Here is a 72,089-nt window from a genome sequence, read left to right on the forward strand (position 1 = left end):
GACGTGTACGGTTTACGAGTTGGATAAAATATAAACAAACATTACTTGATACTTGACTATTAGAAATATTTTTTAGTTACTGGATGGTTAGAAATTATTACTTCTCAACCAAACTTGGTAAAAAGAAATGTGTTTAGTGTTAAAAATCCCCGGCAGTATGATTCAAATTAATCATGAACGAAAATGCTCTATTACAATGAGAATAACTCGAGCGCCCCCAGCGTATCACTTCTTTCATATCTGTGTCTTTTATTTTTCAATAAATTCTCTGCATTTACTATATTGCTAAAAGTGTTTGTAGAAACATAACAACTATAATTAGTTATTTTTGATTTATACCAAGTCTGCTCTCAACAACTCTGAATACTTTATAAAATACTGATAAAATCTTTTAATATCATGCCTAATTTTTTCATTAATTTATAAGATTACAGTAGCAACTCTGACTTAAAGTACAAAAGTCTTTTTAAATTTTAGAAATTTTTGAACATTGAATGTCATTTGGTTACGCTTGACTTAGTACAGTATAGTAAATTGTTACTACACAGATGAAACCAAAAAGTATAAACAAACACAATTATTAATATTTAGCCCTAAATTTAACACATAAAATGGAATTTAGTGACAATCCAGTAAGTTACAACACAGTTTCAAACATAAGAACTCTCATTCACTGGTTTAAATTGTGGAATACTAGAGAAAAAGAAGCTTTCATGAAGGATTTGGTCACCAAAGCTGTCCCAAATAAGGTGAGATTTAAATGTATAAACTAGGAAACTTTTATCTTTTGTAATATTGGTATTTTTTACTAGTAGGTTTTTTCAAAACTCACTTTTGAGCTTCATTTTGCTCACTTCTAAGCTTCATATTTTCTTATATTTAACGTTTTTTAAAGTTTAACTTTTAAGTTCTCATTTTTATAGTTAATAAGCACTGATTATGTATATTAACTAATTGGTTGTTAAATACTAAGACTAAAATTGTTTCTAGACTAGAGATATTTAAATGAAAAGATATAAAAAATTTTAAGAAATACTTAAAATGTCACTACAATAATGTATTAGTAAATATAAAATATAAAAAAATAAACTTAAATAGTTGAAAAAACGTGATCAATATCTAATGAACAGATTTATTTTAAACGTTTTACAAAAAAAAGATAACCAAAATAAACATTTGAAAAGAAAATATATTGAAATTTTTTTTTCTTATCAAAGTTGACAAATACAGGGTTGCCACACGGTCAGAAAATCAGGAAAAGTCAGGAAAAACTAAAAAAATGACAAAAGTCAGGAAAAATGGTGGTTTTTGAAAAAAAATCAGGAATAGTCTGGAAATTTGACGAAATTAAAAAAAACGGTCAGGTTTTGTCACATTAATTTACAAAATTCCTATTGCAAATTTTTTCTAGAAATTTACAAAATTATTTAATTTTCCACACCTTCATCTGGTATAAATTAATAAAATATCCTTTGTAAAACTGCAAAATTTTTCTATTAACATATTGAACAACTACCCTGCTTAAACAAGCAGTTTTTTATACTCTTTAGTATTGATAATCTGTGGCAAGAACACTTCCATAGTGAAACGGTGATATACACACAGAAATTTTCTTGCATTTCTTTAGTTATGTAATAACTCTTATGCAGCCTTTTTTGACATTGTACCAGAGTACCCAACCTATTGTTGCTTTTATGGATGAGAACATTTCGTGCTTGGTAATTAAAATTGCTGTGCATCATTATGAAAGACATGATAGTTACAAACCTCAGTTTAACCAGTTATTCAAGGTTGAATTAAGCTTCCCAAAAACCTGCCCTTGGTCTTGGTTGTGCTGCAACCAATTTGCTTGCAAATTTGAGGAAAAAAGACCTAGTTGAGGAACAAAAGGTCTTAAATTTCAACAAAAAATATAGGTTATTTGTTAAAAAAGCAATTGAAAATCTCCGGAGCAGAATGGCTATTGGAAGTACATTTTAAAAAAATATGTCATGCCTAAATCGGCATAGCTTTAAAAAATTAAGAGTCACAATTGTTAAGCGTTTTGCCAACATTGTGCACTCCTTAACATAGTAAAAAATGTGATCAAATTCTGAAGGTGATACTAGCATTGAATAATTTAGAACTTTAGTAAATTGTTCAATGAATGCATTAAAGTTCAATAGCTTCAAGCAAAAGGAAGATTGTTTTGACCAGTTCTATTTTGAAACATTAAAATTTCCTGCCAAATCTTCTCTCGGAAAGTTGTTGCAACCATTATTTGTGTTGCACAATATCCAGGCTGAGGTCGAGCTAGATTAAGTATTAACAAAGCTCTGCTTGAAAACAGTATGAAATGAGAAACTATTACATCCAAGGAAGAGTTAAAGATTGTATGTATGCATACAAACTAGAACTGCAATAAGTTAAAAAATATAAGCATTTTGCTGATAGGGCTTTTTATTGCAAATACATCAATCATACACAGATGGTTCAAGTGATGTAATGTAAGTTAGATGATTGAATTCATCAAAAAAACTGTTGTTTTAACCTGTATAAAAATAAGATCGGAAGATTGATATAGTTTCAAGTGTTTGATTATGTATTTTAGAATAAGTTTAACTTAAATGTTTAGATTTAGAAAAGTCAGGAAAATTTAGTTAAAAGTTAGGAAATTTTTCTCAGCTTGATCTGTGGCAACCATGCAAATAGTTTTAAAGAGGCCCAACTAGAAATATAAAATGTTTAAATTTTCAAATTTTGTGGTCAAAAAGCTAAAATTTTATAGCATTTAGAGCTTTAAAATAGATTTTAAATTTCTTTCACAAAATATGCAAGTTGACAAGGTAATTTAAAAGGTTTTTGCTTAGATTAAATTTTGATTTTTTTTTTAATATAAGATTAACCATCATAAAAAGTTCATTTTATAACTACTTCATAAATTTTTTAAAACTTATATTTTTAAATTTTACACGGTTAGTACATAGTCAGATTTTTCTTTGAGTTTTTAAGATCTCAGGAAACTTTTTTTTCTAAACTCAGGCAGACTCAGGAAAGTTTTAAAATTTCAAAAAATATTTTTTTTAGATCTTGACTGAGATTTAGTTGATCCAATTATAATTTTTTTGTTATATGACCATTTTTTTTCAAGAACTTAGTTTTGTTTTATTTTGAAATGCAAACCTTTTTAAAGCCTTGTTGATAGCTATTCACTATTCTTAGTTATTTATGTTTTTGTAATGTTAGTGTTTGAAGTCTAATTTTATTTAATTCCTCCCAAGCAGTTTAGAAAAAAATATGAATTCAGGTTAGTAGTTTAGGTAGGTATGATTAAAGTAAATTGATTAAAATGTCAAAAAAGTTCAATATGTTTTCTATCATACATAAAATTAAATACCATGGCATTTAAAAATCATTAAACATTAAAAAATCCACAATTTTTTTTTTAATCTCAGCTGTTTTAAACTTTAAACGTTGAATCTACAAAAACAGTATTTCCCATTAAATTAGTAAACTTCAAATAAAGAAGCAATAATATACAGTTTTTGTTTTTATCATTTAGAAGAAAAATTAGCATGAGGTAAAATAAGTTTGTGCTAGAGTCCAAAAATTTTTAAGGTTTTAAAAACTTGAGTAGTTTAAGGTCACTTAGGACTGTTTTGGTCAAGGACAGTTTTTTTAACTCAAAAAGTGTCAACCATAACTTTAAGAAAGGTATTTCAAAGTTTTCCTTAATAAATTTATTTAGTAGTTTAATCAATTTATTTTTAATTAGTTTCTGTATACAGTAAAAACAGATTATGTATTTTTTGCCTTTTTTTCAAGTAACCAATTTAATCTTCAAAGGTTGCCAATACATCTTCTTTTTTAAATTCATTATACAATTTTAAATGATGTATTTTTTGAAAACACCCTATAAAACCAAACTTTTAAAGTTTTGTTGCATAATTTCTGAAGAAAAGTTATGTTTTATTATCAGAACTTCATATTAACCATATATTACAAGCTATTATAAAATAGAAATCGTTAAAATATGAGTTTTACTTGCCTTATTTTTGAAATTAAAAATAAGCTATGTTTTAATTTATAAATTCTTAAAGCATAAACATGTTACAGGGTTGCCTGAAAACCTGGAATTTGACAATTTAGGTTAAAAAACCTAGAAAAACCTGAGTTTGAGAAATTTTGAAAAAAAAATTTAAAAAAGCTGGAATTTTTAGCAATTTTAACAAGTTCAGTAGTAAAATTTCGATTTAACACAAAAATTTTTTATTAAAAAATCACATTTGAAGTAGCTTTACAGTATCTTTTCAATGATTTTGTATTATTTAACACAGTTTCTTACCTTAAACTTAACTTTTAAGTAAAATAGACCCAAAAATGTGTAATTTTAAAAACCTGGAGAAAATTTGCCAAAAACATTTAGCAACTCTGAGTACCTTATAGATGATAATATGCTAATTATTATTTAAATAACTTTTTAAGTAGATTTACTTCTTGATGGTATTGAAAATATTTTATATTTCAAGTAGATTTGGTGCTACCTAATAGTGATTTTTTTTTCAGGCTAATTTGCTTTTAGATGGAAAGGAAATCACATAATAATTTGACAGACTTGTTGCTAACTAACTGAATTTGTTTATATTTCTTTTTTTTTTTATTATTGGTTGATATAAAAGAAAAAAAAAATTTAGATAGATTTGTTGCTAATTTATACTGTTTTTTTTTTTTTACTTTCCAGGCTAAGTTATCATTAAATTGTATTGACAACATATAATTTTTCAGGTATATTTTTGCTAATTAGTATTTTTTTATCAGGTTGATTTGTTATTGGGTGTATTAAACTGACTAATACTAAATCTATTAATTTTTTAGGTAGATTTACTGCTAAATGGTATTGAAAATATGGGTATGAAGGATTCAAAACCTCCATCAATATTTGAATGTCAGATCAGAATGTTTAACAGGTATACATTGTATATATGATATATGGTAGTATATATGGTTTAACAGGTATACATTGTATATATGATATATGGTAGTTTATATGGTTTAACAGGTATACATTGTATATATGATATATGGTAGTATGTATGGTTTAACAGGTATACATTGTATATTTGATATATGGTAGTATATATGGTTTAACAGGTATACATTGTATATATGATATATGGTAGTATATATGGTTTAACAGGTATACATTGTATAGATGATATTTGGTAGTATATATGGTTTAACAGGTATACATTGTATATATGATATATGGTAGTATATATGGTTTAACAGGTATACATTGTATAGATGATATTTGGTAGTATATATGGTTTAACAGGTATACATTGTATATTTGATATATGGTAGTATATATGGTTTAACAGGTATACATTGTATATTTGATATATGGTAGTTTATATGGTTTAACAGGTATACATTGTATATATGATATATGGTAGTATATATGGTTTAACAGGTATACATTGTATATATGATATATGGTAGTATATATGGTTTAACAGGTATACATTGTATATATGATATATGGTAGTATATATGGTTTAACAGGTATACATTGTATATATGATATATGGTAGTATATATGGTTTAACAGGTATACATTGTATATATGATATATGGTAGTATATATGGTTTAACAGGTATACATTGTATATATGATATATGGTAGTATATATGGTTTAAGAGGTATACATTATATATATGATATATGGTAGTTTATATGGTTTAACAGGTATACATTGTATATATGATATATGGTAGTATATATGGTTTAATAGGTATACATTATATAGATGATATTTGGTAGTATAAATGGTTTAACAGGTATACATTGTATATATGATATATGGTAGTATATATGGTTTAACAGGTATACATTGTATATATGATATATGGTAGTATATATGGTTTAACAGGTATACATTGTATATATGATATATGGTAGTATATATGGTTTAACAGGTATACATTGTATATATGATATATGGTAGTATATATGGTTTAATAGGTATACATTATATATATGATATATGGTAGTTTATATGGTTTAACAGGTATACATTGTATATATGATATATGGTAGTATATATGGTTTAATAGGTATACATTATATAGATGATATTTGGTAGTATAAATGGTTTAACAGGTGTACATTGTATATATGATATATGGTAGTATATATGGTTTAACAGGTATACATTGTATATTTGATATATGGTAGTTTATATGGTTTAACAGGTATACATTGTATATATGATATAAGGTAGTATATATGGTTTATCAGGTATACATTATATATATGATATATGGTTGTATATATGGTTTAACAGGTACACATTGTATATTTGATATATGGTAGTATATATGGTTTAACAGGTATACATTGTATATTTGATAAGGTTACTTAAAACTAACAAAAATAAATGAATATATATTTATAACCATATAAATCAGGGTTTCCCAAACTTTTTTCAAATGGCCCCCTTTAAAGAAATTAAAAAAGCTATGGCCCTCTTATACCAAAATTACTTAAAAAACTCCTAAGACCTTTTTTTTTTCTCTTCATCAGCAACTCCAGAATATCTAGTGTAAGTTTTAAATTATGAACTCATGGCCCCCTGTGACTCCTTTACTGGTCATGGCCCCCTCTTTGCTGCCCATGAGTATCTGTCATAGCCCCCGAGGGGGCCTCTCGGCCCACTTTGGGAAACCCTATAAATAAATATAATCAAACTATTGTATTTTACAAACATATAACATACACATATAATAATACTCTCTAACAAACAGTATTAATTTAAAATAAAGTTAAAAAAGAACTTTTAGTTTAAACTTATGAAAATTTTTAGTTAAGGATAAGTTGTTTAAACACTAACCTATAAGTAAAGATAAGAAAATATATTGAGTCAGTTACTGAGAAAAAAAAGTTTGTAAAAAGTTGGGTGATAAATAAAAATTAGAAGTTAAAGACTGAAGTCTTAAAGGTAAATATATAATTAACAGACTATGGGGATGAGTTTAAGATGAAAATTTTTGGCTTAAAATAAAATGGCTAAGGGATACTTAAAAGAGCTATGGTTTCAGTGTGGTGTAGAATATATTATTAAGTATGTAACAGTTAACAAATCAAGCAACTATGTAATAAAGATAGTATGCATGATTATTCTAAACAAATTTGCAGTACAACAAATATAATAAATATTCAGATGGTTTGACCATTGGACGACTGCAGAACAGAATTTCATGATTGACAAATTAGAAGAACTTGATCCAAGTTTTGTTGAAGAATTTTATAAGCAAATGAGGCAAACTACTTCTATGGTGTTAGTGTTTAATAATTAGTTTTAAATTTTTTAATCCTTGTTAATGAGTTTTACATAAAAAATCTAGTTCTATGTTAGTTTTGATTATATTTTATGCTTTAATGTTTATACTTGTTTATCTTACAGTAATTATAACAATTTAGATACGGTATACTTTATAATTAAACAAGAACAACTAATTAATATTTGTTTTTGTTTAATTTTGTATACCTTATAACTAAAAAAGGTTAATAAATTTACATTTTATTTTAATGCAAAATTAAGTACATAACAAGTATTATGCTACAAATAAGTTATTGATGTCAATTTTGAATCTTATAAACTGCTTTATAGTTAAAAGCTTCTGTAATAAAAGTGAATAGATAAAATTACTTTGAAATCTAAATTATTATGAATTTTTATTCGATACTCATATATATATTTTTTTTTTCTTATCTAAAAATAAAATTATTTAAAATTTTATCGTTCTTAAATATCATTTGTTATAAAAGTAAAACTTTGCATTCTAGTAAAAAAATGTTAAGTAGCAAAGTTTATTAGAGTCTTTAAATGTTTATATTTTGTTATGAACAATAATAAGGCCCGCTATCAGCCGAGATCGGCTATGCGTGTTGTGCACAGAGAAGAAAAAATAAAAATATTACATGTGAAAAAAAAAAAAAAACAATTAAATTCATTCTGCTTCATATTTCTTCATCTTCTTCTTCGTTTTTCTAAAATATTCCTTTTCTCTTTCTTGCAGTCTTTTGTGTATAGTTGATCTCCATTTGGCACGGTCATTTGCAAGCAACTCCCAATCATTAGTTCCAATGTTCAAGGTTTTTAGGTCGCGCTTGCATACATCCTTAAAACGTAATTTTGGACGTCCTCGGTTTTGTTTGCCAACGACCAACTCGCCATACAATATAAATTTGGATCCGCTCAGTTACCATTCTCAGGATATGACCGAGCCAGCGAAGCCTGCGCTGACTGAGGGTAAAGTACATAGTGGTAAGACCAGTACGTCTCAATACTTCCTCATTGGTGATCTTTTGCTGCCATGTAATTCCAAGGATGCGACGAAGGCATCGTAGGTGGAAGGTATTGATTTTCTTCTCCTGTACGCTAGGTAACGTCCATGTCTCGCTACCGTAAAGCAGAGTACTGCAGACACAGGAACGGTAAACGTTAGCCTTTGTTCGAATGCTTAGCTTTTGGTTATCCCAAACTCTTGCAGTCAAGCGAGCGAAAGTGCCTGATGCTTTGCCAATGCGACTATTTATTTCTTTGTCCAATGATGCGTTTGACGCAACATTTGAGCCAAGGTATACAAAGTTATCTACATTCTCGATATCCTTACAATTGATCTTGATTGATGGTAAAATATTTGTTCCTTGACTTAGAATTTTAGTCTTCTTAAGGCTTATAGTAAGGCCGAAATCCGAGCATGCCGAAGAAAACTGATTCAGCAGTGTCTGCAGGTCTTGGGCAGAGTGAGCCACGAGTGCAGCATCGTCAGCAAATAAAAGATCACGTATGGTGACTTTCTTCAGATTTCGCTTAGCTCTTAGATTTGAAGGGTTGAAAAGGTGTCCGTCAGTTCTTGTATGAAGCTTGATTCCAGTAGTTAATGAATTAAAAGCATGCTTTAATAGCGTCGAAAAGAAGATTCCAAACAAAGTTGGAGCAAGTACGCAGCCTTGCTTTACCCCACTTTTGATTTCAAATGAACCATCATATTGAATGGTTGCCCTTGTGTTTGTATGAAAAGACTTTACAATATTGAATAATTTTGGAGGACATCCAATTTTCAGCAGTATAGCATATAGTCCTTCTCTACTTACCAAGTCAAAGGCTTTAGTGAGGTCAATGAAAGCGATGTACAAAGGCATGTTCTGCTCATTACATTTCTCTTGTAACTGACGTACAGAAAAAATCAATCAAAATTAATCTAGATTGAAGTTTAATATTTTTGTTACAAAATGTTGTAAATGACCAGAAACCTATTTATTTTGGTTTTTACTTTTTATTTGTAAACGCTTTTTAGTTTATTATTTTAAGTAATTTTCAGTTTAAAATATAATATATAGTTAAAATTACACAAAATAAATTTGTAGATTAATTTTTCTTTAGAAAGAATCAACTATTTTTTTTCTGTTGTTGCTAAGATATTTAAATTTTAATGTACTTACTATTAAGTGCTCTTATTTTTCTAAATCAGCTAATTAAATATTACCTAGTGTTTGGCATTTTTTTCATTTTTATAAAACTAATTTTAATTTGTACTTTAGTATTCTGCTTTTATAAAAATTATTAGATAAGTTGTTCAAATTTGAACAATATAAATATATTTTTCAGGTAAACACAAGAATATACAGACAAGTGACTATTAGTAAAAAATATAGCAAGTTCAAACCATGACTATTTATTGTACTTTTCTTAAAAACTTTAGTTAACCTTCACAGCTCTGGATAAATAAATGTTAAGTATTTGTTTTCTCAAATACAAATTAATGCTTTTGTTACAAAAGTTATGTATTTTTAAGGTATCTATACAATGCAACTACTTACATTTGATGCATTGTTTTAATGGTTTTAATAGAGATGTTTTGTTTGTAAAAAAACAGTTTCTTACACACATAATCATACTTTTCACTACTTTCTATCTAAAAAGTTTTTTAAAAATATTTATGTATTTATGTCTTAAAGAAACTTTTTTTGCATGAATTTTAACACATTGCCATATATTTGTATTTGTTTAATTTCTTTTACAAATCTTTGTAAGAAAATACTTATTTGTGCTTTTTTTAATTGTTGAGCTATTCTCTTTAATTAAAATTTTTTTGTATATAATAATTGCACACAAATTTTTATGTATTTAGGTTAATAATTAAGTTATAAATAAGTATCTAAATAATCCTTAATATTTAAAATATTTAAAATACTTCGTTAAACTTTTTAAGGTAAAAAAAAAGGACAAAAATTATTGCTGGTAATTTTTTGTTAGATAAGTATAACTTAAATTTACATTTTTTAAGCAACTACTTATCTAACTTATTGTAATAAAATAAACTTCTATTTTTATGATAAAAGTTGTAACTAAGCTTTTAGTTTTTCAATAAATTATCAATATATAAGTTTGATTTAGTAAGGAATACCATTACAGTAAAATATCTTAAAAAGAATAAATTATTTTTATTTATAACACAAAAGCTATCAGTAAATAAGTTGTTCTTTTTAGAAACAATTTTTTTAATAACTTTAGATTGTTACACTATGGAAACAGATCTTTTACTCATTTAAACTTTATTTTTAGATTATCAAAGAAAAATACTAAGTGTAGTTTCCACATACTTAAACATTAATAAAAACGCCTGATAGTGAATTAGTTTTATATACAAGTAAAATAATAAACAAACAATTCGTAAAATAACTCTCATGTTATCGTTCTTTGTAAAACATGATACTTATACTGTGGGAGTTAATTTCAAACTATGATAAATAATTTTGTTTTCAATTACAAACATTTAACCTGTGATGTAATTGAAAATAAACAAAAAAATCAACATTGAGAAAAATTTACATTTATGAAATTTGAAAAGTATAATTACTTAGAATTTTCGATGTTTTGTTCTGACAAAAATCATTTTAAAAACTACTTTAAATTAAAACTGATATCACAATTTTAATCAGTTGAATTTTTTGCTTATATTCCAGTAAAATTGTTTTATTTAATTGAAAGGAATTTAATGTAAACTAATTTTATCTAAGACCTAAAACTTGTCGAAATCTTTACTCAAACTTATTTTTTAAGAACAAAAACATTCTTTTTTATTTTTTACTACTTTAATTTTTATAAATTTTTTATATTATCCAGGTTTTTTAAATTAAGCAAAGTTTATAGATGTGATCAAACTGTTTATTTTTGAGCTAAATTAAAATAAGTAAAACTTTTGCAGAATATTAAATGCAACTGATTTTTACTTAGTTATTTAATTATTCTTTCTTTTTTCTATTAGAAATACTGTTTTACAAATATACTGATTATATATTTTGAACAAATTAAAAAATTATGAAACTTTAAAATATATTAATTATTTAGTTTTTATATGTTTTATATACAAATTACATGTAAAACAAACTTTTAAATCAAATAAATGTATCTTTTATTTAGTACAATTCATTGTACATTTTTTGTTTAGTTTGAGTACATTTTTAATTGAATTAATTAGTTATAAAAATTTAAGATAATCTTTTCAAAGAATTGAAATGCTAAAGAATGAAAAAGTATTTTTTGTTATAAAGATTACTGAAGTTAATTCAGTTTTTCTCAAAATGTACAATAGTTACAAGATAATAATAGTAGTGTTTTAGTTTTGACTCAAAAAAAATCTGAGAATTTAAACAAGTTATATTAATACGGAATACTTTTTTTCTCTAAAGCTTATTCAGCAGCTAAAAAAAGTATAGAAAACTAAGCAAATGTAAATAATTATTGTTTTAATTTACTTTATAAATATACTTGTTTCTTGTGTGCTAACTACTGTTTTAAAAAATCAACAAAAGTTTTAGTTTTACGACCAGCTTTAAAGTTAAGTTAGTTAGTAAATTTTCTTCTTAAATTTCAAACTGGTCTTAATTATATAATAGATAAGTTACTACTTTTCTTTTAACTCATTTTTATTTAAACTAATGATTCAATTAAGACAAACGCATTTTTCTGGACAGAACATTAAACTGTATCCAAGTGGTGTACGACTCGATAACCAAAAGGTTTTGTACACCAGGTCCTAGAACCAGTTTTTTTGAGCGTTTTTTTTTATTATTCAGTAAACAATACTTTTTGAGATAACACCAAATTACTAAATGAAAAAGTTGTGCTTTATTTTAATACTTTTAAGATAGTTATAAGTAATTTTGAAAACTGTTTATTTATGTTGATTAATATTTTTACTCATGGTTTAGGTTTCAAAGGCCTACAAAACTCGAAAGTTGTAAAATAATAAGTTCAATGTCTTCAAACTACTTCAGTGCGTATGAAGCTTATGTTTTTATATTGCATATAAAGATTTTAAAGCATAAGTACTTAAAGTTTTAAGCATATAATTGAATGACATTTTTAAATATAAAATTAGTAGATTATATTTTACTTTTAAACAGTTTTTAGAATTTTTTATAGGACAAGCGTTTTAGTAAATCTAAATGGCTTAGTACTTTGAAAAATATATGTTGTTAGGAATATTAAACAAATACTATTAAAATATAGACATCAACAGAGGATTACCTAAAAGCTTTTAATTTTCTGTATTTTGAAAAAACTGTCTTACAGTATTAAAAGTATTGTGCTTTTATTTAAACTCATTTTATTAATATAAGCTTATACCTGCTTTCTGATAGAAACATATACTTTTTTTTGTCTATGCTTATTTATTTTAAGAATATGTATAGAACTCTATTTTGAACCGTTTCTTAATGTTTTAAAGATAATAATAATTGAATTTAGCTATAGAAGTTAGAAACAATCATTTTAAAAAATCATTAACTTGATGAATATATTAAACATTGTATTGATTTTTTTGACTGAACTTTATTTCCTATTTTTTATTCACAATTTAATTTTTGAAACTTTTGTTTATGTATATGAAAAATTAAAAGTGTACAAAATATACTTATTCAAACAATGTTTTTCGAAGGAAACAATTTGGTTGGAAAATAGAAACAATCAGAACAATTTTTAAAGTACTCAAACTTAGCAAAACTTACTACTTTTCTCTTTGTTAAACTAATAACACAGTTCTACGGAATTTTTATTGCGTAGATCTAGGTATAAAGTATTATAAGATGTATGTATACTATATAAGTTTTATATATCTGGAAAAACATTAATTAAAATTTTAAAAGTTACCAAAACTTAAATAAATAATTAATAACTTTAAAAAAAAAGTAAACTTTCTGCTGCTTTAATGAAAAAACATTTAAAAAAGTAGAAAGCTTGAACATTATAAAGTAAATACCAAACTAAAACATTTACCAAAATGAAAACTTATATTAGTTAATGCTTAAAATTTAAAGTAAATTTTACAAAAACTAATATCAATCTTTTTTTTTTTTTAACTGGATATAAAAAGTATTGCTTTTTAATACTAGAAACAGTAATAGTTTATACTTGTTAAATACTTTTGAGTTAGTTAGTTTAAAAACCAATACATATAAAAAAATTGAAGTCTTAGTTATTATAAAAAATAATTATTGTGCGTTCTTTAGAAGTTATTATAGAAATTAAAAACAAATCGTGAACTTAGTTTTAATAAAACCTTTAAATTGTTCTAAAAATAAGTTATAATCCACGATTTCCCAAAGTAAGCTATATGGCCCCTTGGGGCCATTACAGAAATTTAAGGGGCCATGTAACTTGTAACTTACACTGGATATTTTGGAGTTGGTGATGAAGGGAAAAAAAAGGATAAAGGCGTATTTAATGGTAGTTTTCGAAGTGGGCCATAGCTTTTTTATTTCTTTAAAAGGGGCCATATAAAAAAGTTTGGGAAACCCTGGTCTAATCCAATATGACTTTAAAGTCAGCCACGTGTTTTTTCGATTACAGTGAATATATTTTCAAAGTTTCTTGAAATATACTACAAATATGATATATAGCAACAAATAAATTTCGAAGAAGAATTTAAAATGGCCTTAGACAAATACCAGTCTTATCACGCAACTGATGCAATTGAAGTTTTGTATAATTTTATGATTATATTTGTTAACGGTATTAACTTCACCGTTTTAAAATAGATGTGGAAAGAGGTGGATAGTTTTGTACACTGCATGACAAGGTGGATATAAAATATAAAATTTATTTAATTTTGAGATTATTGTAAACATGTTACGTCACTACAAACTTTAGATGCACAAATTTTACACTGTAAAGTTTGTCATAAAAAGTATAAAAACAAGTAATATTTTTGAGTAGAAAAATTATTTTTTTTTAATTAACTTTAACATAACACAGAAGTTAAATAAATCTAATAATTCTTCCTCCAAAAATAGCACAGTTGTAATTATATTACTTTTATATTTCTAATTTTAACATAAAAAATACCAAGAATAGTTTAATTATATAAAGCAAAAATGTTTAGAGCTATGAGGAAGACTGTTTAAAATTTGAAAAATTTTGAAAATTTGTTTTCTTTTTTTTTTAAATTGCTTTTATAAAACATTTAATTGACTTCCATACCTGTACCATAACCTAACTTTTTTTTTTAATATATGTACACAATACAGGCAACATAGTTTGCTAACAGATCTAATATCTGTAAGTTTTGCTTATTATTGCTTTGAAAAAAAGAAACTTTTGTTGTAAAGTTTACGGAAGTATCTTAATAAAAGTATTCAGTTTTATTAATATACTCACCGTAAGTTTCAGATTAGTCATGGAAAGCAATGAAACTGATCTGAGATTAAAGTCAAGTATGAAACTTGTAAGTTTTGAAATTTCAAAACCAGCAATATTCTTTATTTTGTCAAAGGCTTACCGAATTATAATGCCATTGCTATTTTTTCTGCTTGTAAAATCTCTTTTAGTCTGAAGTCAGTTCTGAGTTTGTAAACTTCTTTTTCAATGTGATTCAAAGTGAAAATAATTAAGTTTTCTTAACAATATTGCTTCAATTTTTCGAGCACAGTAGGTTTAAATTTGAATAACTTGTTTACTGAAATCATTTAGAACTGGAGCGAATCTTTGTAAAATTTTTTTTTTTACACGAGAATAATATAACAAAGTGAACTGTTCAATGAAAAAAAAGTAAATATTCTCTAAACATAGTTCTTCTTAAGAATTTTAAAAGTTTTATAATATTTAGATTTTACTTTCTTTTATGTAAACATGTACTATAGTTTTCACATAAAACATGACAGTTGCTTAAATCTTTCTATTCCCTAAAGAAAAAAATCTTGGTTTATAGGCTAACCATTTTTTTGTAGAAGCTTCATTGTATAAGTTTCTGTTTTTACTAACCAAATGAAAGCTGTACATACTTTAAGACAATACGTTCAGAAAGTAATAAAGTTTATTTATTTGTTAAATATCATACACAATTGAAAGTTCAAATCAATCAACATTTTTACCAAGATTGCTTTTACAAAGTTTGATAATTTAAAAGTCTAAGTTGGTATTCTTTACATAAATGAGTTGTTGTTTAAAATATTACATAAGTTTTAATTTTAATTTTTTTTTTTGCTCGTTTTAAAATGATTACATAAATTTTAAAACTAATAAACAAGTTAAATAGTGTTATTATATTTGCCAAAGTTAGTATTTACTTTATAGTTTAGTTACAAAAGTATAATGACAACCCAAAGTTTTTTATGTACTGATAGACAACATTGAAATGTTTTAGTTTCAAGAATATTTTTTTAGTTAACATATATTAGCCGAAGAGATTTTTTAACTTTCCAAGCTAGCTTAGATTGAGTTCACCGAAAATTTTAAAGTAAGCTGATTTACTAAGAAACTTTTTTTTACCTACACAGATGTTTTCTAACAAAATCACATTTTGATTTTTAAGATAATTGATTTATACCTTCTGTGTTTTTAAGTGTATTATTTTTTTGCGGTATTTAGAAATACCGTTTAAATTTCTGTAGGTATATTTTTAGCACGCTTCAGGTATGTGCAATAATATTCATGCTGTTAATTTATTCTAAATGAACTACTTTTTTTTTTTTTTTTATAAGCATACTACGTCACTATTTCTTTGAGACGCATTAACTTTTCTAGCAAACTAATAATTTTATATCCAAGCTTTTCAAATCCTTAACTTTTATTATTCTTGTAAGAAACATTTTTATAATATGCTGGTTTATTAAAACTGTTAATTTTTTAGTCTTACGGAGCAATACTTACCGGAGTTTTTCTTAAGTCTGATTTGATAATAAAAACTTTTAAACGAGTAACAAGTTTTTAAACACTGTACTATAAAAATGTAACTTTTTTAAATAAGTTGTAAAAAATTGATCATTTAAAAAAAACTATTTAGAGTTAAAATTTAAATAAAGAGTAAAATTCAAAATATTGTTGAGAAAAGCTCAGCTTAAATTTTCTGAATTTTCTGAAAATAGTTCTTTGCGGGCTAAACTGCTTTTGAAAATTCTTACTTAAAGATAATAAAAAACGAGTAATTAACTAATAAATACATAACAAATCAAAAGCATATTTGCAAACATTTATAATAAAAAAACTTTAACATTATCTTTACCCTAACTGAAAGCGCGACTTGGACCAGAACTTTTTATTTGGCCGTCAACATTTGGACCGCGCGCCACAGTTTGGCGACCCCCTAAGAATATGTAGTAAATGCCTGTAAATATAAAAAATTGACGTACAATGAAATTCTAACAAACTATTTTCTATCGAAATTTTTTACATAGTATTTTATAAGTTGTTATACTATGTTTACTAAATGTATAGATTAGGTAAAACTTTAATTCATAAAGTTTATAACGCTAAAAACTTTAGTAGTTTATATTATATTTGTAACAAAAACAATATTCAAACTTATCTAGCTATTGTGAACAACTTAAAGTTAACACAATATACTAACAGGTCAATGTAAAAGACTTTTTGTAACAGAACTACTTAAAAACTGAAGTATATTAAATTAAAATGATACATAAGTTTTAGGATAATTACAATATCTAGGAATAGTCCCTGCTAAGTATTTAAATTCTTATGACATTGATCCAGTCTAGACTGTAACATACTGTTGTAACATATCATATTTTAATTATACTCAGAGTATTATTAAAACTTAGTTTGATAACTTATTTTTTCTTTAGGTACATTTACTAAGAAACTACTTCATATTTTGTCTAGAGTTTACTAACTTCTTAGTTTTGCATTAAACTAATTTTATAATGTATATCTTGAAATAAACCATGCCTTTTAGCAGTGACAGAGTTTGTTCTAAAAATTAGTAGCAAATTCCTTATACTTCAACTAGCCGAGGAAAACTAGGTTTCGATTCTTTAATAATTTTTTACAGCACTTGTAAAAACCGTTCAAATATGCCAAATATACTTTAGTTATAATATACTTTAGCGCGTCAGCAGTTGCTCTACTGTCGTTAATAAAACTTCAATCTAAATATATATTAAATCTTTTAAAATTTTTATCAATTTCAAAACTACGTCACTAAGTCTATGAGATGCTCTAAATTTCCTAGCAAACTTTTTTTTTGAAAAATTCAATTGAAGTTGGTAGTACTATCTTGATAAAAGTTATGTTTAAATCCTTAACTTGCACTAGTCATTATGAATCTATGAGATATTGACTGGTTAGGGCTGGAAACTTTCCTAGTTTGCTGACCAAATTTACCAAAAAAAGGTTTTTTGAATCTGACTTAATAAAAACGACTTTGCGGGCAACGTAGTTTTTAAATACTGTACTATAAAAGTTAAAATAAAACTTCTTTAAAGCAAAATTTTGATCAAATGATCATTCAACAACAGCTAATAGGTATTAGCAACCTTTAATTTTTACCATAGAGATGTTTTCTAACATTATCACAATTTGATTTGCAAGATATTTGATTTATACCTTCTATGTTTTTAAGTGTATTAATTTTTTTGCGGTCTTTAGAAATACCGTTTAAACTTCTGTAGATATATTTTCAGCACGCTCACAAATATGTGCAATAATTTCCATTCTATTAAATTAAACTAAATGAACTTTTTTTTGATTCATTTACATGTTACGTCACTATTTCTTTGAGATGCATTAAGTTTTCTAGCAAACTAATAATTTTATATCAAAGATTTATATAGTTATTTGTCTTAACTAAAAACGATTGCTCAATTTACTGAAATGTAAAGAGCTTATTTAGATAAAAATGTGCAAATTAAATATTTTATCTACAACCAGGTTTTGGTGACAAAAAATTGCGACCTCTTCAAGTAAAAAGAAATAGTAAACTGCAACATTGTTATGTGCAGTTTACTATTTGTTTAATAATGTTTGTCATGTCGCTAAAGATTAAATATAAAAAATTTTATGTTCTGGTAGCTTTAGATTGAAAAATTCTAGTTCTAAGAATAGTTTTTTAAATAACTTGTACTAGCTAAATTGTTCCATTAAGTTAGCTTAGATTGAATTCACCGTAAATTTTAAAGTAAGCTGTTTTACTAATAAACTACTCCATATTTTGTTTAGAGTTTACTAATTAAAGCGTACATTTTGGTATTGCATTGAATTAAATATATTCTGTATGTTTTGAAATAAACCATACCTTTTAGGAATGACAGAGTTTGTTTTAAAAATTAGTAGCAAATTCCTTATAATTGATTTCGAAATGGAAAACTATGTTTCAATTCTTTAATAATTTTCCGTTTAAATTTTTTCTCAAAACAATACTTACACTTTTCTAAAAATACAAAATGTCTCGTCCATACAAAACAATATTCAACAACCACACAAAATATCAGACAAGACGTTGAAAGGTATCCGTGGTGTGCAACTCGATAACTAAAAGGTTCTTCGTTCACCAGGTCCTAGGACCAAAAATTTTGAGAATTTAAGTTAATTTTCTTCTACATAGAGATATTATTGTTTAAAATTATTGTTAAGTTTCCTTTTTTTTTTGCTCGTTTTAAAATGATTACAAAACTTTCAACAAACTACTGAATTAGCCCGTTAGTGGATATCCATATTTAATACCTGCGTGGATATCCATATTTGCCAAAGTTAGTATTTACTTTATAACTTAGTTACAAAAGTATAATGATAATCCAAAGTTTTTCATGTACTGATAGACAACATTGAAATGTTCTAGTTTTAAGAATTTTTTTCAATTAACATGTATTAGCTGAAGTAATCCTTTAAAGCTAGCTTAGATTAAATTTATTACCTGCGTTGATATCCATCTGCTCCTGACTGGCATCTTTGTCCTTGCTGATGGACTGAAAGTTATCATTTGGACTGAAAGTTTCTTCCTCGGTTTTGTGGCCTTATTACGCGCACCGTGATTCGGCATTTTATTTAGGTTTATTTATATATAAGTTCATGGTTTAATTATTATACACAGTTTTTAAATGTGAATAAAATACAGTAATATTTTTAAAACTACAATAGGTGAGAGTGTCACACAATCATACAAATAAAACGTATTACTAACAGTTCTCGATAGAGTCCTGCTCGACAATGTGTTATCGTTTTAATTTCTTCGTTGCGGCGTTAAAGTGATTTTCGCATCGCTTGTTTTGAGAGAAAAGCTATTTCCAACTTCACGTACGAACGGAATTGAATCAACTTCAGTAAATGCCGTATAAACCAAAGATATTGAAAAAATAACGCTATTTTTTAAACAATCGCATATATATAAGCATTAAAAAACACATTAATTCTCTCAAATAAACAATATTGCCGTGGAAAACAGTGAGTATTGTTTAAGAAAGCTTATCAAATGTTTTTATTTTTACAAAATATTCACACGTTTTAAAATTATAAAAATGAATTTCTTTTTTAAATAGATTATTTCTAAGAATTTTATGCTATCGCTACAAATTCACCGTAAATTTTAAAGTAATCTGATTTAATAAGAAACTACTCCATATTTTGTTTTGAGTTTACTAATTTTAGCGTACATTTTGGTTTTGCGTTGAATTAGAAATATACTGTATGTTTTGAAATAAAACATGCCTTTTAGCAATGACATAGTTTGTTCTAAAAACTAGTTGCAAATTCCTTATATTTCAACTAGCCGAGGAAAACTAGGTTTCGATTATTTAATAATTTTTTACGGTGTTTGTTTATACCGTTCAAATATTCCTTTAGCGCGTCAGCGATCGCTCTACAGTTTTTAGTGAAACTCAATCTATATATATTGTAATCTTTTAAAATTTTTATCAATTCAATACATACTACGTCACTACATATTTGAGATGCACTGAATTTTCGAGCAAACTTTTTTTTTAAAGTTCAATTGAAATAGGTAGTACTATCTCGATAAAAGTTGTTTAAGTCTTTTCAATCCTTAACTTGCACTAGCCATTATAAATCAATAAGATACTGATTGATTAGGACTGCAAAACTTTTCTAATTTGCTGACCATATTTACCAAAAAAAGTTTCCTTGAATCTGACTTAATAAAAACGACTTTGCGGGAAACGTAATTTTTAAATACTGTACTATGAAGATTTAAATAAAACTCCTTTAAAACAAAATTGTAATCAAACGATCATTCAAAAACAGCTAATGTGTATTGGAAACTAAATTAAACTCTTAAAAAATTTTTCAAACATACAGATGTCTTCTAACAATATCACACTATGATTTGTAAGATAATTGATCTATACCTTCTGTGATTTTGTGTACATTTATTTTGTGTGCGGCATTTATTAATACCGTTTAAATTTCCACGGTTGATATATACTCTAGCGCCCTGATAGATAGGATGATATCTCCATTTAAAAAAATAAAACTAAACGATTTTTTTTAATTGATTTATATACATGTTACGTCATTATTTCTTTGAGATGCAACAACTTTTCTAGCAAAGTAATAGTTTTATATCAAAAGTTTTCAAATCCTTAACTTGTATTAAACTAGTAAGAATCGTTTTTATAAGATGCAGACTATTGAAACTTTTCTAGTTTTGCGAGGCAATACTTACCAAATTTTTTTTTGAGTCTGATTTGTTAAAACGGGCAACAAGTTTTTAAACACTGTACTATAAAACTTAAAATTATTCAAAACAAATTGCAAACAATTGGTCATTTAAAAAAAACTAATTAGAGCTGAAATTCAAATCAATAGTAAAATTCATAATATTGTTAAAAAAAGCTCAATTTGAATTTTGGTTTTAGCGCAAGCTGTTTTAAAGCAAATTGTTTTATATTCTATAAAAAATGTTTTTATGAGTGACTGAATTTCTGGAAATAGTTCTTTGCGGATTAAACTAATTTTGAAAGTTCTTATTTTGAGATAATAAAAAATGAATAAAAGAAAATGAGCAATGAAATAAACATAAAATAGGCACAGTTTACTCATAAACAAATAAAAAGCATATTCGAAAGTTTTTTTTTTTTTTGTAAAAGAAGCTTTATCATACTATTAGCTGAGAAGCACAACGTTAACCAAAAACTTTTATTTGGTAGTCAATATTTGGACCACAGTTTGTCGACCCCTAAAAATATAGTAGCTATGCATAAATAGTAAACACTAATGTATAATGGAATTCTAACAAATTATTTTTTAATGGAAACTATTATACATGTCTTTTATAAGTTGTTATACTATGTTTATTAAATGCATAGATTAGGTAAAATTTTAATTCATAAAGTTTATAACGTTGAAAACTTTAGTAGTTTGTATTATTCTTGTAACAAAAACAACATTTAAACTTATCTAGCTATTGTGAACAACTTAAAGTTAACACAATATACTTACAGGTCAATGTAAATGACTTTTTGTAACAGAACTATTTAAAAATTGAAGTATATTAAGTTAAAATGATACATAGTTTTAGGAAAATACCGATAATTAGAACATCTAGGAATAGTCCCTGCTAAGTATTTAATTTCTTATGACACTAATTCAGTCTAGACTGTAACATACTGTTGTAACATACCATATTTTAAATATTCAGAGTACTTTTAAAACTTAATTTAATAAGTTAGTCTTTTCTACAGGTATATTTACAAAGTCTTTGATATAATTGCTCTAAAATGTGAAATATTTATATAATTAATTGATCTACTGTTAAAATTTAAACTTGTAAATTTCTCAGCCAGTTTTGTATTTATTTTCTCCTTGTAGGAAAGTTATTGTTGTAAACAGTTTTAGTTTGTTTCTTAGGTTTTATATCTTGTTATATTTGAATCTGTAGGTAAATATTTAAAGTTATCAAGAATTTAAGTTAGGGAAGATTAAGTTTCCTAGTTTGCTGACCATATTTACCATGAAAATTTTGCTTGAATCTGACTTAATTAAAACGACTTTGCAGGCAACGTAGTTTTTAAATACTGTAATAAAAAAGTTTAAATTCCTTTAAAGCAAAATTGCAATCAAATGATCATCTAATGTGTATCGGAAACCAACTTAAACTTTTAGTTTTTTAACCATAAAGATGTTTTTTAGTAATATCACATCATGATATATAAGATATTCAATTTATACCTTCTGTTATTAATAGATGCATTGATTTTTTTGGGGTATTTATTAATACCGTTTAAATTATCGCAGTTGACGAATTTGCAAGCGCTTTTATTATTAAGTATATATTTCCATTTTATTAAATACAACTTGTTGAACTTTCCTTTTTATTTATAATCTTGTTACGTCACTATTTCTGTGAAATGCAACAACTTTTCTAGCAAACTAATAATTTTATATCCAAGTTTTTAAAATTCTTAACTTGTAGCAAACCATTAAGAATCGTTTTTATAAGATGCAGACTAATTAGGGCTGAGAAACTTTTCTATAATTTATTTCGGAGCAATACTTACCAGAGTTTTTCTTGAGTCTGATTTGTTGATAAAAACTTTTATACGGGCAACTAGATTTCAAACACTGTACTATAAAATCAAAAATTATTTTAACCAAATTTTAAACAATTGATCATTTAAAAAATTAATTAGAACTGAAATTCAAATACAGAGTAATTTTAAAATATTGTTAAAAAAAGCTCATTTTAAATTGTGGTTATAGCGTAAGTTGTTGAAGCAAAATGATTTTATATTCTTCAAAATCAGGCCAAAATTTTTTATGAGTAATTGATTAATGAAAATATTTCTTTGAGTAGTAAAATAATTTTATTATTATTTTTTTTAGACAATAAAAAATATAAGCAAATGTTCAATGAAATAGAGCTGACAGTACAGTTTACAGCAAACAATTTAATAAAAATATTTGCAAGCTTTTATTATAGAAGAGAATATAAATCATTAGCTAAAAAGCACGACTTGAAACAGAAACTTTTGTTTGGTGGTATACATCTAGCAGGCAGGCAACAGTTTGAAACCCCTAAGAAAATGTAGTAGTTACGCATATTTATTAAACATTAATGTACAATGAAGTTCTAAAAAATATTTTTATAAAAATTATAATACATACTGTTTTATAAGTTGCTATACTATGTTTATTAAAAATATAGATTAGGTGAAATTTAAGTTCATAAAGTTACGGTAACAAAACTTAAATGTTTTATAGTATTTTTTAAATAAATCTAACAAAAAAAAAACTCTATTTAAACTTATCATAGCTCTATTGAGAACAAGTTAAAGTTAATATAATATACTAAAAGGTCGATGTGAGAGGTTAAGAATTTTTATTAAAAGAATAATTTAAAGGTTGAAGTATAAAAAAAGTTACAATGATGTGTTATTTTCAAGTGTTTCAGGATTATACAGATAATTACTACACCTAGGAAAGGACCCTGCTAAGTATTTAACTTGGTTCTTATGACATTGATCCGAACTAGACTGTAGCAAGTACTATTATTTTTAAACTATATTTAGACTTGTACTAAAACTTAATTTGACAAGTTATTTTTTTTTTATACAGGTTTATTTCCAAAGTCTTTGATATAGTTGCTTTAAAAATGTTTTATATTTAAAGTACTAGCTTATTTACTATTAAAATAAAAAACTAAAATGTCTCAAATAGTTTTGTATTTATGTTCTTATTGTAAGAAAGTTGTTGTAAAAAACAGTTTTAGTGTATTTCTTTTTTTGTTTGCTTACGTGGTTTATACTGTATTAATTGAATAAATATTTACAGTTACCAACATTTTGAATGTCAATAGGCATAAGTTATTGCTATAAGCATAAGTTATTGCTATAAACAATTTTTTCTAAAACTTAAATACGATACATTTATTTTTATTTTTCAATGATAAATATATCGTGCTTCGGTTTTTTTAGTGTGTGTTTTTTTTAACATTTATTTTATTATTTTTAGATAAAAAAATATTAGTGCTAAATAATACTTTTTTCTGTTCATTTTATCAAACAAAAAAAAAAGATATATTAAAAGTTGATGTGTACTCAATTATTGAAAAGTCTTTCTATATACCAAGTCATTTGACCGAAATTTTTAACGTTGTTTTTTTATTTTGTTCAATAATATTTATAATATGTGAGGTATTTATCTTTTTTTTAATTGATAGTGTTAAACATCTCAGTTTCTTTTCATTTTTATGAACCAATAAATTTAATTTCTAAAAATCTTACTTTATCAACATTTAGTTATGTAAAAGTAGTAAAATAGTTATTGCTATTTTATTACTATTTAAATCCGGACTTGGATTTAGTTGAAAAAAATTTACGAAGATCTTTAAAGTTTACCTAACTAATAAAAATCTTTAGAGTTTATAACCTTCGTTCTATAACAACATCTTACTCCCAAGTGTGCGTCTGGACACAAAAATAAATTTAATGTTCGCATAAAATCTATAAGCTTTTTATTTTATCTTTATTTTCAATCATAGTTTAAAACTTTAAACATTTGTTTTTACTAACCAATACTATTCAACAACAATAAAATAAATTTTATATAAAAAAAATTATTAAATTGATAATCAAAATACACAGTACCATACAACTTGTGTAAAAATGTTAAAGAACTCATTGAAAACTTTATTTGATTTAAATACAGAAAAAAAACTTTGTAAAACAATATTAAGAATAGTTTTAGCTTTTTTATCCGATAAAACAGATGTTTTAACTTAACATTAGTTACTATATTACCTATATTAGTTAGTAGTGCTATACAATTGTTCATTTTTTTTAATAAAACACTTACATTGTCGTAAAACTACAAAAAACTGTTTCAATTTTTAAATCCCTTTAGCTTTTAGAAAACAACTGTAATTAATGTTAAAAAATAATTAAGAAAGAAAGAATCCAAATTAAAGTTATAAGAATAAAAATCACATGGAATGCCTGATATAACAAACTCTAGACCTAATACATTTGTATTCTTTTCATCAGAGGTTTTTTAAATTCACACTCTGCAAATATGAACTGCAACTTTATCTGCAACTTGAATGGTTTCTTTTTTATTTAGACCAAGAGTTACTTTGTAAAGTACTGTTGTGACACAAGATGCACTATAATAAGTAACTTTTTGGTAATAGGTAACACAAAATTTACTTCAATAAAACATGTTAAAAACCAAATAAATACTAAAAGCAGTATCTTGGAGTAAAAAGACTAATGGTGCTTTTTAAGCTTAAACAAAGTAGAAAATGAAAGTAAAATTTCTGTGCACACTAGAAAATTTTGATTATAAGAAATCTACAAAACCCAGGTTAACATTATGAAAAACTAAGGTTTAAATCAGGTATTAAGTAATCTCGTTACATGAAAAAAATCAAGGAAACATTTTATTTAGGTGACAAGTTTGCCAATATGCATAAAATTAGTAAGAAGTTCCCTGTTCCTAATAATTATGTGATTTAACAAAAAGGAAAAATTTTAAGGTTTATTTGAATCTTTATAGAAACTTTTTATTTGATATCTGCTTTTAGTTTACAATTGTTTATTTTGTTACATATAAAACAACATTCTACCAAACTGACAACGAAGAATTGTAAAAGTACTATACCTTTTCGACAGTATTTAACTTGATTTCCTGGATATTGATGAATCTAAATATGAATTAATTAACTTGAATTTTTTTAAAGGATGATGTTTTTGTTCAACTTTTTTATAAACCACCATATAGAAAGCTAGTAGTGTAACATATACACTTGTTTAAGAATTGATTCTATCAGTTAAGTAACAACTATTAATTTAGTCAAGTTAGGTCACAGCAAACATTTGTTTTGTTCTCAGCAGTGTAATCATATACATTTGTTACTAGCAAACAGTATTAAATTACTAATGCAACTAGCAATCACACAAACCACCAGTTGTTTTAGAACTTTGATTATTGTAGAGGAGTATAAGTTTATATAATCTTACATCACTTCTGTATAAAGTTTATAACGTTATAAAGTTATCTGTTAAAGTAATCGTTTAATCAAACATGTACGGGATCTGATAGGATTGCTCTATGGAAGAGAAGAGGCAGTCTATAATTTTTTTCAAAATTCATTCATTTTGCTACACAAGCCAGTACCTAAAGTTAAAACATATAATTAATAGGATTAAAAGAATAAAGATAAGTCACACCAGAAATTTATCTACTTTTCTTATATATTATATCTTAGGGTTTTATGAATTTTTTCCAGGTTTTCGAAAAAACGAGACATTGAATCTTTTTTTTATTCAGATTTTAAATGTAATTGAATATCTATAAAGGGTGAAACTTAGTATTGCAAATAAAAATGTTGCATAATAATCTTGTCGATCTATTTTTTGAACAAAACTAAGTTTAAACTAAAAATTATCTTTGATAGTAAAATAGTGTTTAGTTACTTAAAATGTATTTATTTTAAGTTTTGTGTTAATAATGACTAGTTTTATTCAGATGATAAGTTTCTTGTTTCAGATCAAAATTTCATTACATAACATTTAAATTTCAGGTTTTCTGGTAACTTTTGTTCTTAATCTCTCAAATTCAAGTTTTTTAGCAATGCTGTTCACTTTAGACTACAATAATTTGGTTCTAGATACAGCAGGGCTTTAAAAAAATGTGATAAATAGTAAGGTATTTAAGATACAAGTGTATGAATTGAGTGATAAATCAGGGTTGCAACTCATTATTTCAAAAATATTTCCAGGTTTTATAAAAAGACATTTTTGGGTCTATTCTTAGTTTAAAATTAAGTTTAAGGTAAGAAATGGGATAAATAGTATATAAACGTTGAAAAGATACTGTACAGCTACTTTAAATGTTTTTTATTGAAAATTTTTTTTTGGTAACTACATAATTTTTTAGTGTATATGATAGATTTTTTGGTCAAAACGAAATTTTACTACTGAACATGTGAAAATTGTTAAAACCTTAGGTTTTAATTTCTCCCAAATTCCAGGTTTTTTTTTGCTTTAATAATCATTTCCAGGTGAAGTGGCAATCCTGAGTGAACGAACAATTGTTTCTACTTTTCTGACCATATCTGTGGTATATTATAAAAATTAATATGGAAATGCTGATAGTGCGCAGATACAGTTTTTTAAATAGGTACAGTGCTACTTGTTTAAAACAAGTTATTCTAATTAGTTTTATATTGAGACAACAGAAGTTGGGCACAAACACTCAACTAGTTGAATTAAAACATAAGAATTGATGTGATGAGCTTTTAAACATTATTTCAGTAACATTAATAAGTTCTCACTTAAAATAAATCACTGGGAAAATATCTAGTACTTTTTTTTAATTAAGCGTGCTACACAACTTTGATATGATGGCTTTTAAACATGTTGTCAATGATATTAGAAAGTTAAACATTTAATAAAAAATTCTGAAAAGATGTCTAAGTGTGATTTTTAAAGGCAGGCATGTAATTTACTGTACTGGGCATACATCACAAATCAAAATTTAAAGGCTTAATACCAGTGTTGCCACTCTTCTAGAAATCTTCCCTTAGCAACCCTAAACTTCTTATATTTTTAATTCTTAAAAATTTTATAGATATCAATAAAAATATTTATGAAGTAGCCGCAAGGCTGAAAATTACTAAACAAGCACCTAAAAATAAATAAACTTTTTTGAACGAAATATTGGAACGGATTATCTAAATCACATTCTAGATCTATTTTAAAAATCTTAAAAAAAACTAAATTGCCATGAGTTAATATAAAATAATTAAAATTCCCGGATATTCTCTATAATTTGGAAATTTCCGGAGTTCCTTGAGTGTTTGGCAACCCTGTTAATACTCAACTACATACATATAAGGTTTTATAAAGATGCAAAATGTAGATTCTCAGAAATGGACCACTAGCGCAGAATTTACAAAAGGGCATGTATGATTTACTTTTGATATATTATGTATAAAACCAGGAAGTTGTTCAAATTGCTACTTTTTGTTAAAGTTTTAAATTGCAGAGAAAATTCATTTGTATTTAACTTATATAAATATTTCTGAGTGTAAATAAAATATTAAGCTTCCTTCACATACAAGTTAATAAGATAATCTATTTCATTTAAACTGGGGTTTTTTAAAGAGGTATCATGTACAATCTATACAAAGACCATTAATAATATATAAAACTTTCGTTAAATAATGTTAGCATTTTTCTTTCTAGTTTTTAATGTATAAATAAAGGAAAATGTTCTTATTACTACTTATTGAGTATAACTTTAAAATGAGACAAAATCAAAAAAAAACTCATATGTAATTCATATTTTAAAGATACCCATTAAAACATTTTAATTGACTAATGGCCCAACAATATTTTTTAGAAACTACAAAAATAAAAAATAATAATTTGTAATAGAAACTAAATATACAACAAACAACATCGATTCAAATATATATTTTCCTAACTTTTATTTCAAAAAAGAAACATAATTTATTTGAGAGGGATGAATCTTGAGGAGTGGGTGGCTCCGATACCGGGGCGACCGTGCTTGACTGGCCTGTAGGTCATGGCGAACTCTCCCAAGTAGTGTCCGATCATCTCTGGCTGTTGAAAAATACAAGTTACATTAGATTTTTGATGTCAAAACTTGTTCGAACACAAAGTTGTTAGTTGTATTGTAGATATTGATATTTTAAAAATAGCATGTGGTTCGAGTTCAGTTAATAACTTTGTATATTTAGTACAAAAACAATTTGAAACAAATTTAATTCAAGTTAATTAAATACAAATGATTTATGGAAAATAAAATCATTTGAAAATATACAGAAATGTCGTGTTAATTGGTAATGCGATTGGCAAATGTGAATTACCAGCCGCGACCGTTTAGCACCTTTTATTTTGGCCAGTTATGACGATCTGAAACTCATTGAAAGAGTATGACCGCTTCGAATGGCCATTAAAATTAGTATTAAATAGGATAACTTAGTGGTTAAATTCACATTGAATAAGTTTATAAGATTTATCAGCTTAAAAAATTAAACAAAAAACATTTTTAAATTGATTAAACATCATAAGATGTTAACATAATACAACTTATAAATTTGACAAGTTTTAAAAGTATGTTAAATATTAAACCAGAAAATAAGACTTGCATTTAAATTCTTAGAACTTCAAATTAAATGATAATAAGTCTAAAAAACATCACATGTTCTATAGTTGATAAAAAACAACGTTTACTACAATTAAGTATCAAAAAGGATGTCAATCATTTTAACTCAATAGTTATATAAAATCTTTTATCAAATAAAGATTATACAAACATAACACAAAAATTCTATGAATTGATGATTCAGATGAACTTTTCAAACCTTGATTTCAACAGTGGTGAAGGTCTTGCCATTGTAGACTCCGACGACGGATCCGGTCATCTCTGGCTCGATGACCATGTTCCTGCAATGGGTCTTGACGCACTCGGGCTTCTCCATGGGCTGGCAGTTCTTCTTGGCCTTCCTCAGCCTCTTCAACACTGCCTCGTGCTTCCTCTTTACTCCGCGGTTGAATGCGCGGCGTGGGCGGGCGCAGTAGAGCATTGACATCTCCTCCCTGGAATTTATAGAACTTTAGTTAACAACAGAAGTAAATACAACCATTTAGAATCAGTAAGAGTTCGGTTAAATGAAATCATAAGGATCTTAAAATTTAAATATACTAGTTTTTGAAACTTGAATCTTAATAATTATACAATTTGATAGTCTCATTTTATGATTTTTTAAATTTAAAAAATCTGGTATTTTTATCTCAGTAATAAAAAAAAATGATTACTAATTAAATACCTTAATGATCCAATTTTTGATTTTATTAGAGAAAATGTCCTGCTAATTGGTAATGCGATTGGCAAATGTGAGTTACCAGCCGCGACCGTTTAGCACCTTTAATTTTGGCCAATTATGACGATCTGAAACTCATTGTGGGAGTATGACCGCTTCGAATGGCCATTAAATTAAAATTAATAGGATTAATATCATTGAGGCAAAGAAGGTAAATGACCAAAAATTATTAGGGTAAGCTTGAGGTCAAAAACTGGAAAAATATGAGCTTCAAGTATGTAAAAATTGCCTTTAAACAAACCTAAATCTTAGTAGTACAAAATTTGAAATAATCATAACTAATGAAAACAGAGTTCTAAATATTTCATATTTCAAGAAAACTAGCCCGAGATATATGAAATTCATCCTAAACAGCAAAGTTTTACATTAGAAAGATTATACAAACTTTGTAGAATAGAGTTTTTGAAAACCTTAAAAAAGATGAGTGTGTGGCAACACTTGGTTATTGTATAAGTATACAACTAAACTCAGATATAATTTATACAATTACCTTTAGATTAATGTGAATTAAAAATGTTTAACATTAAACTCAATTAAACAAAAAGTTGAGACCAGTATTGAATAATATATTGCTAATGATTTAGGGGATTTGTAATTAATGATCTTACAAACAATCAATGATTATATAGAACTATAATAATCAAATATAAATTTATTTTCTATCAAGCTGTTTACAGTTTTTAAACTATAATATCTCTTAAATCACATCAAGTAGTTAAAATGAATTAAGGCCATAGGGGGGGGGTAGAAGCCATTTTTTGACCAAAAATAACATATAGACTTATATTATAGTAAATATTATAATCTTTCAGATGCTTTTTTTAGATTTTAAAAATATTAAGTAACTTTTTTTTTATGACCGGTTATATAAAGGGTTGTCTTTATAAAAGGGTAACTTTAAAGCCGTTTTTCTCGAGTTTTTAAAAACGGACTTTAAAATCTATCTTCTCCTTCATTTTTCAAGCAATCTTCTTCAAAATTTCAGGAAATGTTCCTTACATTATGAGAAAAAAACCTTATTTGTGAATTTTAATAATTTAAAAAAATAAAAATTTTATGACAAAAATTAAAAAAAAAAGTGATTTTTTATCAAAAAAAATTTGTTTTTCAAAAAAAAAGGTATTTTTACTTGAAAATTTTTAAAGTCACAAATAACGTTTTTTTGTTATTGTATAAAGAATAGACTGTGAAAGTTTGAAGAAGATTGCTTAAGAAATGAAGGAGGAGATAGATTTTGAATGCATTAGTCTTTTTTTGCCGTTTTAGTTTTTCCTTCCCCATAAGGAACCTGTTATGCGGCCCGACTTTGGCCGGTCATATCTCAAAAACTAATTCAAGTTTTTAAAAACGGTAAAAAGCAACTTGAAGCTTAGTAAAAACTCTATAAAATAAGATCAACTTGTAAAAAACATGGCCTACCCCCCCCCTATGGCCTTAACAGCTTTTAAAACCTATAGTAAAAAACATAAAAAAATAATTTTTCATACGTCCAAATCTAAATAAATTTTAACATTAAATTAAAAAATTTAAATGTAACACAGCTGTTTACTTGGACATAAAAGACAAAAAAAAATAGAGAATTATAAAGCTTTTTAATTATAAAGAATCTTTTATTTTCGAATAAAATTTTTAAATATATTTCCCAAACATTAGTCAAAAACTTTATGAACTTAAATAGATATGCAAGTGATTTTATCTTTTTTAATAGCTTAACATTTGGAAAATTTTCAGTAATTATTGGATGTAGAAGCTCTTACCTGCTCATGTCAAGAAGTTTCTCGAGGTCAACTCCCCTGTATGTGAATTTACGGAATGTCCTCCTCTTTTTGATAACTGGAGCTGCTTCTACCTTTAATAAATTAGTTATAAGTTTGATATACAGCAACTTATTTTGGTATATGCAGGGAAGTTTAAAAATATTATAATAATGTGTTGATCTATTGATGTAACTCAAAAAAACTAATCTAATTATTTTCATAAGTAGTGTCATTTAAACAACTTGCAATTAATCTTTATTTTAAGTTATCTATTTAGAATAAGTATTATTCAAGACTAATAATTAGTTTAAATTATTTATAATTACCATTTTCACTGGCTTCAGTCTTAAATCAATTATTTGTTAATTTAAAAAAAGCCTTTTGTATTTAAAATATATTAATATTTTAATTTTAAAGGAATGCAAAGGGAGGTTAAAAAGACTCCTCCATTTGTAAATATTTGTGGTCAAAGGGTTTGATTCTTATTAAATTGGAATTAACTAATAGGCACAATAATTGTTGATTTATTGTGAGAAACTGATTCTTGTTTAAGAAAAACTAATAAAACTTTGTATAATAAGTTCAAAAATTAGTATATTTGTTTATATTTATTGAAAATGCAAAATATGAACATTTTTGTAAGCACAATATTGTTTTTTTGTGTAAATTTCAACTTGTAAATTGGTATTTTTTTAAAACTTCATTATGTGGTGAAACTTCATCATCTGGTCTATAAGAAATTTTAATTTAATTTTAAGCCCAACATAATTGATGTTATATCTCTATATTTTCAAGTTATAGATTGAAGAATAAACATAGCTATTCTTAAATTAAATAACTTTTATTCCAGACATATTTAACTAAGATGTTAACCACTTGACCTTTAGTTTAAATGAAAAGTTTAGAGCAAATGTCCTGCTAATTGGTAATGCGATTGGCAAATGTGAGTTACCAGCCGCGACCGTTTAGCACCTTTAATTTTGGCCAGTTATGACGATCTGAAACTTATTGAAAGAGTATGACTGCTTCAAATGGCCTAGTGCTTAAGTGAAAAATCTTTAATTAAATTCCTTAGAAATACTTTTTTAATACTTGAATGTTGTAAAGGCATTCTCCAGGGTATATTGAATATGGAGGTAATGGCATTTTTATATAAATAAACATTGGCTATCATAATAAAGCTTATAGTACAAACTATAAGTAAATATTAATTGAATAAATTAAGTAATTTATATATTATGTAAAGCAGTTTTTGTATAAGATTTCTAATAGTGTATTCCACAATTAAACTGTTAGATAAATCACTTAAAACTTAAAAATACTTTACTTTTAACTTTAATATCCAACTTTGCCCCTCATACCTCAAAAACTTTTTTCATTTTAAAACACAGAAAAAGCAACTATAGCTAAGTAGAAGATTTTTAAGAAAAGACCAACTCAGAAAAAAAATCCCATATGCCCATTATAAAAAACTAGAATTTGAATTTACTGATAAGTTTTGGAATGAAAATCCAGAAAAAATAAAATACTTTTAAACTGCAATATGCAAATAAAACTGACCCACTGTGCAGGAATCCATAACAATTAAGAAAGTTTGTCACTTAATCTCTCAAGGAATTATAACTCTTTAAGGGTAGTTATATGACTGAAATTAATTATTTTTCCAAACCAAATTTGAGCAAATTTAAGTAAATACCAATAATATTTGGAATATTTAAATAAATCAATATGTATAATAGACATAGTTGCCACTGACTTTTTGCAAATTTTCTCCAGGTTTTCAAACTTTCTTTCAGGTTTTTTAGAATAATTTTTATTGGTAAATATTTTGTTTAAATTTATGTTTAAGGTAAAGAACTTTGTTTAATTGAATAGATAATGTAAAACTACTTCAAATATGTTTTCTAATAAAATGTTTGATGATGACAAAAATTTATCATCAACATGGTAGATTTTGAGTGTCAAATCAGATTTTTTTTTATTTAACATATAAATATTGATGATAATTCAAGGTTTTTTTAAGTTATTATTGGTTTACATTTCAAATTCAAGATTTTTACAGGTTTCAAGATAAAGTAGCAACCCTGGATAGAGTAACTAAAAAGATAAAGTAGCCACATTAAAAAGCTGATTTCATATAAATATATTATTGGAATTGGAAATATGTTTAAATGTCAAATTAGCAATAAAGTATTTATATTTACTTTTTACCACAGTTATCTAGTTCATATTTTAAAGTTAAATTTTAGTATATTACCCCTGATAATTTACAAATAAATTTAGACTAGGATTTTTATTTTGCTTAATTTAATATAAATCACTTTGTCATTCTCATAGAGTCACTGAAAATTGTAGCATTTTTTGATTACATTAAGCTATAAATGTAATTTATCTTTCTAGTATATTTAGTTCCAACTATCATAAGTTTTGTATATATATATACTAAGATTTAGATAACTTTTAAAAAGTATATCTTATGGGAAAATTATTTTTCTAGTTTAAATTAAACATCACTTGGTTATTAAATGGTTAACTAAGTCTAAATCATTGTCTACAGCATTTAACCATAAACTTAACTAAATAAAAAATTCAAGTTAAAGGCAGGAATTAATTAAAATTGTGGTATATTAAAAATCCTAATATGATACAAAATAAATGAACTATCTACTAATAATTAGAATGAAGTTCAATGATGAGAAAATGTTATAAATAAAATGTGAGAATATTGCAGATTATAATATATATAACAAATTAAACAAATTCAGCATTAAAAAATCAACATTAAAATAAAAATATATGAAATGCAACTACTAGATACTGAATTAGTTTGCTAGACTTGAGATTAAAACAATTAAAAAAATCTTCTTAAACAATAATTTTGAACAATTATTCTATATTATTTAAATTTAATACATAACTGAGTCAATTTCAGTAAAAATAGCTATAAACTTACTAACCATGATTGCAATGTAGATATTTCTTGACAAATATGTTAAGTCTCTACTCAAAGAACCAATATTGAGGAAAACAAAGAAATTGAGAAAAGCTACTATTTTGGATTTTTTCTAAAATAGCTTTTTTGTATCAAAGAAAAAAAGCTAAAATAAAAACAAAAAACTGGCTTTAATTGCAACTATGTAAAGATAAACTGAAGTAACAATGAAAAAGTATATGAATTTATGCAAAAAAATATTTATAAAGTAGAAAAAGCAGTGTACCTTTTTTTAAGTGTAAAAATAAAACGAACAAAACTAAAAGTTTTAGTTTACACTGAAAACAATTAAACTTAAGTAATTTATTACTGTTTTTTTATGCTTTCACAGCTTATAAAAAAAAATAAAAAATAACAAATTAATAGATTAAAAAACTAAATAAATAAAAACACAAGCTATCTGTTTTTTTTAATGAATCGTGTTTTGTTTGAAACCGAAGTTGCCATAAACAAAGCTGCATTATTTGTAGCTTGTCAAACAAGAATGTATATATTTTTTTAAGTTTTAAGCTTAGTAATCTTCGAGAAAAATTAAATAACTTCCCAAAATATACTTAAAACTTTTTTATAGCAAATCTATTTCAAATTTTTATATTAAACTGTTTTAGTCAATTTACTAACAATGAAACATTTGACTTTTTTCTTAGTTCTAAACAAGTTTTCAATTGTATTACTTAGTTTTAAAAGTAATTGAACGACTGTATTTAATTAAGTTTTACTTTTGTTCAAAGATAATATTTAACTACTGAACAATACCTGTCAGCAAGTTTACAATCATATAAAAAATTAATTTCTGAATACTTAATTAACTTTTGTTATTCTGTATTTGAATGTAATGCTCGAGTACTCATCTGCACAATTGTAAGCAGCTATCTAAATGCTTTTATTTGAGTTGTTGTTAATCTGGCTAGAGATTGTAAATGCTAAGGTATTTACACTTATATAATCAGCTATGTAGTAAACTAAATCCCAAAATATTATAACTTTTAGAATCGTTAAATTAAAGTTTATATTTTTAATCAAAAACAACGTACACAAGTTGGTCATTCATTGTGTAGAAAGAACCCCTTAAAAATGGATTTAAAAAATATGTACTAAACAATTTTGATATTTCAAACTAAATGATAATTTTCACAATAAAAAAATTGTGCACTAGATACAGTGTGTGTTACACAACTATATTTGCAAACTACTATAAGTTTATGTATAAATAGTTACTTCGCCGAGAAGTATTTTTTAGTTGGTTTCTCAGAACGGCCATCAAACCATGTTCCGAAAGTCTTGAAAAAGTGGTTTGATGGCCGTTCTGAGAAACCAACTAAAAAATACTTCTCGGCGATTGGGCAACATTTGTTGGACAATCCTGAGTGTGTTAAAAATTATAAAAAGGACAATTTTTCAGTCTTAGTGAGAGCGGAGAACTCTTTTCAATTGCATATTCTGGAAGCCTTATGTATTCAATCTTTAAGGCCCAGTTTATGTAAGCAGAAAAAGTTCGTTTACCAAACTAGACTTTTTAAATCTTTATATTAGTAATTTTAAAGTAATTAGTATCTTGTTAAATTTTATTTTTAAGCATAGTTTTAATTTAAAAAATTTTATCGCTTCTTTATTTAGATTGTTTTAATTCTACCGAGTTTTATTAGTATACCAAATTTGTTTAGCATTAAAACTTATTTAATTTTAAACTTTTGATTATTACGTCATTTTATATCTTAAAACTTTAAACTGCAGTATAATTTTATTTCAATTTGTATCCATTGCAATCCAGTAGGAAACAACTTCTGACGAGTCCTATTTGAAAGTACTTAAATAAATTTAAACAAAATGAAATACACTATGTTATATATTTTTAGTAAGTTATGCACCGGAAAAAAGCTGTTCAAATAATTAATAAATATTTGATTTCAATTATATTAATCTACAAAAAACAAAATGTATCATTTAATGAAAAAAAGTATTAAAGCTCTGTTGTACAAAAGTTTGAATTTTATTTTAAATATATCTTTCTAAACTAATTTAACTCTTAGTAAAAATTATAGTCGTAACTGCAACTTTGCACATAAAAAAAGAACTGTAAAAAACAATAGTAGCAATAATCCTTTTAAGCATAATTAAAAATAACAAATATTCATATTTTCTTCAATGTTGTAAAGTAATGTTAGTTGTATTTTAAATCGTGAGTGTACAATGTTGTAGTCTTATTTGCACAAAATTTTATGAGAAAATAATTTTGCAGTAGTCAACAAACGCAAATAAATCGTAAAATTACTTCAAATAAGTTTTTGAGTTTTGCCAGATATGTATCTAATTATGTTCTGTAAAACACAAAATTTTAAACTTGTTTGTACTAGGGTCTGTAACCAACCAGTTATCAAAAAATTGAGAGAGTTTAATATTATTAATAATTTCTATAGTGTAGAATAATAGTATGTATCGCAATAAAAACTATGATTTCATTTATTTAAAAAAACGATTTTAAAGTTTTATTAGTTTTAATGCTTATCAACTTGTTTTAATTTAATAAGTTTTTTTAAACAAGTTAATTTAATCTTGTTTTATTATGAATTTTAACTTTCATTTACTATGATAAAAAAACTAAAAAAAAAACTTATTAATTTAACAAATTTGATTGACAAACTTAAAATAAAGGATTGCCAACACCATTTTAAAAACAATTATTTAGTTTTAGTAGAAATGTTTTATTTTAAGTTATTTAAATATTTGTTTAAACTATCCTAAAAATTTTAACTTTTAAGAATAAAAAGTTAACTCAGTAAACAAAATCTTTATATAAATGAAAAAGTTTTATGCAAATAGTTCTTGAATCAATTAATTGATTAAAAGTTATTTTAAAATGTTTAATAAAAAAAATTGTAACTTGATTTTTGAACCATAACAAGTGGTCAGTGTTAGTTAAATTTACAAAGTTAAATACATTTATAAAATCGAAACAACTTTAATTTGTTGTTCAAACTTAAGTTTTTTTAATAACAAACAATTTCAATCATAGATAGTTTTTACAAACTTGTGTCTAAACTGAAAAAAAAAAAAAGTTGTGGAAATAATCAATTTTTTTTTTGTTTTATTAGTATTAAAACTAAAGCAAGAATACCTAAGAATTCAGAAAATTAAGATCAAAATATAGGTGTTTTTAAAATAAATCAATATAGTTTTTTTCATATCTAAATAAAGATGTTAATTTGAGAGAAAATATCAATTTAAAAACAGCTAAATACAACCGCTAGGTGGTGCTAGCAAAGAGTCTTTTTCTCAAGAAATCTCGTTAATTCTATAAAAGTCGTAATCAAACTTGGAAAATTAAATTCACTTTGTAAATAAAACGAGCAAACGTGATTCTGTTTTTTATTATATCTTAAGAACTTCATTGTTTAGCTGTATGTTATAGAAGTTTGTGTATTAGTGAGAATATATTTAGAAAACACCTTCATCATTAGTTCTATTCTTTCAAGGTTATTGTTTGTGTAGCAATTTATTTAAGTAATACCAGAAAGAATTTATTAAATGGTTTAGTATGTTTAAAACTTTGATTACATTTGTAAGCTAAAGCAGGAGTAATTACATTTTAAGGTTTGTAGCGTTAGAGCTGATAATATTTTAATAAATACCAATCGACATAACTGTACTATTTTACGCAACATAAATTGAACATAATAATTATAAATACTATTAACTACAACGGTTAAGAAGAATATTTTAATATGTAAACTAATGTTAAAATTTAAAAAAATAATTACTCTACAAAGAAAAATATCTAGAATCATTTGCAATCACTTTTTACGATTGTTGTCCGAAGCCCACTAAGTTTAGGTTATATATAAATTTTACACACTTTTTAAAGTTCGGCATTTAGAACTGACTTACCAAGTCGGCGGGCCAGACTTGTTTATAAAAAGTCTTTGAGGGCCGCGGACTTTTGAAAAATTGTGCTATAAAAATAATGAAAAACTTTTCAAGGACAAATTTTTAATGATACAGTCATTTAATAAGTGCACAGTTGTGTGGACTTTGCTGGAACATATTTCAAAATATTTGTAATATAAAGCTATGAGTTTATCTGTTTTCAAGTTAAAAAATAAGTTGTGAGCGAAATATATAATAAAAAAAGCATTTATGTATATATACGTTTAAAATACTTTAAATACGTGTTTAGAGAATTTATTAATCAGTTGTTTATTGTAAAAACCTTCAAGTTTCAACATATTTTCTTTTTGACATAAAAAAAGAATAAATAAAGAATTTATGTATATATATATATGTTTAAAATACTTTAAGTACGTGTTTAGAACTTATTAATCAATTGTTTATCGTAAAAATCTTCAAGTTTCAACATATTCCCTTTTTGACGGTAATTAAAAAACAACAACTGAATTTAAATAGATAAAACTACATTTTAAGATTACATTCAATATTCGCAATATTTTAATCAACTTACTAACCTTGACAATACAAAAATAACGTTTCGTAGAAATTGAACAAATTTAGCATAATTGTTAAATTAGAAAATAATTTGCCTTTTAAGCAGTAACGTCCTAAAAATTAAAAGTTATTATTCATAACAGTTAATTTAGTAATAAATCTTTAAAAAAGAATTTGCATAAATCTCTCTCACCAAAACGTACATTTATGAATGAAGTAATTGAGTTAATCTAAAAAAGTTCTTTTTTCTGTATCATATATTTATTATAGTTACTTACATTATTGTTTTTAAACTTTATTTCTTTTTTAACTAAAAACAGCGTTTCTTTTAAAGTATTTAAACCGTTTAAATTATAGACAAGACTCTAATTCACACATAAATTTCATATGCTTGTAAACTTTCAAGTAGTAAATTAGATTTTAAGATTTTTTATTTGGTTTTTATATTAACTCTAATATTAAATATAACTTTTTTAAAAAGCTTTTAAACATTATTTGGACTTTACACAGTTTCTAATATTTTTTGTTCTTAAAATTACATACCTTCATCTAAATTGTATTGTTTTGCAAAGTTTTACAACGAATGTTTAAAGTTAATATACTTTGCTTAAAGTTTTTTTGAAAAATTGTAAAAAAATAAATTGTTTGACTAAGAAGAAGGTTTGAAAACAGTAATTTCAAACAGATTATTAATGAAATTTCAAATAGTTCATAAGAAACATCGATGTGTAACTAGAAAGTATAAAACAATATAATTAAAATTAATTTTAACAAAATAATATGCTAATTTTGTGAAAAATAGAAAGTAGGTTTTAGACACTGATGTTTTATTTATTTATATCTTATACTAATTGGTTTATTTTAAAGTATCAAAAAACAAGTATCAAATTATTTCAAAAGTTTAGTCATCATATTTAGAATTGTGCACTTATTTTTAGTATGATATTCTAAAATTATGTTATAATTTGTAAAAAAAGTTGTATATATTGATAAAAGGTAAAGTTTTTAAAAGTTTACAAAATTTTAAAGATTTAATTTAGTGATTTATAGTTTATAATAAGCAGATAAAATATATCTAGCTGAAATATAAACATCTAGCCAGTTAAAAAGTTTAATTAAAAAAACATAATACCGATTGTTTTTTGTGTTTTTTATCATAGTATGAAGTGAATAAATACTTAATTATTTTATTTGAATTTAAACAGAGTTTTTATTTTAATTTAACTTATCACGTTAAATTATAAAAATTAATTTTATTACAAAACAGTATGCTAATTTCGTGAAAAATAGAAAGTTGGTTTTCGACACCGAAGTATTTTGTTTCTTATCAGTTTATTTAAAAGCATTAAATAACAAATACTAAACTGTTTCAGAAGCTAAGGTAATGTTTTCAGAAGGTTACAAAAATTTAGAGGCTTGAAAATAATTTTTAGTGAGTATTTGAGATTTATACGTCATACTGACAAAAATAAATTTAATTTATTTTTCTAAATATTATTTGATTAAAAAAATTCTTATTTAAATTCTTATACCGATTGTTATCATATATAAAATTTGAAAAAAAAATATATATAAAAAGTAAATAAACACTTACATATTCTTTATATGAGTTAAACTGAAATTTCAACTCACAGCGATAATTACGTCATTATTACGTCACAGTATGTACCAGCAGTACTACCCCCCACAAGTCACGTGGGCGACTCAGCAGCTCCCTCAGGTGGCGGGTTACCCGGAATACAAACCCCAACCACAGCAATGCTACGCCCAACACGAATATTTCCATGACAACAAGAACTTCGCCACCCATAAAGCTGATGACGTCAGCAAAATGGGGGAAACCCCGACGAGGCTGTCCCCCGTGGCGACCAGCTGCGACCACGGTTACCAGCAGCAACCCACTTTCACGTACATGCACAGCAGGGTGGACGGCGGCAGGGGAAGCCCCTCTTTGCTGGACCCCGCCAAAACCGAACCCAACAACTTGCCGCTGAATTTCTCCTTAGAGAAAAAGGATAAGGTGAGTCCTTACTTGGGGGGAGCCCCTTTTCAGTACGGGGAGCAGTACACTTACCACCGGGACCCCGTTCCCGACTTCGGGTACTTCCCGTCCAGCGAAATGGGGAATTCTCAGAAATTGTCGGCTTTTGATTGGATAAACACGAACAAGCATCGACAGGAAGTTCAAGCCAAACCCGGTTCGTTTTTTGTTATATTTTATAATTTATTTTAGTTATATTCTTATTATATTTATATCACACTTTAGTATATATATATATATATGTATATATATAAACTAAAGTTAAGTTAAAATAAAAGTTAATACTATGGTAATATAATGGTTTGTTTTTGTTGTATTTATATTTAATAATTTATTTTAGTTATATTTTTCTTATATTTATATCACACTTTAGTTTATATATATATATATAGAGTTAAGTTATTTAACTTGATAAATTAAATCTTTCACACTGAGCCCACCTTAAGGGCTTTATTAATAAAAAAGTTTAATAGGCACGAAACTCGAGTCCTTTGAGTTTTACATCTTGAAATAAACTTTTATATATACTAAAAGTTAAATTTAAAGTTAGTATGGTAATATAATGGTTTGTTTTTGTTGTATTTATTTAGCATAGTTTTTATTAGACTATGTTCACGGAGCTTCGGTGAAACTTGTTGTTGCCGAGCTAGATATGTTATACGAAAAAAATTAAGCATATGTTTATTTAATTTAAAAAACTCAACATTGTACGTTAGTAATAAAAGTTTAGTTTGTTATTATTATTTTGGTTATTGTAACTTTATATGCGAGCTTGGAACAAACTTTTAAAAGTTATATTGTAAAACATTGAGTTTAAAACTAATGGGTTAGATTTACTTTCTGAAAAATCAAAAAAAAAAAAAGATTTTTTTTTTTAAACTTTATTAAGTACAAGGCGATTGAAAATTAAACAAACAAAAACATTGTTGTTTGGTTTTTAGTTTTGCCGAACCAAATTTTTCTTCAGCGAAATTCCGGTAAATTGAGTTGCAAAATAAACCCTAATCGAATTAATTGTTAACTGGAAAAAAAAACGTTGTTAAAACGTTTTGTAATATATACCAAAGGTGAAACAATTAATTGTATATGACAGTTTACAAAAACATACCGTTTAAATTTAAACAGTATTCGAATTATTTGAGTTAAAACTGCTATTTTTATTTTGAGTCCAACTAACAAAGATTTACATTCAATAACATTCAATGTTTTTGATATAAGCATTTTTTATTTATATAAAATTTAGGCACCTAATTATGACTTATTAGTTTTTTGTAAAAATTGTAGTTTTGCTTGGTATTTTTAAACTTTTCAAACAAAAACAAATGGCAAAAAAACTTTTTATTGAAACTTAAACGTGGTTTAAAAATGGCAAGCTTTTTTTCATTTTAAAAAATGAGTCGAACAAAGCTTGATTTAAAAAAATTGAATACTGTCGGCGATTCAAAAAAAAAAAAAAAACTGTAATTAATTAAACCGACATCAAAGAGTCTGCATTTAATCAAACAAAACTCATCTTTGAAAAACAAACACGAATAAAATGAAGCAAACATGAGACTCCAGCTACCAGATTCGCTGAAGATATGTTTACCCAACAGGCAGTTAAATACATAATATACATGGGAACTGAAATTATGACGTCACAACGTGAACTTTCACGTGAACTTTCTGTGTTTGCATTTCGAAGACATGCATGCAGTTATATATAGCGAATTTTTTGAACGGCGAATGTTTGCGAAAGTCAGAGGTTTGTTTGCACAGAGTCTGAAGCAAGTCGTTTAATGATGTTCAATCAAAGTCTGTTTATTTTTTTATACATCACACACTATGCTAGTTGCACAAATTGGTTTTTAAAAAGTACACATTTATTCCGATGAATTTTGACTTTAGAGTTAATATTGTTTTAGTAGGAATTTTAGAATTTGATTTAAGTATTAAACTATTTATACATGATTATAGTTTTACTTAACACTCTTCTTTAATACTTAAGCCCAAGTTAAACTATCAAAACAAAGTGTTTTGTTAAACTGCAATCTAAAGTAGTCTAGTAGAGTTTAGGCAAAAATAAATAATATTCAATTACGTTGATAAAATGCTTATAAACACACTTAAATAGGTGTTTGTTAATTTAAGAATTTCAAAAACAGGTTGTAATATGCATTAAAAAACTATTATTGTATAAATGAAAACAAAATTACTATATACTCAAACTTTAAGATGCTTTGAAATACTTAACATTTTTTTTAAATTTCCGATAAATTTTGATAAGTATTAAATTAAATTTTAGCCATACCTAATACTATACCTACTTTTTTTTTTTCAATATGAACAACCTAAAGCAGTTTTGAAAATCTAAATATCTAAAATAAAATAAAAAAACTAGCACTGTAAATTAAGTAAATTCTAATATTAGTTTGCACCGAAATTATTTTTTTTTTCAAAATACATAAAATTAAGCAATTAAAATATTTTACGTAATTATTTCTAAGGTTTATAACGTAATATGTAAATAATGTCTGATCGCCGACTGTTTTAATAAAATTGATGATTTGTTCAATTAGAAATTAAAAAAAACAATTAAAGCTATATTCTTACATTTATTAGACGTGACTTCCGTTTCAAACAACGTTTTACTTGCATTTAGATTATTTTTAAACTGACGGCTAAATGTTTTCAAACACACAAGAAATAAATATTAAACTTGTTACTTTCATAAACACTTTATCTATTACTTTTAGTAAATTAAAATTTTACCATTAAACTAGAAAAATTATAATTATTATAAATTGAACGTTTGTAATGATTTTGTTAGAAGTTTAATTTCAATAGTTTGTCTAGCAGTATATTTGTTCTTTAGAACATATATATTTCATTGTTATAATATTTAATGTTTTTCTTAAACTAATTTTATTTATTATTTTTGTAGTAATGTTCCTAAGTTCAGTAAAACCTTTTATTTTTAATACATAAAACTGATCAAACATGTATATATATACAAAGAGAGTAAATGATTTAACAAAAAATTATTGCATAAAAAAACTTGTGCATTAACTTTTTCTTTATATTCTGTAATACTTAATATGATAAATTTAAGTAATTACAATTTTTGTAGTTAAAAAACAACTGTAAATAGTTGGATTTATAAGATGATATAAATAGTAAAACATTTTGAAAATGCAAACTATAGCTTACTTGACTTAAAAAATATTTAAAAAAAAGTTTAAATTTTTTTTTATTTAGCAATCATAATTTTAAGTAACACATTTAAAATTATCAAAACTTAAATTTGCGAAAAAAATGAATTATATGTTATGTACGTCGAAAGACAAATTGTATCTAATTAAACTTGATTTGATACGTAGTTATACGAGAGGAGTAAGTACTAGTGTATGTACATTATTTATTAAATTATTGTTGTTATTTAATTTAGTTTACGTAAAAATATCAAATTTTTAGAAATTTATTATGAATAGGTTTAAAAAAAAAGAGTGTAGTTTTAATTTTAATGCTGAAAACTTGTTTGTTTTTTTATAACTTATAATTTAATAAGGTAATTTAGATACATTATATATAAATTATCTTTATGTGTTTTGTATCATGCATGTTACAATTATTTACTGTAGAGCTAGTGAATTTAAAAAAACTTAATTAAATCACTTAGTTCAAAAATATATTGGAAAAAAAAATTAGTATTTCAGGATATCATTAGGCCTTCCCGAAAAAAAAGTAAATGATTTCAATAAGAAAAAGTACCAATAGATGTTTTTTAATTTCCGCTTATTAACAATACAGTGTAAGTCTTACAAGTTTTAAGTTGTGAGTATATACATATATATATATATATATATATATATAAATTGTATAATAGACTCTACAATTAAGGACTTTAAAACAAATAGCTACAGTTCAAGATAAAGATATAAACAATCTTTTTTGATAACAATATTTATACAGTCTACAGTACATACGACAAATTACTTAAAGAACTTTGGTTTATAAAATGAGCTGAAAAATAGCTAATACTACAAAAAAAGTTGAGAACTTTTTCTATATTTCCAAACAATTATACCCGACTTTATATAAACTTCTTTAAAAATTCGAATAGCAGTTGGTATAATGTATTTTAATCTATATTAACCAATAAAATTTAATAAAACAATTATAAAAACTTCTTGCACAATATTTTAATTGCTATATTGCTAGTAGTGTATTTATGACTTAAATGTCTTTATTAATTGCTCGTACAAAAACAATGTACGTTATAAATATGCTTGCTCTACTTAGTATAAAAGTTTATTATTAAAAATTTCGCACTTTAAAACACTGTATTGATGCTTTTGATGTTGATTGTGCTAGAGTGCGGTATATAAAGTATTAATTTTAATCTAAAATTAGTTAGATTTTTTTTTTAAATATTTGTTGTGATTTTAAACAAGTTTTACTCTATACAAGCTAAAAAAGGTTATATGATACACTTAAAATTTAGTAATTGTAATTTTTGTAAGAAAATAAACATCTCAAAAATAAACCGAAGCTTTAATGACAATTATAACAATTACAATCAGATTTTTGAAAACCTCACAACAGTTTATTTCGAATTAAAGTAATTTTATAATATTCAAAACAATCGTTCAATGAAAAATTAAACCCGCGAATTAATGTTGAATGTTGAAAATTATTTAATTTACAAGTTGACCTGACAATGAATTAAATTGTCCGTTCTGTCAGCAGGCTATCAAATAACTATTTTTGAAACATGAATTATTAATACTTCAACGTTTGCACAAAACACCTAATACAGGCTCGCAATTAAATAATTCAATAAGTAGATTGTAAATCAGCTGTTCATATCAAAATTCGAACCATCAATTTTTAATTCAACAAAAATGATGCGCGTTTATGAAATTTGGTGGTTTTCGGAACCTTTATTCGTTTTTATTGAGTTGGGGTTTTACTCAAACCTTCCAATAGTCGTAAAACGCAATAAAGTTGCATAAATTTTATTGGAACAACAATTTCTAAGCCAGAGTTCAAAGCTACGTCTGTTATTGCGGAAATATAGTAAGCAAATTGGATTAAACTTTCCGAAAATGTTGAGTCTTTTATGAGTTTATAACAATTTATGTGAGGGTATTTTGGGATGATGCTAAAAACTTTAGTCCTACCTTTATCACGTAATAAACCCGTAAACCCGTTATTAATGTTTTTCTTAGATAGAATTAAAAAGAATATACATAAAAAACTCAATTTTTTTGTTTGTAAAATAAATAAGCTGCAATCAGAAAATTTTAAAAGTTGTATTTTTATGAAAATGGTTTCTTGCGTTTTAGTTTAACAGGAACATATGAATAAGCTTGTTTCGTTAAAAATATCCAAAATAGTATTCGTGGTACAAACACTAACAAGTCTATCAGATGTAATTTATAACAAAGAAATTATTTTTGATTTTAAAATGTATAAGCTATTTATGTAGTTAAAATTTAGAGTGAAAAATACGATTTTTTTAATAACAACAAAACTTTGTAAAAGTTAAATAGAGTACTAAAAGTTACCGTATTATACCATTTATTATCCTTTCAAATAGATTTATATTTTAAACACACTCAAAACTTTTTTTCTTTTATTTAAGAAAACTGCAAAACAATTCAGAAAACTTAATTAAATATTATAAGGTGTTTGTTTTTATGAAAATATCTTATATTTTAGTTTAACAGACACATATGCATTAAAATTTTAGATCAAATATTTTTTAAATAATCTTTGTAAAACATCTAACAGATGTTATCTATGACAAAGTAATATTTAAAAACTTGCTTTTGAAATGTATAAAGAAGCTGTTTATACGCTTAAATATTACCGTGAGAAGTATAAACATTTTATTTTATCAAAAAAAAAAACTTGTGCAAGTTAGTAAAAGTCAAAGTCATTACCAATTTAAAAAAAAATTGAAATTTTTGTTAAAAATAACCGTTTAAAACTATTTATAAAATGGCTCATGCAAATCAGTTTAAATTGTCTCCAGTTCGCAATTCAGTTAAGTCAAGAAAAATCAAAAGATTAAGAAAACATTGAAGTATTAGTTTAATGATTTTAATTATATGCCAATGTAATCATAACTATTAAATCTTTAAAAAACTTTAAAAACTACAAGAAAACCTGATTTAAGGCCTTATCTTAAGAGCCCTTTATTTTGTGCTTTATTTTTGATCTTTAAATCTATAGGTTGGATTGCTAAACTTTTCAAAAAAATCTTTGCTAAATTGTTTTTTGTACTTCAAAAATTAAATAAGTGCAGAATCGAGTATTAATAAAACAACATAAACCATAGTAAAAATTAACTAAAAAGTTAGCTAGAAAATTTAATTTAAAATGGTCAATTACATAATAATTTTTTTATATTAGTAACTACAGGGTCTAGACTATTAAAAATTATAGTTTTCTGTATTAATAATGACAACGAAAATAAAAAAACTCATAGTAGATTATTTAACGTAAATTTATCAACAAATATTACGATGCAGACATCGATTTTAATATCATGTTCTAAGAAATACCGATGTTTGTATAACTTTAATATCCTTTAGATATTTCAGGATATTGTCAAAATTACAGTATTATTTGTAATTTTTTTATGCAATATGTTTGACAAGGTCTTTGTTTGATTTTTGCTATTACTTTGTAATTTACGTTATATATGCAACAAAGTTGTCATCTTTAGACCAAAAAAAAAACTTAAAAAAATCAACACAAAATTAGTTTGAAACTAAATCAGGAATTAAAACTTTTTTGTTTTTATACTGAAAAAATATAACAGCAAATATAAACGCAAGCAAAAAATTGTATCTAAATTATAAAATATGTCTTTTAAAGATAATTCAAATATAAAAAAACTTAATTTAAAGTGTTTTATAAATCCGTTTGCAAAAGTTGAGCATATTTTAACATAAAATCGGAGAATTTTTTTTACTGTTTTTCAAAGAGATATTTCAACTTTTTTTAAAGAAATACATAAAAAATACTGTTGGTTTTTGAAAAGTTTTTGAAAGTTTTTTTATAGAATTCAAAATTAAAGCTAGTTAGTTACTACACATAGTAGGCAGCAAACACTTTTTATGTTCTTAAAATAGATATTCAGAAGAAAATAGTTTATCAAAATAATAAACATTACTATACTTTAAAACTAGTTTCAGCCATATCTCCAAAAACCTTAAAATAAATAAAAATTGTTTGTAGGTACTAGTTAGACCTGCATTTTCATTTTAAGTTTTTTTCTCATATATATAACTTTTTGAGTTGTGGCCCTTTTAAAAATTTGTCTAAGAATTTAAATTATCAGAATTTAAATTGTCCGAATTGGAGTAGTTATGCACCCGTTAGCTATATATATCTTATTGAACGCAATGCTGCTTATATGACATCATAGTAACTAATTATTACGTCACAGGTCGCACCAGGACACGTGACAAGTACAGAGTTTATTTGACGTCACAATAACTAATTATTACGTCACAGGTCGCACCAGAACACGTGACAAGTACAGGGTGGTTTACACGGAGAAGCAGAGGTTCGAGCTGGAGAAGGAGTTTCTCTTCAGTCCCTACGTCACAATAAGGAAAAAGGGAGAACTGTCCAGATCCCTGGGACTTTCGGAGAGGCAGATCAAGATCTGGTTTCAGAACAGAAGGGCCAAGGACAAGCGACATGACAGGTTTTTATTTATTTTTGATAATTATTTCATAAATATTTGTTTAATAAGTACAAATATTTAAATTTTCAAAGATTTTAATTATATTTATTTTAATAAGATGCATGACTGGCTTATTTGTTTGTGTTTTTATGTTTAATTCAATACTATTTGTTTGTGGAAATTGGTTTGGGTTGTTTATTTTGTATGTTGGATAAATAGTTCAAAAATACTTGTTTGTGTATTTATTTATACTTTTTATTATGTGTAGTGAATAAATACTTACATTTTCGAAGATTTTATTGATATTTATATTAATAAGATGCATGAAAAGCTGAGAACATTCATTTGTATTGTTATATTTATTTAATACCATTTTTTTGAGGAAACGCGTATTTTTTTATACACTGTTACAAAAACTAACAAAAAAAAAGTTTACTATTGATTACTCTACTTCGACAATCAGACCAAAGATTTTTTGTTTGGTTTTTTGTGGTTGATGATCCGAGTTGTAAGATCAAATGTTAACTCGAGCTCGGGTGTTCTGTCAAAATTTTACCGATGTTACCTTGCAAGGACTTTATTAAGACTTATTTTTTAAACGAGTTTACAAAAAAATTTAAAAACAGCAGCTAAAGTTTCAAACTATGCTACGCAAAAAATATTATTGTTTTAATGAAACTGCATGAAGCTAGTAAGTCCATTTAAAAATTAAAATAGTTTTGAATACTCTGTTTAGATAAAATGTCTGCTATTCCCACAAAAAGAGATTGTATATATATATAAACTTAATTAAATAATAAACCATGTTTTTTTACAGTTATTCATGCATGAGATATTTCTATCTCATGTAATCATAAGATTTTTTTTTACTTTATTTAATTTTGAAACAGAAGTGTAAATAAACAAACATAACTAATTTGATAGAAATAACTAACAGAAAGGTAAGAGAACAACAGAGGAACAATGAAATAATGACGTCACAAAACATAATTTCGTCACAACCAGCGCAGAAAGACATCATCGATCACTCAAGTTTCCCGTATTGCTGCTGATTCATAAAATCTTAAGTTTTAAAAAGATGAAAAAAAAAAGAAGAATACACAAAATATTTTACTAAGTTTAAATTTTATTTATCAAGAGGAACACTCTATTTTTTGTATTTTTTGTATTTTTTCACTTATAGAGTTTTCAGTTTAGTTTATAAGGTACATTCAAATTAAAACAATTATTTTTACTCTTCCTCCCATAAAAAGTCCAAAAAAACTATTGAAATCAATAATTTTTAGAAATATTCTAAAAAGTTCTGCTACATTAGATGGAGTGTGTAAATTTATTAAACTATGAATGTTTTCTAGTTTTTATTTTAGCTAGCCTAGTTTATAAAAGGTTAAAGTTTTCTCAATGTTTAAAACTTTATTTTTCTAGCTTGACCCGTAAAAAACATTATATTTGTTATAAGTTTTTTCATACATTGCTCTTAAGGTATTATTTATCCTAATTAAATTAAAATATTACGTAATATTACTTTGTAAAAAATATTTTCACTTTTTAAAATGTTGTTATATTCAGCCATTTAAAAAAATAAAACACCTTTCAGACAAAATGATTTTATGTTTTTTTAAATCCAAATACGTACTTTTTGTCTATTAATTTTATTTTAGTATTGATAACTAAACTAGTTTACTAATGATAAAAAATAGTTATCATAAAAGAAATTTTAATGTTTCAAAAACAGTACAAATTTATCCACAGCTCCTGCAATCTTACTCCAAATTCTTTAAAGTTTTAAATTAGAAAAATTTAAAGGTTTTTGTACTCGGTTTTGTACTCGGTAATTTGTACTCGGTTTTTTTATTATTGATTTTTAAAAACACTTTGTCGTAAATTTCTACAATTTGATTTTTAATAAACAGTATGCTCATTGTGAAGTTTGTTTGTTTACATTTGTAAAATTCATATTACCTTTTTAAAATTAAAGATAAACAATATAACAAAAAAAAGTATAAAAGTACTTTTAGCAGTTTTTGGAACATTAGGTTAATATATAATATTAGTTTATAAAGTATTCTATTTAATTAAAACATTTTAAACTCTTTAAAAAGATTTATGATGTTTTGCTTTCTATGAAGTAATAAGTTAATTTATAATTTTAAGTGTATTCAAACATAAAATGTGATATCAACATTTTATTGATTAATTATTGTCGTTATGAAGAATTACATTTTCAAAATATAGAAATAATTGCTTCTTAATTAAAATTATTTAAACAAACTCATATAACACTGGGACCGCGTGTTATGAAATGAGCATTAGTTATATACAAAAAATGAATTAAATTAAATAATTTTTATATTTGCAATTGAGTTAAACAAAATGGAAAGTTCTTAAAAATCTTATGTAGTCGCCAAATTGTGTAACAATTTATTGTAAGCAATAATTGTTTTTATTTAAATTAGTTTCTGCTAGAAATTCTGTCTATATATTATTTAATCATTCGATATATTATTGCTTTAAAATTTATAGTAAGGTTAATATTTTATTAACTTGTAATAATACGGTTTGAACGTTATATCAAAATAAAATATTAGGAAAATTTGTAGTTATTTTGCACTTTTTTTAAATAATTGCACTTTAAGCATATCCATCTTATTTTTCTGGTTCATAACATAAAAATATATCAACCAACTTTAAAACAGCTGCCTTAAAAAATCGAGCTTTATATTTTAGTTTGACTATGTTGCAGTTATTAACGTTTTTATTTTTGTATGCTTGAAAATATACGGTTTCAAAATTTTATTTAGATTAAATATTTGAAAAAAAATATTAATTAAATTTTGAAACATACCATACATTCTTACCTTTTTTATCATAAAAAACAAACTAGCTTAATTCGAGTATTGTTTTAGAAATCAATTACCTTACAAAAAACAATTAATTTAAAATAATTCAAATTTTAATAAATATTAAATTAGAATGCAATATTTGTTTACGATCAACTGAAAGTCAATTATTAATTGAATACTATATTATAATGAATAACAGAAGTCATTTGAGCTTAACTAAAATTATATGTTATACTAAGCAAGTAAAAACTTAATTTACGATTAAACTGTAAATTTTTCCTTTTTTATATTTCAACACTTTAGCTAATCAAATCAAGCACAATCATATTAAATTATAAAAAAACTTGATAAACTAACATTGCTGCATGCGATTGTATTTATATGTTTTGAAAAATTAAACATCCAACAAGTATAAACCTGAATTTTTGTTAGTAATCTAATAATCTAAAGATACGTTGATTTTGAGTGTTATGATATTTAAAAACTTTAAATATTTTTAAATTTTCCATTTTTTGAAAGACAAAAAATACATCAGGTAACGAATTAAGTTAATTAGTTGAGACACTAACTTAATGATATCTAACTCGTTCTATTTTTAATTAAAACAAATTATTATTTTTTAAACTTGTTAAGAAATATTGAAAAAAAATATTAAAAATACAGTATACTACCGCTTAAGTACGCACTTTTTTTGGTACGCACCCCGCCTTAAGTACGCACTTATTCAGAAAGACAAAAAAAAAATAACAAAAAAACTAAAATAAAAAAAAGAATAATGAGCATCTTATCATTGTGCACTTATACTATAAATTTTTCTACTGATATAAACTTTCTTACAAAAACTGTCCTGAAACGTTTTTCTTTCATAAAACAAAATCAAACACTTGTTAGCTAATGGAAAATTATAATAAATGTATTACTTTCTAAATTAAATGTAAAAATCTCAGCCATAAAAAAAAACTAGGTTTATTCTAAACCAAAACAATTTAGCAAATAACAGAAAAATGGTTTTAAGTAATAATTAAAACTAAACTTAGCTTGACTAGCAATCTATTCAGAATGAAAAAATTATCTAACTTATTCATACTTTTTTATATCATTGACTGACATTGACTTTCTATATTAAATGTATGTATTAATTATGTAGAAACTTTTTATAGAAAAAATTAATCATTTTAAAATCTATTAAAAATTTTTGCAGATTAGAATTATGTATTAAATGTTATTTAAAATAAAAAAACTTGTTTATTTGGCTTAATTATTTGGTTGCTAGTTGTAAGAAAGAAAACAAACAAATAAAATTTAATATTATACTATATCGTCAAAAAGTACGCACTACCAGTGGTAAGTACGCACTTTTTGGTCGGGTTCAATTTGCGTACTTAAGCGGTAGTCTACTGTATTTGTTATTATGAGTACAAGAAGCGTTTACAAATGAGAAACTTTTGAAAAAAAACAAAATTTATAAAAACTCAATAAATATGAGTTTCTGTAGTATTTACATACAAACTATACATATATTACTTATATTGAAAAAAAAAAGATGAAAACTAAAATTTTTCAACTCAAAACCAGAAACACTTTTATCAAGTTTATTTACTTTAAGTTATTTTACTTTAGATTAAAATATAACTTCATGGTATCTATTGCGTTTAATACGCTAAATCCATATAAAAAACTTAAACTTCTATTTTGTATTTCAATGAAAGTTTTCATATTGTTTATTGAACGACAAAAAAAAAGCGCTCAAAAATTTTTGTAAAAGGACCTGGTGTACGAAAATTCTTTCTTATGGTTATGTTTGCTTTCTTAAATATAAAATAACTTTAGATTAACAAAGTATAAATTTTTTAAAGGCTTTAATCTAAACATAAAAAAACTAACGTAGTACGATTGTTATTGTATATTTTAAAATAGTCGCAATACTTGTAAATTTTTTATATTTTTAAAAAGTCTTAATCAGCTTTAAATAAAATTTTAAATAATTAAAAATTCTCAGCTTGAAAAGGTTTGCATATCACACTATAATTACTAAACCACGTATACACTTAAGATCTACTTCTATTTATTTTATTAATTTTTTATTTAATTAACTTTGTTAATATTAAACAATTATTGAAAAAGAAGTATAGAAAAATAATCGTTTTCAAATGAAATATAAGGGTAAAATAGGATCGAATTTTAAAACTTTTAAAAATTAAAAAAAAAATTGTGTTACCTTTAAATTCATACCTTTACAGCTCAAGAAAGTAGAGCTTAAAAAAAACATTTATATATACTTTACTAAAACTTAATGTTTTAAAAAGTTAGTTGGTATATATATTTGTGTTTTTTTTTAAAGTTTATAACTACACAACTACAGTTTAAATTATAATAACACTTAGTTATTTAGCTATTGTGTTTTTAACAACAAAGCTATTTCAAAAGTATTTTTAATCACAGCTTGTTAGTATAATAAGAAAAACTCGTTTATAATTTTAACTTATCTCAAACTAGTATTCACATTCTTTTAGAACTCTGAAAGTTTAGTTAACTTACAAACAATTTATGAAGTATGTAAAATAAAGTTTCGTGAGTTGCTTTTATTTGGTTGGGTCGTTATAAAAACTATTTATGTTAAATAACAGTTTAAAACATATGAAATATATTTTTGTAAAAAAAAAAAGAACTCACTTATTAAGTTTTTATAAGACCTTTAACTATAGTATTGTGTTTGTACGTACTTTACTTAAATTCGTAAAGTCACTACTACTATATAAACTTGCTTTGGATATTACACATAAGTTAATTTTTAAATTTTTTCCAGCTATTCACAAAAATAAATAGATCATTGCATGTTACAAAGGTTACTACTTTTATATATCAGTGTTCTTAAAATATCATGATATTTAGTAGTCTATATTTTTAAGAAACTTAAGAAAAAAGGCATATTATAGAATAAACATTGCAAATGATATTGCAACATTGTTTTTATTTGTTTTAATATTGTTTTTCATACCTTTTATTTATGACGTGAATAAATTATCTTACTTTTATTTTGAAAACCAGTTTCTACTAGTTCTTAGTTTTTAGTTATTAAACAAATATTGTTTTTTTTTCGTCAAATTTCAGAAATGATTGTCATTTTTGATACAATTTTTAATACTAAATATTTATATAAACAAATTTGTTCGCTTTATCACTTAAAAAACAAACTTCGAAAGCTTGTAGGTTGCATGTTTTATACCACAAAGTTCATTTTTGAGACAATAAGAACCTTTATAGCAAAGTTACCACAAAACTGCTTAAAAATAATAGTTTAAACAAAAAAGCGTTTATTCAGTATTCAGATTTCTTCTTTTGTGGTATTGCTGCACTACAGTATGGTAAGCAATATAAATAGTTGAAAATGGTTTCCTTATAAGTTCTATATATATATATATTTCTTTATAATTTAGATTAAGGGCTTCTACTTTTAAATGGTAGGGTTACCAGAAAACACTTTCGCAGTCCAAACGCTTTATCTGGCAGTAAAGTTTTTACTGGCTGTGAAATTAAAAAAAAAAGCTTTTTGAAAGCAAAAATGTAATGGAATAATCATTAGTTAGCACTTATTTGTACTGAAAATAAAATTTAGAGCACATTTTAAGATACTTGTTATAAATAGTTTATTTTATCTGTTTTGTACAATATGTTTTCAGACTAAATATATGTTATCTAAATGTTTGTTGTTCGCCCCAAGTTAAAGATATACACCGTTTTGTAAATAATATATATTTAATTTCAAAAAACGTAATATTTTTTTAAACAACGCATACTGTAAACATGATTAAATGCATTTTTTGTTTATAAGATAGATATGATGTTAATTATTATTAGATAGTCATGATAATTAGTAGTAGTATTTTTATTAGTTGAATCGCAATTACAGTTATAAGTTGAAGCTATTAAAACTGGTTTGTTTTGCTGTATAAGAAATTGATTTTTAAAAATAATAATAAGTACTAAACTGTTAATACGAATTGAGTATTTGATAATCTGTAAAAAAATCAGATTTCAAAAAATCAGATAATTGAAGTTTCTCAAAACTCTCCAGAATTTATTGAGCTACAGAAATTTTTTTCTTAAAAAAATATTTTTGCCAATAACTATAAAATATATTAAGAAAATACAAAACATACAGTTATAATTTTTATTAGATTGCAATTATTAAGAGTAAACTTGAGTTTAAGTATTACTGCTTTTAACTTGACTTTTAAGAAAATGTTGATTCAATTAAATTTCCTGAAATTGCAAGTATAATGATAATAGTTTTTGTAGATATTTATTCCGTATGTTTTTGATTTTATTAAATAAGACTTTAATTTGATTATAGTTTTCTCGAGGTTCGAGTGTTAATTACAATTTATATCAAAATTATCACAGCTCTTTCAAATAAACTGTAATATTATAGACTGATTGTTTTAAACTAAAAAATTAGAAAATAAAGCTTTTTGGGTTTAAGACCATTACGTAGCTACTTTTATTAGTGTTTGATTTTTAAATAAATTTATTAAGCTAAGATAAACTTAAATGATTTTAAAATACTTTTTTCTAGAAGTTTACTAAACAAAACTCCTATGCTAATTATGATGTCTCATAATTTTTTATATGTTTTAATTTTTTGAAACTATAAAGAACATATAAAGTTTTTGAATAAAAACAACATAAATTTCAATCACAAGGAGATATTTGTAAAAAATCTTTATATGAATTAATTATAGTAAGTAAACAAAACCTGTTTTAACCAAGTAGAATACGGTATGTTTTGCATAAAAGTTTAACTATTGTTATCTAAAAGTGTGTACAATTTTCGTATAAAGTTTAATATAAATCACATATACGTTTCAACGTTTATTTTATTTAAAATTGATGATTCAAAATCAAATGAGTTTTTGATTACATTTTAGAAAGCATCAAGCTACAATGTATAAATTGTTTAGAAATATTTTGTACACATAAACTAACACTTAAATTAGTTTATTTAGCGTATTTGGTACATTTACGTTGTATAAATATTGCATGTAGTTTTTATTAGTTAAAACTACTGATTCATTGAAAGTATTTGAAAAAATTTGCAATTAATTACTTAAGATTTTTTGTATCCTATTTTTTTATTAATAAAAACGTAATTTTTTGTCAATGTAAAAACTTAAAAATCTATGAGCAATGCATGCTAAAATGTCAAAAAAAAAAAAAATTAAATATTTACAACAGTTGTTTTTTATTTATATAGTTTTATAATTTCTTGTTTGGTTTTATAACTTTATGTTGTATATTTTTATCAGAAGCTTTTATGAAATTTTCGAATAATTATTGGTTGTAAGCAAATTTTTGTTATATTTATTCTACTTCAATTTGTAAGCTGTAAAATTATAAACAAGTTTTTAAACAATTTTTATACTTGCACTTATTATTGACAATCGTTGCTTATTTGAAAGGTTAATTTAAACATTTTTCAACACAAAACATACAAGTTTGATTGTTATGCTTATTGAGTTACAAAAACTAACTACCATATTTATGAAACCTTTGCAGATTATTAAATTTTCATAATATTTGTTAAGTCAATGCTTTACTTTTTACAGTTTAAATCGAGAGTTTTATTTTTGTGTTTTTGAAGACAATAAACTGTTAGATAATTTTTACATATATAAAAAAGTAAGCAAAAACTAACAAATTGTAGCTTGAAAACGTTGAAAAGATTTTTGACTTGCAACTAACACATGTATTTAGAAAATATTAATAACAAAAGACTATACAACTAGTTGAAAAATTTTGATAAATCTGTTATTGATTGCATTAAAAATAGTAAATTTAAAATCTAAAATTAAAATTTTCTTTTTTTCTTGTTGTTCAATGCTTTACGAAGCAAAAAAATACAGTAAAAGTTTTGTTTTTATTTAACACCTTTGTTTAAGTAAGCTTACAATTTAAAGCTTTGCTATTTAATATAAGGATAAAATTAGTTTTTTAAACAAAATCATTGTTTACAAAGCAGTAAACACTTTTTTTTTAAAAATGTTAATAAAGTCTATGCTATCAGTTTTAAACAAATACAAACTTTAGCTACTTTGTAACAAAAAAAATTTTTGTTGATAATAAAACAGTAGAGGTAATATTTTTTGTAAATAAAATAACTATTAAAAACTTTTTACAACAAACGGAGCGACAACTGTTCGTCAAACATACAAAAAAAAGAAGAAAAGAACATACAAAGCTTACAAATAGTGCAGTATTTTCACGTATAGAACAATGTAAAATCTGTCAAAATCATAATGATATTTTTAATTGTTTTGAGGTGATTAACATTTGTAATAATTGAAATATTTTACTAGCAGTAGAGGCAATTATGATTAAAAAATTAAACCTAGTCTTATTCATCAACTAGGTCCTGATAAAGGATCTAGAATTACACTTAACACTTATAAATAGTCCATTTTTGTTCTAATTATCTATTTTAGTTTTTATGATTAATTTGATTAGCTTTATATTGATTGTTTCTTTAGTTTACCCGTATTTTGTTTGATAAATTAATTTTTCTGAGTATTTATTTTATTTTGGAAAAAAAACTAATTAAATTTTGAAAGTATTGCTTAAATAAACTGTTTAAATGAAAAAAAAAACAACAAGATTTGAAAAGTTAATTAGAAGTTTGATCTTAATAGTTATTAAAAAGTATATAGATAACGTAAAAATATTTTTTCATTTGTTTACTTAAGTGTTAAATTTAGATAGAAATATATTTAACTTTTTCAAGTTAAATTTACTAATTGGTACTTGTTTTTGGTTTATGAAACAATTTTTACAATGCTGCGTAAACAATTTGCAACACTTACAAACTTTTTCTTTCAAAATGGAATTTTTAGACTACTTTTTACTTTGTTTAAATGCATCTTTATTGTAGAAGTCAGACAAAATATAAAAAGTTATAGTAATATAGAAACATCGCTATTGAAAAATGTATTACTTTATCAATGTAGGATTATAAATGTTCATAATAATTATTCAATTTAGTTAATTAAAAAGGTTGCTGTTTATTTGTTAGTTTGGCTTAAAATTAATTATTAACGACTTTTTCTTATTAGCAAAAAATTAATAAAAATTTGTAGACTTTTATAAAAAAATTTTAATGAACGATTATTTTACTAATTCCAAGTTATTTTTTTAGATAGAACTTGATTATATTTGAAACAAGACAAAATATACTGATTTTTAAAAATATTTCACTGATTTCTGAAAAATAACTTAAGTAAATATTCAGATAAATTTATAAATTGATAATTTAACCAGCACTATAAGATTTTGTTTAAATTATTTAAAAAAAAGTTTAAAATAAATTCAATTGTGTAAACAATTTACGCACGTATATTTTTATGTCCACAAAATACTTAACACTATACGACTTTAATAATAAAATAATAAAAACGTCTATCTTAAAAATAATTTATCGATGTTTGAAAAGTTCAACAAAGTGTTATACAATTGTTTGAAGTATAAATTGTATAATCAATAAATACAGTTTTAAATTTACTTTTATGCTTCAAACCAAAACAAAAAATTATTAAATGTTTTATTGAAGCTAAAAAATACATTAGAAAAGTTGTTTTATCCAGTTTTAACAATTCAGTTTTAACGAGAATTTAATGAAAAATATTTTTTTGTGATTAAACACAGAAAAGTTTAACGACTTTTTATAGACATACACACTAAAAATCTTTATTTACTTTGATTAGACTAAACAAACAATGTCTTTTGAATTTATTTTGAACATTTGACAAACCAAATAAAATATTTTACGATCTGTGCCTGTAATTAAACCATGCATGCTCAATAAAGTCAAATTATTTTTCAATATTTTTTTTAGTTAATAAAAATTTCAAATAATTTTTTTTTTGGTTTATTAAACATTTAATGAATACTTCCATTTATAACTAGAAAGAAAAACAATATTGTTTAATAACGTTGTATTTTTTCTACATTGTTTAATTTTCTATAACTTATTTGTTGTTTGATTAGGTTTTCCTAAATTATAAAAGTCATTTTTATGGCCAAGCAGATCTTCAGTGAATTTTTTAGAACACTTCAAATCACTAAATTATGACCGAGAGGTCTTTTTAGGTACCCAGGTCCTTAAACCGAAAATTTTTGAGCAATTTTTTTTTTTTTTGTTTGCTGAATAAACTATACTAATTATTATTAGTCTTATAATAATTGTTCTGATTTTATTTTTTGCTTTTAACAGATTTATAGCTTTTAAATAAATACTCCAAATGTGTTATTTAATTAAAAAAGTAATTATTAGAGTTAGTACTAAAACTAATAAAAAATTATGTTTTTTTCTATAACTTAAAAGTAGTTTGTTTAGTTAATAGTAAGCATAAGTACTTCATAAAATAATTGTTTTAAATTTTTGTTATAATTTAGTTCGTTGCACATGCAAAAAAAAAAAAAATAAAAGATTAAGGTACTCATGAAAAATAAAAATTGAAAAACTATTCTAGGAGACTAATAATTTTAAACTTACATATATTCCTAAAGCTTATAGTTTATAAAAAAAAACTAACAAATGTAAATTTAACATATTTTAAGGGTTATAAATTTCGATAGTACTTTATTCATATAAAAATGTTTCTAATTCAGAATTTTTTTTGCATAAGTATTTTATACTCTAGTAAGTATAAATAATTAAATATTTAAAAAACCTTTTGTAATAATTTATACAACTTGCTTCTAAAAATAAATAAAAAATAATATAATTTATTTCCCAATACTTTTGAGTTTTGACCGTATTGCTTTTTAAAGCTAAATGTTGTAAATCTGAATTAATTCTTATTTTCCTATAATATCTAAAATAGTGTACCTGATCTCAAATATAATTTTTTTAGAAAAATATCTTTTTTCAACTAATCATTCACATATTTGAATACATTAGGACTAGTTTTGATTAAGTAACTCTTTTAATAATATTATTTTAATATAAAAACTAAAAATTACTAGATTTTAGGTTATAATAAGTTATTTCTTAACTTTAATGTGACTAAATGAAGTTTATTGCTAAAAATAAAAAAAAAGGCTAATTTTTGGTCAAAGGAACTGGGTGTGCGAAAAAAACCCCTCGGTTATCTAGTCGTGCACCATAATGAAATTACTTTTCAAAGCAGTTATGATTATATTTTCAAAAACTTGACCAACTTAATACCATAAGGCAGGGGTCGGCAGCCATTTATAAGTAGCGGGGCACTTTCACATAAAAATTGCTCGCAAGCCGCATTTAGTAGGAAAACGTCTTTTTTGGGTCGCAGTTTTTCTGAAAAATATTTAATAAACGATAAAAAAATACTGTAAAACACCAAAACTGTGGTAAATTAAGCAACAAAAGAACACTACTAATGAGTTCTTACTAATTTAGGGTTCAATTTGCACGTTTTAACCAAAAAAATTTTATATGTGTTGTTTTAGAAAAATATATTTTCACCTAAAAAGTACCTCGTGGACCGCAGATTTTGACTTTGATAGCCGCATTTGGCCCGCGGGCCGCAGTTTACCAGGCACATAAGGCATAAACTAACTATCTAGAATATAATGTCTTCAGACTAATAGTTAATTAAATTAAAGCTAGAATTTTTAATGAGCTAACTTTAATACAATTACTGAATTATTACACTGTTTTCTACAGTTGATTGTAAACAATACAATTCTTTTAATCTTATTTTTCGTTGTCAACAAAACTCTACTTGTTTTGATTTGTCTTACGATCAGTAATGTTAAAAAGATCTAGTTAAGTTTTTTAACCTATGTTATATATCCTTTTTTAAGCTAAGCTGTTTAAAACAGTTGGAAGAGTATAAATAAATTAAAAAAATATATATAGCACATTAAAGCTCTACTGCTTTAGATTTCGTAAAATCTTATAATACCCAGGGATTTAAACACCTTGTAAACACTAAAACGACAGTTTGTGAATAAATGCTGAACATAAATATTGAGGATATTTCTATTTAAAAACTTTGAAACATAGTTTAAGTGAATTAATATTTTATAAACCAAAAACGCATATTACTACTACCTTATAGAAAATAGGCTTTTAGTTGATAAGAGTGCAGCAAGTAAACAAAATCAATTAAAAGAAATTAAATATAACTTTTCTAATATAATATTTTTGACTAGAAGTAAAAAAAAGTAAGCATAACAACAAAAACTTAATTGTGTTTAAGATCCCTCTTTAAATTAGCTATTAAGAATCGTAAAGTATTTGTCAAACAATTGACTCAGGATTAGACTCGAAAATTTCACATAAAAGTGACTGAATGTACTATAGAAGTAGAAGAAACTTCCTACAAAATTTAAACTAGCAACTTAGCAGTGATTGCAAGAACTTGAGTTATGGCTTTCATCTTGCAGTTGTGGTTGTTATAGCTTTTAAAATTTAAACTGTCAAGCGTCTAGTATTGACGAGTAATTTTCAGATTAGTAGAAGTATTTAAGTACTTAAATAAGTATTATAACGCATATGCTTAAAAATAATGATGAAAATATCAGAAAAATAAAAATAAGTAGTTCTGGCAAGTATGTTTGGTTATAATCGAAAAAAAAACTGATTTTTCATCACATATAAACTGAACAACACAGCAACAATCATTCTGAACTCATGTCATTATTAGATTTTAAAACTTTTATTACTTATAAAGCAGTCACTTCACGATGTTTTATCTAACCAAACAGGAATAACTACTTTTGCAATGAACGGTCGGTCTTGATGGTATTGATCATCACAACTCAAACTGTGACATTGTAAGTTTCAAAAAAAACATTACAACTTTACGATATCGTGAGTCGTAACTATTTCTGCTTAGGGATAGGGTCAAAAATGCTTGTAGTCAATGGGTCAGCTAACCCGCAGTTGTAAGAATTTAAACTTTTTCATTTATATCATTATTCAAATAAGGTAAAGTGGTGATTCAGCATTATATTAAGAATATCTACTTATACCCTTTTCCCTAACCGACCTTGGCTAAAATTTTTAATCCATACCTTTATTCCTAACCCCACGTTACCAAAATAAAAATAAAAACTAACATTTTTTTAATACTAAACTTAAAATAATAATAAGTAATATAATAGCCAATCAGAAGCGCCTTTGTTTAGCAGCTGCCGTTCGTAACTTTTGCAAGAGTCATTACTTTTTGAAGAAACCTGTGCAAAAGTGTCACTTCGTGTATACTTGACGCTTACCTGTCTGCCTGGTTATGACGAGACCAGATTGCAGAATTACGGGTTGTTATTGATAAGAAATTAAAATAAAATATAAGGCAGGAAAATCTTAATAGACTGAAAAGTTAGTTTTTAAATATATGTTTTATAAAGTAAAAAGTTCTGTTTGCGTGAAAATGGCTTAGTATGTATAATCATGTGCTTTTCTCCGTTTTACACACCCTATTTTTCTCCTACTAAATAGCTTCCTTGTTTACAAGAAAAACATTTCCATGTATGACAGACTATCTACTTTGTTTTTGGTAAATAACCATATTTACAAATAAGTTGACCAGAGTTAAAAGGTTACTTTAGGTCAAAGTTAATTTACTGAAATATTGCATCAGGCTATATTCAAAAAAATTTTAGTCAAAATAAAAATATTAAAAGTCATTAGTGAATACACAACCTTAGTAGCAATCGGATAAAACTTTTTCAAGAGCTCTTCACTGTTGATAAGTGATTTACTATGGGCAACATAATAAACAAAATAAGTGGTGGAATAAATCAATAAGTTTATTGTAGTTTAGTATGGTTTCCACTCTCTGAATATAACTAAGAACAAATTATCAATAAGTGCTAAATTTAAGTTTTTTAAAAGATATTTGAAAGATTATGTGATTCATTTCAGGCTCAATTGTAGCAGAAGTCAGGTAATTTGTAATATAAAGTTTTTGGATGAACTTATGTATTTTTATTTGCATGTCTTAACAACTTATTTATGTAATAAAATCTGTGGGTTTTGATCTTACAAACATTAATGATAGTTTTAAATTTGGCACCCTTGATAGTTTTGATGTAAACTAGACACTTAAGTATACTATTTTCATAGTCATTTGTTAATCAACCCCATTTGTAATTAATACAAATCATAAGAATTTATTAACCCTCAGCAAGGTATATAGTTTTAGTAGAATTAAAATGTAAATTTTTTTTATTGAACCAGAAGGTCAAATGCTAAACAAAATTTGAGGTTTCTTTTCATGTGATCTAAACAAAATCCTTCTTTTTGTCATAAGCTAAAAACATGCTAATTGAAAAGTAGTGCCATCTGAATATTTTATTGCTCAGGGTTGCCACACACTCAGGGAACTCAGGGAACTCAGGGAATCTCAGGGAATTTTCAAACTGTAGAAAATCTCAGGGAAACTCAGGGAATCTCAGGGAAACTCAGGAAATTTTGGCATTTTTCTTTTAACTCAGGGAAACTCAGGGAAGTTTTGATTTTTTCTCTAAATTTCAGGGAAGTTTTTGAAAATCTCAGGGAAATTTTTTTCTAGATCTAGATTGAGGTTTAGTTAATCCAGTTTCAATATTTTGTTCAAAAGTAGTAATTTTTATTATTTAAGTGGTTATTTAGAATTTTTTTAGCCTTGCGGCTATTTCTTCAATATTCTTAGTACTAAAATTGTAGTTTTTTTAAGTTTTAAATTTATATTTACTTAAGTAAAATCAAACATTTTAGAGAAATGAAAGTTGTTGTTAACTATTCATTGAAAAGTTCTAATAAACTTTTTATTTTTAGTTACTTATGTAGTTTAAAAAACACTATGTTGTACTATTAGTTCTTATTTTTTAAATAGTAAAGTTATTTGTTATTTGTTTACAACTACTTGTTTTCAGTAAAAAAAAATTAAAATGAATACAGATTAGTGTTGTATTACTTTTGTTAAAAAAATAGAGGTTAAATTTTTGTTTATAAATAATAATTTCAAAAGTAGTAGCAGTATACTAAAAGCAAAAGAGGGTGACCACAGCATTAATCAATACATTGATTTGTTAAGTTCTTCTAACACTCAAATACTTTTTAAAAATTTTCTTGAAAAAAGTCACAGTTTAGACACCTTTTATTTTGACACATTCGGTATCCAAAGCAAGTATAAAGATTTAACAAGAGTCCTTGAGGCTGTTTTTGTGCTTCACAATGGCCAGGCAAGTGTTGAACAGGGCTTTAGCTTAAATAAGGAAGTAATATCAACTAATATGGGAGAGATGACAATAAGGTCCCGAAGAATGATCAAAGATCATCTATATGCAAACAGTCTAAAACCAAGCACATTTGAACTAAGTTCTGAATTGTTAAAATTTGTAAAATCTTCTAGGGCCCAATATTTGGCATATCTTGAGCAACAGCGCTTTGCTAAAAATGTTCCAAATAAAGGTGATGCTTTGAGCAAGTTAGGAGAACAAAAAAGTAAACTTACAAAGCAACTCAAGTGTTTGAATGAAGACTATGACAAATATACTGCAGATGCTAACAAACAGTCTGATTTAGAAGCAATGAAAGAATTATTAGCAAGAGGAATAGCTGCTAAGGACAACGCAAATAAACTTGAAAATAAAATTAAAACTATTGATTTAGAAATTGCATACTTAAAAAAACAGTATTAAGATTTTTTTATTAGGTAATGTGAGATTGTTTTAAAATAGATAAATTTAATGCAGAAGCATACACATACAACCTTCCTTTTATTATTAAAAAAGAAAAATGAGAATGAGGTATTAATAATTTGTGTTAGAAGAGAAAAAAAAAAATTTAAGATTTGAAAAATACTCAGGGAAACTCAGGGAAATTTAAGGTTACTCAGGGAAATTTTGGTCACTCAGGGAAGATTTTTTGGCTCAAAGAGTGGCAACCCTGTATTTTATTATATTCACCTCTTATTTTTTAATAAACTAACCTCGAATTTTAAGGAAATGTTCCTTTCATTATAAAAAATGCCCCTGATTAAAAAGTTAAAAGATTTTATTTTTTTGCTAAATAAACAATTGTAAGAAATCCTTAATTTTTGTTTTTATGTAAAAAAATAATTAGAAAAATTTATTCAAAGTTGAAAAAAATTAGTGTAATTTGTTGAAATTTGATTGAAAAACTTTAAGAAAAACTGCAGAAGGTAGATTTTAACAAAATAGCTTTTTGTCTTTAATTTGGTCCTTTCTATTGAAATCTCTGACTTTTTATTTAATTTCAAAAAGTGGGTAAAAGGTTACTGCTAGCTAAGTTTAAGCTTTTTAGAATTAAGATTAACTTATAAAAAACTGTTTACCCCCTATGACCTTAACAACTAATTCTTTTATATGTTGATTATACTTCTAACCAGTAGTTATTATGGCCATCATCAACAGAGTTGTTGAGATGTTTTGCTCCATCAATAATAATTAATGAACTTTATCACAAGATCAGCAAGAGCTGTTGTTGATTGATTATTAATTATAGTTTAAAAATAACTTCATCATTTAAGGTCAAAGTGAGTTTTTTAATACTGCTTGATTTAGAAATCAAATGTATGTAGTTAAAACAAAATAAACCTTTAAAAAGTTACTTGTTTATTTATCTGTAGTTTTGTATAACAATGGAAAATATGTCAAGTACTCTTGACATAAAGTTACAATTAAAATGCTTCTGTAAGTATCTTCTTTATGATTTAAGTTGATGGTGATTATTATGCTAATTGTTCATTTAAGATATGTATAAATTGCTATCTTAGATTTTTTTAACTGTGTTAAAAGCTGCTAAATAAATTATTTTTGATCTTAAATGTTCAGCTTTTACTTGTTTTGATTCTTTAGTATCAACTGTATTTTTAGATAATAAGAACATAAAAATTTAACATAGTTTATGTGAATTTGAAATAATTTATTTTGTCCCTGCTAGCTTTAATAATTTGTTATACTGAAAATTATTTTATGTATTTTATACAGGTTTGCCACTTTACCTGGAATCCTGGAAAAACCTGGAATTTGGGAAATTTGAAAAAAAAACCTTGAATTTTGAACAAAAACATTTAAAAAAACCTGGAAGAAATTTGGGAAAACCTGGAATTTTTTTTTGAATAAATGAGTGGCAAACCTGATTATAAGATTAACACCTTGTAGATTTTAATAAGTGAGTTTATCAAATACAAAAATTGAAGCCCAAAAAATCTTGGCCTTGGTGTACAAAAAGACCTCTTAGTCATCAATTCATACACCACCGTAAAAGTTTTCTTTGCACTTGTTCAAAATATGTTTTTATGTAGACAGGTTTTAGATAGGTTACTGTGTGGTTATAGTCTTTTACTATTTTTAAATGAATATTTACTTAAAAATCTGATCAACATGTGATATTCATGGACTTTTAACAACAATTTTGTCATGTATATGCCCTTAATTAATTTAATTTTTTTTTAGAATCTCAAAAACTTGAGAAGTTGAGGCCATAGATAGCGGGTCTGTCATCCTTTTTGTACAAAAATTACTTAAATAAAAGCTAAAATTACAAACTATGAGACACTTTTCACTGAAAAATAGTTTAATAGTGATATATAGTGTGTAAAAATTTGTGTAAAAAGTTAATAATATTAAAGTTTGGAGGAGAAATTTTTCATTGAAAATTATCTTGGAATTATGAAAATGTACTAAAAGTAATTTCTCTACCTCAATTTTAATTAATCAATCTTAATTTTCTAGCTGATACCAGAGTTGCCACACTTTCAGGATATTCAGGACACTCAAGATAATTCAGGATATTTGAAATTTTTTAATAATTCAGGCTGACACAGGATAATTTGTTTTTTCATAAAAAACTCAAGGTAGTTTGAAGGTTTTTAAAAAATCTCAAGACAGTTTTTTTTTATAGATTATAAATCAGATTTTGTTATTTTAGTTGCAATATTTTATTGTTTCCAATCAGTTTTGTTGAAGAACATAATTTTATTAAATTTGAAAAGTCAAAAAAATAAACATTTCTTAAAAGTTTGAAACACACTCAGGATGACTCAGGACAGTTTTTTTTGACTTTAAGAGTGGCAACACTTTTGTATTCCTTCTTATATATGTTTGTGTTAAAATATCTTAAAACAGTATTGATATTAGCAGTGGCTTCTAGTTTAATTAGTTCATTCAAACTCTACTTAAAAAAATTACTCAGAACTTTGTTTTAAAACTCCTGATTAAAATAGATTGTAATTCTTTATTATTGAAACATATTAAAAAGTAAATGTCCGACAACTATCACAGTTCATTAGCATGTTAACTGCATGATAACAATTGAATATTTTGAAGCACCCTTGACCTAAAGTAGATAAATGTCAGTTGCAAAATAAACTCAATTTATAAAATGAAAATGAACTCAATAAAATAAACTGTACTTATGAACTAAAAATTAAGTTCTCTTAAATTTTAATGCTCTGTTGTTTGAGTTTTTCTTGAAATGTGTTACAACTTGAATAATTAGAAATAATAAAAAGTAGGTTAAAAATAAATTTATTTCTTTAAAAAAAGTGTTGTAGAAAAAAACTTAAAAACTAAGTTGTTTTATTTTTAAACAAACCTATATATTGAAAGATATTCTCTAAAATTTTAGTCTACATATTTTTAACTGCAGCTTACAAAAGTTATTAAACTTAATTTCTGTACTTAATGATGCAAATAATTAAAACTAAACTCAAATATCAAATTTTAAATAATACTTTTTAAATAAAACACTAAGTGAAATTCATTAAAAGAAAAAAATCAGGAAGTGTTTTATAAACTAGTGGGTGGACTTTTTTATTATATAAGCCTACACATATTTAATTTATTAATTTTTTTTGAAAGTTTATAATAAAGTACACATAGAGTTAGTTGTATATTTAGTTTAGTCATAAGTTGTTAGTCATATATATCTCATTAGTTGTAGCTGTATTATTATTAAATAATTAGTTCACAAATTAGAAAATGTAATTATACACGATTACATGTTTTGCACAAATTTGAATTATTTTTGCTTATCCCTATAAATAGTACTAAATATATTTGACTGATAAAACTTAAAAAAAAATTAAATGTAAATTGAAAAAGAAACTTACAAATTTTTATTTGATACAATTTGCACTTCTTTATTGAGTGCAGTAAGAGTGAAGTTCTGAACAATAAATTACTGTACTTTTGAAAAAATACTGCACATGTAATTATAAATGTATACAGACATTCAAAGACTTATAAAATAACTTTCTAATTTAAGGTAGATCTCTATATTTGTTTTGCTGCCACAACAAAACATTGTTTTTACTCTTATTTTTATTATAAAAAACATTAGGAAGTGGGCTTTAAAGAGGTTTTTGATTTTAAAGAGGTTTAATGAATTTTCAAATAAGCTTTAATTAAAAAACTTTGGACCTTTTTTATTTATAGTTTGGCTAAGCGAACTTAAAACTTGAAGAAAAAAAGTGCAGTTAAAATTAATAAATTTAACATCATTACTGCTGCAAAGTTAAGGTACACAGTTAAAAAAATTGTAAATTATAAATATTAACTAAACATATAAAATATTTATTTTCAAAATTTGAAAAAAAAATTATTGTGTTGGCTTTAAATATAAACATAAAAATATATATAAAATATAAATATAAACAATATAACTTTATCAAAATTACAAAAAAAAGCTAAATGATAATCAACAAAATTCAGATATTTGAAAATTAGTGAGAAAGTAATTTTAGATAATTTCCTCATTAGGACTTAAGTAGTAGATTTATTCAATATAATTACAATTTAATTGTTTTCTTTAATATTACATGAAGTTTTTTTGATTTCTTTTAGAACTACCTTGCTATTTGTAGCGCAGGTTAATCTGTTTATTAATGAAAAAAAATAATTGTTTGATATTTTAAAATTTCAAATTTTGTCAGATTTTTTTGTAAGTTGCCAAACCTGCAAAAATGTCCTTCTAATCAGCTGCCCAGTTGACCAAAAAAACCACAAAACAAAAACAAACAAACGTCCAAGATGGATCCACTACCAAATGAAAGTTCTTATCAACTACAACTACAGAGTTACTAGTCAGCAGAGCGAAGATGATGTCAATGAACAATATACAAGTCAGGAATCAACCCATGAACATGACTTCAACAAGACCCATCACGGTTTCTGGGTCTTCTAGGTTCAACAGACCACCTAGAAATAACATGTGTGGGTTTTTTTTTTCTTGTAGTATATTTAAGATAGTATTTTGTTAACATTTTGCATACTTTTTAATTATTTGCCAAAGGTTGATTTATTACACAATGTTTTAGATGGAACAAACAAGGTATAATATGTTATTAAGATAAACAAATCAGTCTGTAACTAATTGATATATTTGAGATTTTTAAATAAAAAACATTCCAAGTTATTTCCAATTTGTTAATTAAGATATCTTTAATTTTGTTTTACTTGCTGGACTCTAAAGTTTGTATGTATTTGAATTTATTCATACGTCATAGTTTAAAATTATTTTTTTAACTGTTTTACTAAGCCAAATTTTTTCAAATTCATTTAACATTAACCACTTGACAATGAAGCTCCTATAGTTTTGAAAAGCTTTGTGAAATAAAATATAAAACAAAATGAGTAATCTGGTAATAACAATTTGTAAATAATATACAAATACGTTTAAAAACCTTCCTATAATACTGCATTCCAAGTTACTTATCAAAAAAGATAATATATGATAGTAACTTTATAAATTGTTTTTGGTTTTAAGATTTTCAGTTTTATAAATATATCAACTGTTTTCTTTTGTTTCTGTACTTTTAAAAGTACCTTATTCGTTTTATTTTTGTATTTTATTAATTGTTTCATAACTGACAATATCATTTACAGACAGACCTGGAGATAGTTTCAGTTTTCCCATAAAATCAAAACCGATTTCTATTCCACAAGAAACTAAAACTTCTGATACTAAGTCTTCAGATTCCACACCAACTAAGGAGTATAAATCTTTCCAGGTAAATTTTTATACTTATCATTTATTTTGTAGTAAAAAGTATAATTTATTTCAGTAAACTTATTATAATTTACAATAAGATTAAACTATTTTTTATTTAATATATATTCTCATACCTTTTTTTTACATTAACTTTTTTATGCTAGCTACATTTTGTTTGTCGCTGGAGTTTTTGAGGTTTTTTACATGCAAAAAAAAAATATTTGATTAGATTTTGTGAATTTAAAGTCATAAGTAAGTATTAATTTTAACAAAATGTAGTGTTTGTTCATGTTTGAAAGATGTTTTAAAGTATAAACTGTAGTCAGTTTTAGTAAAAAAAAAACTTTTGAGATATAATTATTTTTGTAAAAAGTTTACAAGTGTGAAGTTAGCTTGACCGTGTTTTTCAAGAATTTTTATAAAATGTCCAAACTTAAAACGTAATTATTTTCCTTATCTTAATAGCTAATTAAGTTTTTTTTTGTATTCTAGAGAACGGTCCTTTGTTTTTAACTTAAAAAAATCCATTGGATTGGGGTTTGGTTTTTTGAGTGAGGCCCCTTAGAAAAAAATGTTTTTTTTATGAATTTTAAAATTTTATGAGTTAGATTAAGAAAATAATATATTTTTTTAAATCTTCTTATTAATATGTGAATTAACGGCTATAATTTTTTTTTACTAACTGTCAATATTTTGTACAATTTGGCCTTAATTAGATTTTTTTTATAACTTTTTAATTTAACGAGTTTGAGTAAAAAAATTGACCAGATTGTAAAAAGATTCAAGTAAGGCCATATTTTCAGAAATTTAAAAACTTCTTAAAGACATATAGTTTTTTTTCAAAATGTTTTACATTATATGAAATTGGTTTAGACATTACATAATACGAAATTGGTGTTGTAATAAAAAACATACTCAAAAATAAAAGTTTTTGATAAAAAGGTAGTAGATAAGTTATTAGCTTCATTTATCTATCAAAATATATATAAAGCTCAAGAAAGTACAACTATATGTTTGTTTCAAAATGTTGTATTTAGTTTTTATAGTTTTAAAATATTTTATCTCACAAAAATAACAATTGTTTTAATAATTCACAATTATTAGTTTTAAATTTTATACTATTTTAAAAACATATTTATTCAAAATTATCATTTTGTTTCATAATTTTTTAATTATAAGTAGTTTATTTTTAACTAATATTTTTGA

General features: G+C 24.7%; 3 protein-coding genes across 4 annotated transcripts in view; 2 read left to right on the top strand and 1 right to left on the bottom strand.

The window, feature by feature from the left end:
• The first annotated feature begins 571 nt into the window (after window positions 1-571).
• On the top strand, window positions 572-9,988 carry LOC145840848 (uncharacterized protein C14orf119 homolog). Its single transcript, XM_082948189.1, has 4 exons — window positions 572-749; window positions 4,855-4,946; window positions 7,203-7,319; window positions 9,657-9,988. The coding sequence occupies exons 1-4, from the start codon at window positions 612-614 to the stop codon at window positions 9,658-9,660; spliced, it is 351 nt and encodes a 116-aa protein (XP_082804315.1). The 5' UTR covers window positions 572-611; the 3' UTR covers window positions 9,661-9,988.
• An 18,715-nt stretch (window positions 9,989-28,703) lies between these two features.
• On the bottom strand, window positions 28,704-57,491 carry LOC145841091 (small ribosomal subunit protein uS19-like). 2 transcript variants are annotated; one of them, XM_082948463.1, is made up of 5 exons: window positions 57,480-57,491; window positions 34,862-34,892; window positions 31,905-31,996; window positions 29,629-29,863; window positions 28,704-28,864 (listed from the first exon to the last, which is right to left on the bottom strand). In XM_082948463.1, exons 2-5 carry the CDS (start codon window positions 34,862-34,864, stop codon window positions 28,751-28,753), a joined length of 444 nt encoding a protein of 147 aa, XP_082804589.1. In that variant the 5' UTR covers window positions 34,865-34,892; window positions 57,480-57,491; the 3' UTR covers window positions 28,704-28,750. The 2 variants fall into 2 exon arrangements, with proteins under 2 accessions (XP_082804589.1, XP_082804588.1); XM_082948462.1 differs by lacking the exon at window positions 57,480-57,491 and having other exon boundaries at window positions 34,862-34,915.
• A 12,338-nt stretch (window positions 57,492-69,829) lies between these two features.
• The window catches only part of LOC145840612 (uncharacterized), a 3,030-nt gene continuing 770 nt past the window's right edge, over window positions 69,830-72,089 (top strand). Inside the window, exons 1-2 of the mRNA XM_082947925.1 lie at window positions 69,830-70,105; window positions 70,778-70,902. Coding sequence (XP_082804051.1) covers window positions 69,991-70,105; window positions 70,778-70,902 — 240 coding nt within the window. The 5' untranslated portion in view covers window positions 69,830-69,990. The remainder of the gene's footprint in view (window positions 70,106-70,777; window positions 70,903-72,089) is intronic.

The sequence above is a fragment of the Thalia democratica genome, chromosome 7 (assembly GCF_965202585.1).
Source record: "Thalia democratica chromosome 7, ktThaDemo2.hap1.1, whole genome shotgun sequence".
In the NCBI taxonomy this organism is placed as follows: Eukaryota; Metazoa; Chordata; class Thaliacea; order Salpida; family Salpidae; genus Thalia; species Thalia democratica.

What these genes read in the sequence shown, in the direction of transcription:
- LOC145840848 (XM_082948189.1), top strand. Translation starts at nt 612, where the DNA reads ATGGAATTTAGTGACAATCCAGTAAGTTACAACACAGTTTCAAACATA. An exon ending in CCAAAGCTGTCCCAAATAAG is followed by an intron (nt 750 to 4,854) that starts GTGAGATTTAAA and finishes TTAATTTTTTAG; the next exon opens with GTAGATTTACTGCTAAATGG. An exon ending in CAGATCAGAATGTTTAACAG is followed by an intron (nt 4,947 to 7,202) that starts GTATACATTGTA and finishes ATAAATATTCAG; the next exon opens with ATGGTTTGACCATTGGACGA.
- LOC145841091 (XM_082948463.1), bottom strand. An exon ending in AAACTTCTTGACATGAGCAG is followed by an intron (nt 29,864 to 31,904) that starts GTAAGAGCTTCT and finishes TATAAATTCCAG; the next exon opens with GGAGGAGATGTCAATGCTCT. An exon ending in TCACCACTGTTGAAATCAAG is followed by an intron (nt 28,865 to 29,628) that starts GTTTGAAAAGTT and finishes ATTTTTCAACAG; the next exon opens with CCAGAGATGATCGGACACTA.